Below are 64,010 nucleotides of genomic sequence, written 5' to 3'. Positions count from 1 at the left end.
CTGTCAGGAAGTTCTTCCTAATGTTTAAGTGGAATCTCTTTTCCTGTAGCTTGCATCCATTGCTTCCACGCTCTAGTCTCTGGAGCAGCTGAAAACAAGCTTGCTCCATCCTCAAAATTACATCCCTTCAAATGTTTAAATATGGCTGTCATGTCACCCCTTAAGCTTCTCTTCTCCAGGCTAAACATACTCCCATTCTTCCCTTCCTGTGCTTTTGCCAAAAACAACTTGGATGGAAAGGCTTCTCTAGTTATCAACATGAAACAAAATTTCCTTATTTTAGTGAATGTGTGTTCTCCTCTTCAACACAGCCAACAAAGCAAGCAGAACATTACACAAATTTTACTTCCTTCCCCTAGCATGCAATTCCACAAGTGTTGATTTCTGATCCAAGGGTCATATGTGAAAATCCTTGCATGCTATCCATTAGCCTGCTAGTCAAAGCAGCCCCACTATTGTCTTCCACATTGTTGGAAGGTGAGGCAAATAGAAGACCATAACATGATTGGCTCTCTGACTCCTCCACAGAATTACTGTGGGTGATAATTACTATGGTGCTTTGTACTTGAAACATGGTATCATCCCATTGACCAAAAGACTCAAGGGATAGTCATAGCAATGAGTGATCTGAACTGCCTTTACTTTGACTGGATAAATGTGTGTACAGCATAAAATAAAAACATACCATTCATAGGTATCTTAAATGATCAGGTCATAGGTATCTTAAATGATCATGATCAATGGGATGACAAGAGTGAGATGATCCTGGGTTTAATCCTATGTATTACTGTCCAAGTTCTAGCACAGGCTATTAGTGTGTTTGAATCAATTGGAAATAGTCAATAAAATGTAAGAGGAAAAGTGCCAGGGAACTCCAAAACAGTTTTATTTGCCTTCATAGTAGGAATCTTCTGTAAAACAAAAGAAATTGTGAAATTGTGAAATGGAATTTGTAAGGAAGAATCAAAAGGGTTAAATCCTTCCATGTTACTAGAGGCATACTCAAAATCACATTAATAAAGGCTTCACTAGAAATGCATCGCAAAAGCCAGGATAAAGTCCAAAAGGTCAGTAGCATGGCTGATGAGAAGTGTTAAGATGAAAAGGCTTCCTTTAGATATTATTGTTATTATTGTTGTTGTTGTTGTTATGCTTTATTTACATAGTGCTGTAGATTTAAAATATTAAAAGGTTTCCTTCAGAAATTGGAATTGTGGTCCAAATGAGGTGGACCTGAAAGAACACAAAGTTGTCCAAAGGAAATGAAAGAAGAAAATTGGGGATGGGAAAAAATAAACTTTGAGGAGCATATAAAGTACCATAACCAACAACAGATATTTCTTTAAATATAACATAAAATCAATTGTTTGAAAGTTATCCAGGGTAGACCCAGGAAACTACAGGCCAATTAGTCTATGCACACCCATGAGCCTTGGAAGATACTGTCAGGATGTGCAGGTCAGCACAGTAAGTTGTGACTGGATGAAGGTGTAGCAAATGGCAGGTGTAACCAGAATAAGGTAAGCCTGCAATTACTAAATGAGAGAGCAATTGGGCAATTAGGCCAGGTGGCTATCATAGCCAATCTGCAGACTATAGCTGCTTTGCAAGTCTGCTGGGTTTTTGAGAGTGTACAGGTATTGTTTGCTCTCCATGATACAGGGATCTGTAGTGCTTTTCATGCTGGCTGACTTTGCTCTTCATGATTGTACATGCTGCTGGGACTGGTAATGCTGTTCACTACTGAGGTAGTATGCTGATGTACTAGAAGCTGTACTATGTTTATTTTTGCTCTTTTGTACTGAGCCATTCTACTGTGTTTTTTGCTTCAATTTTATGACTCCACTGAGTAAAGCTATTTTTGTTAGAGTACATCCAAGACTCTGCTGTTATTTTTTTTACCTCAACACATACCCTAACACATACACTCTTATGTGTCGAAGTGACCTTCCAGACAGTGTGGAAGGATGAGAGAGAGGTCACTGCAAGAAGATAAAAATGGATGGGAAAAGATGGTCAAAGCAATGCTTGCAGCCAGAGGAGGACCTCTTAGAGGAGGAGGATTGGTGGTACTGAGACTTGTGGTAGGCCTGTGCTGAATGAAATAGGATTAAGAGGATTGGTGTCACTGTCGAGGTGGAGATTTTTATTGCCTGGGCTGATTAGCAAATCCGATCCTGTAGGCTGTAGTATGGGCATTAAATAAAGCATTGGTTGTCTCATGTGTCTTATAGCTGAAGAGCCCGGCCCCCTCAAAGAGGAGATCATCAGTCCTGGTATAAATGTCTTCTGTGAGGCTGGCCAGTCTGAGCCATGCATTGCAACACAAGGAGATCAATGCTTACATGGGCTTTGCTGCACAATCTAACTAGCTGCTTGGGTTTGTTGGCTTGCTACACTATGGGCTTCCTGCTAAATTAGAATAGCAAAATTCTTATGGTCCAGCAGGACAGGTATGAAGGAGAGCTTCTTCCAAACAAAGTGTTGGTAGACTGCTTTATATGCTTGATAGGTAGCTACCAGAATCGCAAAGCCAACAAGGAGTAAAAGTGTCTACCTAGGAAGTCTAGATGGCAGACTTCCCTATCCAGTGGAGTGGAGTGAGGTTTTTTGGTTACCTTAGCTGTGAAGTCTCCACTATGATGGAGCTTGGAGCTGGGTAAGTAAATAAGAAATCAGTGCCCTCTTGCTGAACCTTGTACAAGGTCTCCACCTTCTGGAAGATGAAGGTATGGATGATGGCTTGAACCATGACTGCTTCACCGGGTCAAATAAAGTGGGCAGAAGAGGGAGCATGACTGAAATGGCACCATGCACATCAATTGGATCCAGACGGGGAGTCTGTTAAGTCTTTACCTCTAGTCCTAGGAACTTGGCTGTGCAAACCATTAGATCCTATGGCTGTAGATCCTTCAAGTGAGATGGAGGGGTAGTGTCTGCTACATTTTCACCAGAAGTAGTGAAGAGGAATGAAGATTGAGATCATGAGGTTTGGGGATCAGTATTATCATCTAATCAATTGTCATGGTCCTGTAGTGCAACATTCAGATTCAGTGCAGCTGTGGCTGGTGCTAACGAGGAACCCTTCAAGGCAGCTGGGGGCATAGCAAGAGGTGGCACTGTTGAGTTTCCCTAACACTCCCCCCCCCAAAGCCCCCATATTAGATTGCAAGTTGAAAAATGGAGTAGGGCTCCTTTAACTTGAATGTTTGTGTGACAAGCTCCACCTGCTTGGAAAACATGGAGGAACAGTGCTCCCATATTCAGTTCCTGCAATATCTCACTGGGTCCAACACAATGTCTTTGGTGAAGGCAGCTTTCTGAGGATTTAATCATGATATTTGTTTTTCATATCCACAGTTAGGTCAGCAACTGCCTTTATTCTTCTGCACATTTTGGAATTGTAGAACTCTAGATCCCCATCTAATTTATGTTTCCAAAGAGGATGCAGATAGGTGGCAAGAACGATGGAAAATAGAGAAGGGTTCTTTGAGTATGTGCATATGTGCATGCATGGTGGGAACAAACAAAAGAAAACCCTGCAGGTGATATGGTTGTGTAACCAGACATAGACAAATATGGGGAACACATGGTCACAGCAAAAACATTCATGTGACTACATGATCAGCTTCCCATGGGACTTTCCAAACTGATTTCAGCTTGGTTTTTTGTGGTTTTTTCGGGCTATGTGGCCATGTTCTAGAAGAGTTTCTTCCTGACGTTTCGCCAGCATCTATGGCTGGCATCTTCAGGGATTTCAGCTTGGATTAAAACAGATGCATGTGGCAGTAAAGGGGTCAAACCAGGGCAGGATCTGAATTCAGTAAAGCTGAGATACAACCTTCATGTAGATTCAGCCCTAGTTAGGACTTGGATGATAGGCCATCTGGGAACTTCAGGAAGATCAGGAAAAAGTCCAACCAGAAACCATGGAGCGTCTTTGCCAATCAGAGTTGACAATCCTGCCCTAGACAAAGCAATGGTCTGACTCATTTCCAGTTCTGACAGAGGGTTTGAGCAGGGACGTAGCGAGGATTTTGGGAAGGGGGGGGTCCAGAGTAAGTGACACCATTTTAAGATGCTAAGAGCCCCCCCAAGACACAAAATGTAGGAAGAATGTAGGACATGATGCACGACAAAATGTAGGACAAATTGTAGGATGTTCAAAAATGGAGAACACACCCAATTAAAAGCCAAAAACATTAATAAAAGACAATATAAATTCATGTTTCTCAGCCATGCTCAAAATGGAGAACATTTTGACATTCTTCCTGGATAGGAGGTTGGGATATAGCTTTGTGTGTTAGACTAGGTGCTAGGAGGAACTTCCTGAGAGTAAGGGCTGTTCAACAGTGGAACACACTCCTTCCTCGGAGTGCAGCAGAGTCTCCTTCTTTGGAGGTCTTTAAGCAGAGGCTGGATGGCCATCTGTCAATGGGGATGTTTTGATTGAGAGTTCCTGCATGGCAGAATAAAGAGGTTGGACTGGGTGGCCCTTGCAGTCTCTTCCAACTCTACGATTCTATGACTCTGGAGACCAGGATTCGATAAAAATCTGATTCTCTCCAACAGAGAAGGCTAAATATCTTACATGGGGTACGTGTCGATGACGTGGCTTATGCATCATGTCCAAATTGTGCAGCGCACAAGGGACATCACAGCGCTTGTCACACTCTCTCAGCCTCAAGGAAAGGCTGACAAAGGCAAACTCTCTGAACAAACCAAGAAGACCCACTAGGCAAGGAAGTCACACACTCTCAGCTTCAAGGAAAGGCTGGCAAAGCAGGATGTTTTGACATTCCTCCTGGGCAGAAATGTAGGACGTGTCTTGGATAAAGGATGATGTCTGCTCACCCTGATAAAATGGAGGATGTTTTGACATTGCTCCTGGGCTGAAATGTGTGCCGTATCCTGGATAAAGGAGGACATGTGTTATCCTACCAAAAATGAAGGCATTTTTACATTCATCCAGGCCAGAAGGTTGAAACATAGGACACGTCCTATAAAAGGAGGACATCTGCTCATCTTACAAAAAATGAGGACTTTTGAAATTCCTTCTAGGCAGAAGTCTGAAATGTAGGATGTGTCCTATAGCCATGAGCCAGAAAATAGCCAAGCCTCAATATCTGGACCCCAGAACATACTCTAACACCCAGAATTCCATAGCAATGAGCCAGAAAGGAGCCAAGCCTTGATATCTGGAACCCAGAACATACTCTAACTCCCAGAATTCCATAGCAATGAGCCAGAATAGAGCCAAGCCTTGATATCTGGACCCCAGAACATACTCCAACTCCCAGAATTCCATAGCAATGAGCCAGAATAGAGCCAAGCCTCAATATCTGGACCACAGAACATACTCCCAGAATTCCATATCCATGAACCACAAAAGAGTTAAGTGGCTGCCAAACCTGGTTATTTCTTGAGTGTGGATGCAGCTTGATGCAGCCTCTTGTCCCTCCCTCCCTCTCCTTCAGGGCTTTTTGGCTCCTCCCCCTCAGGTCCCGCAAAAAGTTTAGGGGCAGCACTTGCGCTCCTCCTGGCTTTGCCAGGGCCGGGAGGAGAGAAAAGGGTGCTTGTTGGAGCGTGCATGTGCACGCGCACAGCCCCAAACAAACGCCAGGGAGAGCGCCACTTCTGCTCCTCCTGAAGCCTAGAGGAGAGCAAGACTGGCGCTCTCCCCAGCGTTTGTTTGGGGCTGTGCACGTGCACGCGCACGCTCAAACAAGCACCCTTTTCTCTCCTGGAAGGGGGGGGGTCCGGACCCCTGAAACCCCCCCTTAACTACGTCCCTGGTTTGAGCCCTGTCTCTAAAGGACTAGCAAAATATTAAAATTAAAGGACACTTAAAATAAAGGAAACTCTTGCTAATGGAGTCCTCTATAAAAAGAAAGGGCTTAGTCAAAATGTATTATTCAGATCTTGAATACATTGTGAAAGCTAAGGAAAGGACAAGAGTGTTTCAAAATGTCTCATATACAGAATAGGTAACAATTTTGCTGTTATTATCCCAAAAATCTTTATTTTCATAAAACATAAGGTTGGAGCTGGAATAACAAATAAGCACAACTGGAGGTATGTTATGTTCATGTTTTAAATACTGATTTATGAGTAGCTTGTGCCATCTAGAGATGTGTTAGAGTTATTACTCTCATCTGGAATCATTGCTGTTTGATTTACAGGTTTGCAATCATCTCAGGCAACTTGACATATACTCCCACCCACCTCTTTTTAATTCTAAGGAATACTATTTTAAATGTTAAAGCTTTCCAGTCTCCAATTTCACCACCCCAACTTACTTTATTTTATAAGCTATATGTCACTTGTATATGATACACCAGTAGTATTAGAGCTAACAGTACAGTTTGAGGGAAGGAGAAGGAGAAATCCAAATTTTTCCCATGATCTCCCAATAAAAAGTAGCCAATTCCAAATACATATGAGAAATCTTTTTGTAGAACTCTGTAAGTTTTAAGAAAGCCTCAATTCTTTCCTGACCCAAGTCATAATTTCCAACTTAGGCAAACCTCTTTATTGGGAAAGAGTACTAGGGAGACATGAAATCTCATGTGATAAGCATCTTGTTTCCCAGTATGAAGCATGAGTTCAGGCTGGATTAGTTGCATATGTATGGCGAACTTTTTGGGTCATGGTGGGAGGAGAAATTCAACACTTCCATCGACTATGCTACTTTCCTGCTCTTCCAAATGAGAATTCTGCTCCCTTCTGAAAGGATTTTTTCCCCTAGCCTTTAAGAGAAAGAGATGATATCATCATCATCATCATCATCATCATTATTTTCTTATATCCCGCCTTTCAATATAGGAACTCAAGGAGGGTGATGATGATCATCATCATCACCAGCATCATAGTCATCCCATCTTTCTCCCAAGGTAATTTCTTTAATAATTTTGAAAATCATCCATAACTAGGACTCATGTATTCTGCTCTGTTCACGTTCCTTTGATAGTTTTCCTTGCTCCTTTTCTTTGGATTCCTGAACTCTCTTTCTAAGGGGTCATTCACATGTTGTTGTTGTTTTAGCAGAATGATGTGGGAGTGATGTGGGACAGCATCTTTGCACATCTCTGTGAGTTTGGTTGCTCACATGTGCCAGCACTTGAATATGCATGGAGTCAACAATGCTAATGTATTTGAAACGTGTTCGAGGCATGCAGAGTTTTATCCCAGGTCTATTCACATCAGTTATTCACACTGCTGACAATGCAAATCTTAAAATAAAATAAAAAATGGGGAAAAGCCTGGTATCAATTCTCCTAGGTTAAACAGTTTTGGGTTTTTTTGGCAGCCCCACCCCCAAACTTAATCAGGTGCATTTGGGATACATGTGAACAGCAGAGATTCAACCCAGATTAATCCTGGATTATTTTCCCTGTCTCCCTAAGTGCTAAATGTTCTACTGAAATTTTATGTTACTGCAGTGCTAGAAATTTGGGGCATGAAGTATGGTGGAGAGCAGAATTTTTATTGTGGGACAATGCCCTCATAAAGGAAAGTCTTGAGAAGAAGAGAAGTAACAAGTAGAAGACAGTGTTCTGTATTCTGAATTTAATAGTTTTTATATTTTACCATGTCCAAACAAAGAGATGAATGATTAACAGCAATTTACATCCAGGTGGCAGTCTTTTGGGGAATTAAGGGGTACCTCATGCCAGTGATGTGAGACAGGCCAAAAAGTACTGCCAGGAGGTGGGAACATCATATAGAAAGGGGTGGAAGGCAACCCTCTAATGTTTTTCATAAAAGTCTTAGTTTTATAGCTTCATCTCAGAGGAAAACGAGCATTTCCAAAAGAAAGAAAAAACTGCTCTCAATGTAGTGGTTTAATAAATTAAAAGTGTTCAAATTTTCTTCCACTAGAGGGCAAACTTGATCAGGTTTTTAAAGATACTCAAAATACTAACAAATAAACTTCTGTGAAGTAGAAGGCTTTCATGGCCAGCATCCATAGTTTTTGGTGGGTTTTTTGGGCTATGCAGCCATGTTCTAGAAGAGTTTCTTCCTGATGTTTCGCCAGCATCTGTGGCTGGCATCTTAGATGCCAGCGAAACGTCAGGAAGAAACTCTTCTAGAACATGGCTACATAGCCTGAAAAACGCACAAAAAATAAACTTGTTTTGGCTTTTCTTATGAGATATTTTGTAATATTATAGTAGTATAATTACAATTGATCATAATTCTATACTAATTCTGCAGGGTGTGTGTGGCAGGGACAGTCCTGATTAATCCTGTTTCCCTTTTTTTTTTCCCCAGAAGCTTTTAAATTGCCCTGGTTTCTCTCACCTCCTCCCACTTTCCCCATTTGTCCTCAGCTTACTTCATTTGCTGCAAACTGTGTTAAAGTACTGTAAACTCAATTAACTGAGTGGTGAGGGGGGCAGAATATTGCCCCTTACAGTAGGCTCAGGCAAAAGCAAACTGTTGCAATCCGTCCCAGCTTGTCTGTTCTTCCTTTTTAGTAATTTTGTCCATCTTGGGCCCATTCTGATATTGCTTGGCCAAACGTTTCCCAGTTTTTATCTGTAAAATGTCGCAGGGCATGGTGTGTGTTTGCATGCACATGGGTGTGTTAATCAGCCTCCAGTAGAGGCTCAAGACTGAAACCTAAACATCTGAAATTTGGCATTGTACTAAAGGGACACGGAGGGTGTGGATCTCAGGTAAAAAACACTGTTGTGTTTTTTAAAAAGTGGCTTCTTTTTGAGCCATGGAAAGAGCTCCCCAGTCACTGTGATGGTGGCTTTTCACCGCTTCTTTGGTGCAACTCATTTCTGGTGAAGTGGGCGGTGTGGGGGTGGAGTCAGGATGGCCAACATGCCGACACCAGGCACTCACTCTGCTCCGAGGCTGGCATAAGTATTATTTTTTATGTTTGTGATGGATTGGGGACTGTGAATATTTTATGCTTTACTGTATTTGTACTGTATTTACCTGCACCCGACCCTCTGTGCCACAGATTGGGGCCGGGGCAGCCACACCAGCAGCACGGAGGCCCAAATCCAGTGCTTTTCAGGACCAGGGAGAAGCAGCAAAATGCCACTTCTCCTTGATCCAGAAAAGGGTGTCCTTGGGGCTTCATGCCCTGGGACACCCCGACAGGTGCAGCCATTTGGTGGCTGCAGGAATGAGGCGCAGACTCGGGGGTGGTGTGAAGACATCACACACGCTTTGGCATTTAATAATAATAATAATAATAATAATAATAATGTTTATTTATATACCGCTTTTCCAAATTAGATCAAAGCGGTGTACAACAGGAAGTACAATACAAAGTCAACAAAAAAAAACATAACAGGCCTCTCTCCCCCTCAAGATGGTTGTTGGAAGGAGGGCTCTTAGTCTTTCAGGCCAGGCCTCTCTCCCCCTCAAGATGGTGGTCGGAAGGAGGGCTTTTTCTTCTTTCAGGCAGGCAGTTGGAGCTTGCCGGCCTCTCTCCCCCCAAGATGGTGGCTGAAGGGAGGGCTTGGCACATGCATGACGTCATAATGGTGGTGCCTGTCTACACAGGGCACCACCATTATGCCGCCACCAGTACGTGCTAGGGTTAGGGACCATGCGGTTGCTGTGCAGTCCCGTAACCTTAGCAGAGCACGAGCACGGCGCTTTTGCACTTTCTGTATCACACCATTTACTCTGACACTAAGTTCTGCCCAATGTAATGGCACTTCCTCCCAGCTACTAATATGAATGCAGCCTAAAATATTCATCTGTGAGAAAGGGCTTAGTTGCCAACATGTTGCAAACTGCATAGAGGTACTTATTTGCAAACAGCAGTATTGATGCCTATGGATTTCGTTTTTGATGTAAGCCTATATACAGTGGACCTAACCCATGTTCACATAAAATCCAATGTAATGGATTCAATCATTGCAAAATGGGATGTGTAACACCATTTTAATTTTTATTTTTTGCGAGTTTTCTTCCAAATGAGAAACTCAGACAGGAACAATGTATTTGTTAAGGATAGCATTCAGTCTTTAATATGCATTCAATCATTCACAAGTATAATCAACTTGATTACTTGCATTAAAGATCGAAAACAAAAAATAAAGCCAAGCTCAACTAGTTTCAGTTAGCATATCAAGAATCAGAATATGAATCCACCAAGGAGTTTTTGTCCAAAGGAAAATTATCTAGGTAGCTTTCTGCTAAACGCAGCATCTGCCTCACTGCCATCAATAACAGAATATCAATATCATCTTTAAGGTCTAACTCTGAAGAATAATTTTTAACAGGAACTATTTGACACAACGGGATGCCAAGTCTTTCTGCTGCAAGCTGCATCTGTATTGGAAATAAACACATAATGGTTATCAGGGGAAACTCCATTTTCTTGCCCAACCACATCTCAGGCATGGTAGAGAACACCAAAAAGAAGCGCCGGGGAGGCACCTCTCCTTGCTATGCAGCAGTGCCACGGCAACCAAACTGTGCGACAATGCTGCACAGCAAGAAAGAAGCATGCAGAAGTGGCTCCTTTTTGCAGCGCAATTACGCAATCGCAAACCACCAGAGACAGTGCGCTGATGTCACAGCTGCCCAGCGCTGTGCAGATGCTGCACTGCTGCGACATCAGTTGTGTGCACCATGTGGATGGTGTTGTGCAGCTGCGATGTCCTCGTCACGTGCTAGGTTTGCGGGGCGTGTGCACGCGCCGCCCCAACGCAACCCTAGCATGTCACCATGACACCGCAATGGGCCGATATGTACCGGGCGCAAAAGAAGTTAATGCAGACATTATTAAGACACTACTGACATTGGCCATTGGCGCACTGTGGCATGTTGATGACACAGGCGTGGCACCACAACGTGCAGACGTTGCGCCTCGCTTGCATCATTATGGTGGCCCCCATATGGATGATGCACTAGGGTTCGGGAGCGTGTGGACACTGCATGCTCTCGAACCCTACAATCAATGCCAGGATGGCGCTTCCCACCTGTTTGTACCAGGCCTATGTGTTTCTCTTTGCCTCCCAGTCCCTTCCCCAGTGCAATATAATAAAATTGTTTTTTTGTGGGTGTTTGTATGTACAATATAACAGGAATAAGGATCTCTAAAATGGATTCCAGAAAATTCCCTAGACTCTGTCTAGAGGAACAGCTGGCTATTGGGTGCCATAATTTTTGGGTTTGTCAGCTATCCCTGGTACTGTTCCAATTAGGCTTTTCTCCCTCTTACTTTCTTTCAGCCAGGCACGCAGTTCAGGATTCCCTAAAACAAAGGATCTGGGACATCAGCGCCCAATCAGATATAGCCTTGTTAGCTGGGTGTAAATCTTTCAAATGGTTAGCTAAAAATAAAATTATATTTGGCCTAGAAAATTATCTTGAGTTGCATTTAATACAGAGGCAAAAAACAGCCTTTATCAGAGCTAGATTCGAACAATTGAATTCAATGGTAAGAACAGGACAGTTTCAAAAAATACCTTAGCATGAAAAAATATGTATTTGTGGAGCCCCAGCTATTGAGGATACTCCACATATCCTGTTTGACTGTTGTCTTTATGATAAAGAGAGATCACACTTTTTACAACCATTTTTGGATAGAATGACCTACTGGGATCTTACCGCAAAATTCTCTTATCTTCTCTCTGGAAAGAACATACATATAGTGCTATGTGTAGATAAATTCATACTTGATGCTGCTCGCTTGAAATCAATTTATTATACAAAATGAGGTTTCGTGTCATGGTGATGAGTTCATTTAAACATTTTATTGTCATCTCCCACTCTGTTTTAGCCAGTTATATTTTAGACTATTTTATTTTGTATCCCATTTTATTAAATTTGCTTTTATTTAGTCTGTATTTGTTTTAACCCCCATATGAGTTTTAAGTGTGATCCAGTTCTATCTCTGCATGTATGCGGATATTTTGATATTTTTATCTTGTATTTTATATATTGTATTTTGTAACTGTATTTTGAATTCCATTGATATGGTCAGCTGACTAATCAATAAACTTGTTGTTGTTGAATAAGGAATAACATATTTTGTTACTCCTTATTCCTACTCCTGTAAAAACCTCGTACTCCTTTTCTCCTTACTCCTACTCCCCTACCCTTATTCAAATAAAGATTTCTTAAATCAATACTGATTTTTTAAATCAAATTAGGTGTAACAAATTAATTTTTAATGAATTATTTCCCAGCTCCATTTATCTGTTATTGTTCAGATGTGCCTTTCAAGTTCTTTCCAACTTATGGTAACCCTAAAGTGTCATGGGCTTTTCTTGGGAAGATTTATTCATAGGGGGTTTGCCACTGAATTCCTCTAAGGCTTACAGAATGTGATTTGCCCAAACCAGCCCTGACCTTTCTCTCAAATAGGGAAACTGAGCTTATGCAATAGTGTCTGCTCCCTGCTATGTCACACATTACAGTCGGACCTTCTTATACACGGATTTTTTATACACGGATTTAAGCATACACGGTTTGAAAATGTTCCAAAAAAGTATAAATTTACCTTGATGTTCCATTTTTTATTAGGGACACCATTTTGCTACGTCATTATTCTTAATGGGACTTGAGCATACACGGATTTTGTTATACACGGGGGATCTTGGAACCAAAGCCCAGCGTATAACAAGGATCCACTGTATTTCTAAAACTACTAAGTCCATGTCCAAAGTAAAAACAACAAATAGCAGAAACAGTTTAAAAGATTTTAAAAAATTAGATAAGGGATCATTTGGCCCCTTTTAAAAAGCTAGCAAAAGAGGCCTTACATTATGTTCAAATTGAACATTTATTCCATATGGCAACATTTAAGGATATACCTTAAAATGAAAGCATTCCTTCTATACAGTAGCAAAAATGAATGAAAAGATTGGCATGCTCAGTGAAGACTTACAGCATAAGAGCAGTAGTGCTTGTTCAAAATATTCCCTATTCACTGATTTAATACTGAGAAGGGTTGCCAGCATTTACCTGTTTCTTAACAGTTTTGCTTCTATACACATCTGAAACATTTTCTTCAAGAGATGGACAAATTTCATCCACTTTGGTAAGTATTACAAGTTGTGGCACACCTAAAGAAACAAAATGAATTATGAAAAGAAATTATGAAACAAACAACGAAATTACTTCCTACCAGAACACTGAACTTTGTTTTATCAAGTATTAAATATTTTCTCCTCTATCAAAGTTATTCATTACCATTTTACCTTGTGAATATGATAACACAAACTTAAGTGGAATACAGATTTTTTTGGCTCTATATTACCTCAAAAACATAACAATTTGAAAAAAATATTTCAAATCAGGCCTAATATCCAATTTTTTCACAAATTATTTTTCAAATATTTAACCAAGGGGTACCAATCTCTTTGAAAAGTATCCAAATCTCTTCCGGGTTTGGTGCGGAGGCGAGAGGAGCGCGCCCGCGGTGTTCCGGGGAACGCTCGCTCCGCGCAGTGGTGCTGCGTGAAGAACGGGGCTCCGCGAAACAGCTTGGAACCCCAAAGCAGCTATCACTCCCCAAGAGATAGGGGTCTCGGTGGGTAGCCCGCAGAGGTTCTGGAAGGCATCCAGCCCGGTGGAAGGAGAAGGAGGGGCGAGGACAGCCAGGGAGCCGAGGAGTTAGCTCAGACTGAAGTCTGAGTGTTAAACCCAGCGGCGCGGCAGCAGCCTTTAGGCATTTATCGCCGGCACCAACCTTTTGTTTTTGAAGCGTCAGGCTCTCTAGCCTTCAAAAGCAACTAACAAACCTTCGGGTCCCTAAATAAATGGGACGAAGAAAGGATAAAGGACGCTACTAACTTACAACCACCCAAGACTAATGACCACAAGCGGGTAGGAATACTTTACTCTCCATTTTCTTGTCAGGGTGAAGTTTGAACTTATCGTCTCTCTACTTGTTGCTCAGACTCCCCTTTATTATTTATTATTTATTGAAGAACTTGAAAGAAAGGAAAAAAGGGGAATAATATATAGACTGTGTTTAACTAAAAAATGGTATTTTCAAAAGAAGAAGTCTGACAAGCTTGGCCAAACACAGTATTGTTTAAATATAGAAGAAAGCCCTTGTCTTAAACAAACTTCTTTCTATTTTGCTGTTCCCAAACCTGCTCTAAACCTTGGACTGATCTTAAGGAGCTTGGTTTTTGAAACTGGTCAAAAGTAGCAGTTTCTAAATATTGACTATAGGCAGTGGACACAATTTAACTTCAGATAAGAAACAAAACTGCAACTAAACAAAGTTTCCACTGTCTGAAGGGCTTAACATTGGTTGTACTTGGCAACTTAAAGTAAATTACACTCTTACCTCGGGTTACGAACGCGCCGGGATACGAACTTTTCGGGTTACGAAAAAAAAAAAATAAAAAATATTTCCGGGTTACGAAGGTTATTCCGGGTTACGAATAACCTTTTGGTGCTTTTCGGCGCTATTTCGCACCAAATCGCGGCTTCCCTCCATTAGCGCCTATGGCTTTCTCGGCTTACGAAGACTTCCGGGTTACGAAAATGGCAGCGGAACGGATTATTTTCGTAACCCGAGGTAAGAGTGTAGTTTAAAATCTTTGAATCTCAAAGACCAAATGGCTACAGCTGCAAGAAGAGGAACAGCTGCATCGCAGTTTCTTTCTTCTAATTACTCTCAGAGGAGATACTCAATGGAAAAAGAGCAACCTTCTGTTTTGGAGGAGATTAAGAAACTGAGATTAGATATGGAACAAAATCTCTCAAGGGAGATTAAAAATCTGAGAGCTGATATTAAGAAAGATTTCAGATCAGAAATGAAAGATTTCAAACAATCTTTGGAAGCTGTAACAAAGGAAATTGGTCATGTTTGTTCCAGAGTACAAAAGTTGGAGGACAGAACAAATTCCATGGAGGAAGTAGTCAAAGATATCAAATCAGACCTAGATAGAGAAAAAGGAAAACTTCTTGATTCTAGAGCCCTGGAAGAGCAAAGATTCAGACAGAACTGCCTGAAAGTAAGAGGGCTGAAGGAAAGCAAAGGAGAAAATTTATATGACATTTTGCTACCCCCTCTGGCTGAATACATGAATATCTCTCTTCAGGAGCTAAGTTGGAGTACGGATAAAATATACAGGATTAACTCTAAAATTGCCAGAGACAAAGATTTACCGAGGGATATTGTGATATATTTCCTCCGGCAAAATGTAAAAGAACAACTTCTCCAAACGAGTTACCAAGAGAAATTAATTATAGAAGAGTGTGAACTTAAGATTTACAAGGATGTCCCAAAGAGGATTCTCCAAAAACGTGAGGGATATAAATTCCTGACAAATCATCTAATCAGACATAATATTATATACAGATGGGAAAAACTGGAAGGGATATCGGTTCTTTTCAAACAAAGATGGATCAAACTGAATTCAACTCTGAAGGCTAAGGAATTTTGGAGGAGACATGGGAAAGAAATAGAAAGGAGTAAAATGACAGATAAAGATGACAGAGAAGGAGGTGCAGCAGAAGAATTAAAAGGTGAGATGAAAGATTCAAAGGATGAGAAAGACAATGAACAACAAAGGTCTTCAGAGTCAGAAGAAGGAGAAGAGGAGGAAGAGGACGGCTCAGGGATTTCCGAGCCGGATGGAGAAGAAGAAGTAGATATCAGAGAGATAGAACAGACTGATAAATTAGTGGATCTAGACCTCAGCTTAGAGGTCACAAAAGGAAAATCGAGGAGGAAGAGAAAGAAGACTAAGGCTAAATAAATTAATTACAGGAAAAGGTAAATGTTTCAAGGTGGACAAAACATAAGAATCCTTTCATGGAATGTAAATGGCCTGAATAATAAAACCAAAAGGAAGGAAGTTTTTCATTTATTAGGAAAAGAAAAGTTTGAAATCTTATGTTTACAAGAGACTCATATTAGACAAAAGGATGAAAGAATATTGAGAAACAAAAAACTGGGGACGCACTATATAGCAGCGAATAAACAAAAAAGGAAAGGGGTGGTGATTTATGTGACAAATAAATTGAGTGCTAAGCAACTATTTTGTGACGAAGAAGGACACTATGTCGGGATTGAGCTTAATCTGAGTGGTAAAAATATTCTTTTGGTGGCAATATATGCACCAAACAATGGAAAGGCGAAATTTTATCAAAAATTAAAGGAGAATATACAGGAATTTTGTTATAAGGAAATTATAATTTGTGGAGATTGGAATGGAGTTGTGGATCCAAACATGGACAGACTATCATCTAAAGCAATTAAAGTTAATCAAGGTAAATTACCGCTTTCCTGCCTCAAATTTATAAATGATATGTCCTTAGTAGAAGTGTGGAGATACAAGTGTGGAGACAAACGCGAATTTACCTTTTTTTCGAATAGATTTAAAACCTTCTCCAGAATTGATATGTTCTTTGTCTCAAAATCACTAGCCCCAAGAGTAAACAACGTGCAAATCAGGACAAAATCATATTCCGACCATAGCCCGGTTGTGCTGACCATGAGGAAAGATAACACGGAATTTAGGTGGCAGCTACAAGACTACTTGATGTCATCCCCAAAAGTTGTAAAAGAAGCTAAAGATTTAATCAACAACTATTTTAAAGAAAACTTAAATAAAGGTACTGATATAAAAATAGTATGGGCCGCAGGGAAAGCGGTACTTAGAGGCTTCTTTATTAAAAAACACCGTGAGATGTTGAGCAAAAAAAGACTAAACATAAAGAAAATTACAGAACAACTAAATAAAAAGGAAGAAGAGCTTAAACAAAATCCAGACAACACCAGGATACTAAGAGAGATAAAACTTTTACAGAAGCAATACAATATGCAAAACGCGCAAGATCTAGCTAATATGATGAAGAACATCAAAATCAAACAGTTTCAGGAAGCAAATAAACCAGGCAAGTGGTTGGCCCAAAGGCTCTGTAAAAATAAAGAGAAAAAAACAATTTTTAAAATCAGTGATGAAACTAAATCCTATACAGATACTAAGGACATTATGAGGGCCACATTTGATTACTTCAGTAACCTGTTTAAAAGTATTCCCTTATGTAAAGTTGAAGTGGAGGAATATGTGAAAAAAAGCTCACTTCCGGAACTGAACGAAGAACAAAGTGCGGATCTAAATAAAAACATCACTCTAAAGGAGCTAAGGGAGGCTATACAACGGGCCAAATCTGGTAAAGCACCGGGCCCAGACGGCTTTACCGCTAGATTTTACAAAATCTTCGAAACAGAAATAGAACAACATCTAATAGAAGTAATGAACTCAATTAAAGGGGATCCTCTACCGCCAACCTGGGAAGAGGCCAACATTATATTGATTCCGAAAGAGGGAAAAGATCATCAATATTTAAAAAATTACAGGCCGATATCATTGTTAAATGTGGACTATAAGCTTTTTGCTGATATAATGGCGAACAGATTGAAAAATGTTCTACAGACAATAATTCAGGAAGATCAATGCGGTTTTATCTCAAATAGGCAATTGAAAGAAAACTTAAGATATATTATAAATATAATTGAACACTATGATTGGCATAATGAAAGAAAACTCGCCTTGATCTTCCTGGACATTGAAAAGGCCTTTGACTCCCTTGATTGGTCATCTATTATTACTACACTGAAGCGGATAAAGGCAGGGCAAAGATTCATTGATTGGATAAGTTCCATATATTATAAACAAACCGCTAGAGTTATTATCAATGATCAAAGAACTGATGCAATTGTATTATCTAGAGGCACCAGACAGGGCTGCCCTCTGTCGCCGCTATTGTTTATTTTGGTGTTAGAAACCTTATTAAGTAATTTGAGAGATGATCGAGAGATTATAGGGGTTAATTTTAAAGGGGAATGTTTAAAAACAAGGGCCTATGCGGACGACATTGTAGTTACAATGGAGGACCCAATCGCTGGTTGTGATAAATTAATCCAACATCTAAAAAAATTTGAAAGAATAGCTGGGCTGAAAATCAATTTAGAAAAATCAGTGGCGATTACAAAAAATATGGACAAATATGAGCAGGAGAGATTTACCGAAAAATCAGGCTTCAAAATATCTGAAAAAGTGAGATATTTGGGTGTGATTCTTACTAATAAGAATTCAAACCTTATTAAAAACAACTATTTGAGTAAATGGGCAGAAATAAAAAAGGATATGAAAAATTGGCTGACACTGAATCTCTCATTGCTAGGTAGGATATCGGTAGTCAAAATGTTGGTGGTCCCTAAGCTACTATTTCTATTTCAATGCATCCCCATTATTAAACATGATAAAATCTTCAAGGATTGGCAGAAACAACTGGCACAATTTGTGTGGGCGGGGAAAAAACCTAGAATTAGAATTAAAATATTATACGATGCTAAGGAAAGAGGTGGTATTGCCCTCCCTAACCTAAAATTATATTTTGAAGCTTGTGCCATAACCTTTCTGAAAGAATGGTTCACCTTAGAAAATAGCAAATTATTGAAACTAGAGAGCACAAACATTAGATTTGGCTGGCACGGCTTTCTGTTCTACGGGAAAACAAAAGCTAATAGAAGTTTTAATGATCACTATATTCGTGCCTCAATACTTAGGGTCTGGAATAAGTATAAAAAACGTATATGTCCTAAATTTCCCTTGTGGCTGTCACCACACGAGGCATTATATTGTTATGATCCAAAGGCGGGGTACATACCGCCACTTTGCGCCGCTCTGCCGCCGCCGCCAGTAGGTCCGCGGGGGAGCCGGAGCCTTCACACGGCCCGACTCCCGCGCGGACCGAAAAAGAAGCTCCAAAATGGAGCTTCTTTTTTCGTCGCGTTTGCGACGTAGCGAGGCGCCAGGGGCGCGCTCGCTACGTCACAAGCGGCGCGACACGTCTGGACGCTGTGCGTCCAGTACGTAAAGATGGCGGCGCCCATGTGGAAGGGGCGCCGCCATCTTGTACGTATTCTATACGTACTAGGGTTAGGGGGGTGCGGAAGCACCGCCCCTTCCTAACCCTAGTACGTATAGAAGACGTACTAAATGGCGGTATGTATCCCGCCAAAGAAAAACCAGACTTGGATTAGATATAAAGACTTATTGAACAAGGATGGATCTATCAAAACTCAAGAAACTCTAAAACAGGAAGGTTGGGAAATAGGATGGTTTCTGTATAGGCAACTGACCTGTAGATATAAAGAGGATAAGAAACAGGTGGGCTTTTCTAATTCCAAGAATGAGATGGAAGAAATTATTTGGAAATCTGAGTCTAAAACAATCTCCAAGATTTACAAAAAACTGTTGGAATGGTTTACTGAAGAGGACATTGTTAAAGACTCAATGATTAAATGGGCACAAAATTGTGGGAGATCAATAGAATTGTCACAATGGGAGAAGGCTTGGACTAAAAGAATGAGTTACTCAATGTCGCAATATGTAAAAGAAAACTATTATAAAATCCTGTACAGATGGCACTTAACACCAGTCAAAATAGCCAATATGTATAAAACGGGAAAAAAGATGTGTTGGAACTGCCAAAAAGCGATCGGGACTTATTATCACTTATGGTGGACTTGTAACAAGGCTAGGAAATTCTGGAAAGAAATACAGGTTGAAATAGATAAAATGCTGGGAGTCAAATTAACATTAAGAGCTGAAACAATGCTGTTATGTATGTTAGAAGAAAAAGATGAATCTAGATATGGAAAAATTTTGTTTTATATGTTGGCAGCTGCCAGAGTGATATTTGCCAAACATTGGAAATCTGAGAAAAAGTTAGAAATAGAAGAGTGGCAGGAGAAATTATATGAGATGATGGAACTGGATTTGCTGTCACATAAAGTACAAGATGAAAATAATGATAAATGGAGGGGATGTTGGGAAAAGGTAATGGAATATTTGCAAAAGACTTGGGGTGATGACGTAAACTGGGCTTCAAATATTGAGGAAATTATCTGACTTAAAAAAAAAAATGATAAAATTGGCCTTGTTTATCTATTTGTAAGGTGGTACGGTAAAGCTGGTAAGAGAATCATAAACAAGATCAGATGACAGGAAAGTTAAGAAGGAAATTGGAGAAGTAAAGAAACAAGAAAAAAGTTCTAAGTTAAAGGATATACCTTTAATGCTTTTGAGTTGATAATGTTACAACAAACATAGAAGGAAAACAACAATAATTTAGTTCATTGTAACATAAAATAAAGGTGGGAGGAAGGTAATGATATTGTACTGCATTTACAGAAGTGTCACAAGAATTGTTTTGTGTAATAATGATTAAGGTGAATTATAGAAGTTTGGGGAAGGGAAGTGGAGTAACATTAATAGCAAAGCATGTTGGTACAAAGTACGGTTAGAACGTAAAAAGAAAGAGAATTGATGGATATGTTGAAATATGTTATGTTGGTAACAGATGGAAAATTCAATAAAAATGTTATGAAAAAAAAAGAAAAGTATCCAAATCTCTTATTTGAATTATTTGTGTTAATTTTTCAGAGTTCATAAAATCACATACTTTAAGTATCCAGTCTTTTACCTCCAGGATAGATTTTTCCCTCCACTTTGCTGCATCTTCTTTATATCTTGCTAAAGGAACTTAATTTTATTTTCTGGAGCACCCACAGGAACAGAAGGAGATGGGGCCTGCCTGCATGAATGTCTCTCCAATACCACCTGAACTGAGAACAACCACATTTTGACAAAATGCAGGCTTGTGACTTTGGACCAAACCACAGGGCTGGTAAAGAGTGGCCAGAGGCAGCTGCCGCCATGATCAGGCTGGGTCCATGACAACCACATGGCCTGCTCCCAAAATAGGCTGCTACTGCGGTCCCACATCAGTGCCACTAGGAGCCAGATTATATTTGCCCCCCCCTTTTTTTTTCCTTTTTTAATTTATGTTTAAAATAACAACTTGGTTATAATTACATTGTGACCAGCAGTATATCACAGTAAATTATATACAGAAACATATTTTCTTTATACGTTCTCAAATTTTGCAGCTCACCTATATTGCCATTAATATATTCCATTATTAATTGAAAAGTACAGGCATGAGATATAACATTCTATCTTAAATCTGAGGGCTTTCAGTCCCATAACTTATTAACCTTTTCCAATTGCCTCAGAAATTGTTGCTCGGTTTTCCCATTTATAACCATTGTCAACTTGTCCATTATAGATAAATCATATACTTTCATAATCCATTCTTCAAATAAATCCATGCTTATTATCTTCCAGTATCTAGCAAATATCAGGCGAGCTGCTGTAACCAAATACAAAATAACACCTTCTTCTTCTTGGTTTAGTTTTCCTTTTATATCTTCTGTAATATTTAGTAACATTAGTTTAGGGTTTAATTCAAATTCAATTTGCATAATATCCTGAATTTTGGCATGAATCAGATTCCAGAATTGAAACGCTTCAATACACTCCCACCACATATGATAATAAGATGCGTTGGGTTGTAAACGTTTCCTCTTATCTTAAGCAATTTTAATGGTGATAGATGCCATCTATAAAACAATTTATAATAGTTCTTTATTAGGTAAGCACTTTTAGTAAATCTTAAATTTTTCATCCAAACTTTTCCCTAACTTTCTAATGTTATTTGATAGCCCGTATCCTGTATCCATTTTACCATGTTTACTTTTACTGTCTCTTCTTTCAGTTCTATATCGAGGAGTATCTTGTATATTTTAGTTATCTTGAAATATAATTTTGTCTAATTCATTTCTCTTTCAATTCCTATATTCTTAATATCTTCTTGTAGTCTTCCTCTAATTTGATAATATGTTAACCATCGTAATTCTATTCCTTCTTCCTGTAGTTCCTGTATTGTTTTTAGTCTTTCTTCTCCGTTTTTAGCTAGAATATCATTGTAGGTGATCCATCTCCCTTTGCAAGATTTCCCTTTTTTATAGATAGCCTCTAGAACAGAGGTCCACCTTGGAATTTTATTTATATATATATATATATATATATATATATATATATATATAATTTTTGTTCCATATTTTGAACAGAGCTTTCCTTATTACATGTTTATTAAAAAAATTACAGTTTGTGACCTCATTGTAACACAGGTAAGCATGCCACCCTCTTTCCAAACCAGCACTTTCTAGAGCAAGAAGTCTTTTTTCTTTTAGATTTATCCAATCCTTAATCCAGATAAATGTGCTGGCATTATAATAAATTTGCAGATTTGGTAAACCCATTCCTCCTTTCTCTTTATTTGCTCCTTTTTGATCCGGTCCAAAGGACTGGAACACGACACCAGAGCAGCTCCCAGCTGCTTTGGGGGCATGCATCATCTGAACACCATTTCCCCACAGCAGCCAGAAGCTCCCTTATTTGGCCCATGTGTTTCAGATTTGTTGTTGTTGCCTGCGTTGAAGTTGTTCCCAACTTACTGGATTTTGTACTGTTGAGGGGGAGGAAACTTGCTTGAGAGCAAATGGTACAAATTCTTGGTAGCACACTTTGCCCTTTAAATAAAAAAGATTGTTCCTGGGGAGGGTGCATGGGCCAGACAAGCCAAACTCTAGCGTGTAAACTCTGCATCCAATAACCAGTGAGCATCCTAACTTTGAAGCACAATTATTGACCATATAAATGGAGCAAATCTAATCTGAAAACTCATGGGTCTCTTCAGATGTGCACCACTGGTTGAAAGAAATTCCAGCCAGGGAGAATGTGTTGTATTCCACCATACAACATATTCCTTAATGATTTATCTGCGATTAAAATATCAATTCCAGGGAGATGTTTTATGCCATTGTCAGAATGCCAAACTAAGTACAACCAATATTCATCCTACAATAGAAGGCCAGTGTTCTCATATATTTCGAAAACCATCAACTTGAAACATACTGCTTATGATATAGCAGGTGTGAATAACTGGTTTCTTTCCACAAGTTGCTCAACTGCAACATTATTATCTCTGATCCACTTTAAGAGAACTTAAATCCAACAACATTTAGAAGATCACAAGCTCCCATCCAATGCTAAGGGACAGAGAGTACTGCAAAATAACAGCATAACTTTATCAAATACTGGTTTCAGGCTGCTCAAAACATAAATGTGAAAAACTAACCAAATTTGTTACTTTTTCGTCGAATTTCTCTTAGCTTTCCTCCCAGATTATCAGGAAGGATCTCAATCTTGGATCCATCAATGACAAAAACCACACAATGGATCTGGTCCTTCAAAGATGGACATTTGACATAGCCTGATGCAGTTGGCTGCATAGAAGCAGATGGATTAAACTGAAAATGAGAAAGACAGCAACAATAATATGAGAAAACAGCTAGGACAGAATCAGATTGTTAATAGAAAATGCTAAAGAAGTCCCTATAGTCTAAACATTTATCAAGGAACAAATGTGTTCTAGATATACAAATGTGTTACAAGAAACAAGAAGGTAAGAATTATCTGCTGTTTTCTCATTATGCAGAGGAGAAGGGTTGTGTCATTTAACTGACTCCCCTTCCTTGTCTTATTTTCCCTGTGTTTAACATTAGACTGCAAGGTCCTTCAAGAAAAGGACCATCCTCTATAAATTGTCTTGAGTTCAATGCTGCATAAAGATAGCCTTTTTAACAGGTACAATAATCTATGGAGATTATCGCATTAGCTTCGCTGCTGGGATAGACCCAGGATGTAACTTTCTTAAGGCAGATCTTATCACATTCACCAGTCACCAAGTATGCAGCCCATATGCAACCCAGGCTTCTCCCACAGCTTTCAAGAACGGGATTTTCCCATTCTTGAAAAGATGCAGGACAATTCCATATGGGCTGCATACTGCCCAGCGATGGATGAAGGCAGTAAGATACACCTTAAGAATGCTACATCCCGGGTCTATCCCAGCAGCAAAGCTAATGTGATAATCTCCTAAATTGGAAATGGACCTGTTCCCACCAGGCCAGTCTAATACTGAATATTGGGATAGCAAGTGATTTCCTTCAACCTTCTCAAAGCAGCTTTTACTGACTTCCTCTGTTGGGACTACAGCCTTTGGGTCAAAGACATCATTTTAAGTGAATAAGGGGCAACTGTATCATCATTTAAATTATGATTAAGGCAATACAGAGTGGGTGTGAGACAAAGGAAGAAGCACACAGAGTGGTTCAAAATGTTTAAACAAATTAATGTATGTTTCTACATATGCATTTGATATACCAAAAGAGCAAGGACTACAACCACAGCTAGGAGTCATAGAATCAAAGAACAGAAAGAGACCTCAAAGGCCATCCAGTCTAACCCTGACACAATCAAAGCACTCCTTACAGATGGCCACCCAGCCTGTATAAAATCTCCAAGGAGATTCCACCACACTCCAAGGGAGTGTCTTCCACTGCCAAACAGCTCTTACTTACTTTTATTTCTCCCGGGTAAACATACTCAGCACCCTGAGTCGCTCCTGATAGGTCATGGTTTCAAGACCAAATGCTGATTCACTCTCCCAAGCAAAATCAGACCAACACTTCCAAATCTAAGCTTATTCAAACCACTCAACATAAGAATCTATTCTCTGAGCATGTGTCCACATAATTTTTATTATTGAAAGCCACTGTAGAAGATCAATGACTTGGATGACAGAATTGGGGACATACTTATCAAATCTGCAAATGACACCAAACTAGGAGTAGCAGCTAATACCCCAGAGACAGGATGAAATGACCTTAATAGATTAGAAAGCTGGGCCAAAGCTATCAAAATGAAATTCAACACAGAGAAATCTAAGGTACTGCGCTTAGGGCGGAAAAATGAAATGCACAGATATAGGATGGGCAACACCTGGCTGAATGAAACTACATGTGAAAGGGATCTAGGAGTCCAAGTAGACCACAAGTTGAACATGAGTCAACAGTGCAATGCGACAGCTAAAAAGGCCAATGCAATTTTAGGCTGCATCAATAAAAGTATAGTGTCTAGATCAAGGGAAGTAATAGTGCCACTATATTCTGCTCTGGTCAGACACTTCCTGGAATATTGTGTCCAGTTCTGGGCATCACAATTTAAAAAGGATGTGGAGAAATTGGAGCGTGTCAAAAGGAGGGCGACTAAAATGGTGAAGGGTCTGGAAACCATGCCCTATGAGGAACAACTTAGGGAGCTGGGGATGTTTAGCCTGGAGAAGAGAAGGTTAAGAGGTGATATGATAGCCCTGTTTAAATATTTGAAGGGATGTCATATTGAGGAGGGAGCAAGCTTGTTTTCTGTTCTCCAGAGACTAGGACCCAGAGCAATGGATGCAAGCTACAGGAAAAGAGATTCCACCTCAACATTAGGAGGAACTTTCTGACAGTAAGGGCTGTTCAACAGTGGAACAAGCTCCCTCGGAGTGTAGTGGAGTCTCCCTCCTTAGAGGTCTTTAAAGAGAGGCTGGATGGCCATCTGTCGGGGATGCTTTGATTGAGATTTCTTGCATGACAGGGGTTGGACTGGATGGCCCTTGTGGTCGCTACCAACTCTATGATTCTATGATTCTAAGATGAGGTTGTATAGCAAGGACATTATGTCGCGTAGCTTGCCAGACAAATCAGCCTTCAGGCAATTGTAATGCTCAGAGATTGGCATGTGCTAATCAGTTTAGAAAATCAAGTCACAGGCAACAGGCTATAACTGATGTGATAACTGTGTACTGCAATTATGAGCTGAGAAGTCTGCATTATCATTATTATTATTATTTCATTTTATGCTTTATTTATATAGCGCTGTAGATTTACACAGCACTGTACATATGAACAATAAAATGGATAAAGAAAACCTGCCCATGAAGTACAATCTAAGAAAGAATAGCATAATACATATAAATAATACAAAACAATACAGTAAAGGGTTCAATAAAGTAAAGCAGGCAACAAATTAAAAATGTCATTCTTCAGTTAGTTAATTAGGAATTTAAAACACAAATTCATGGTACATGAGGATTTGTTAAATTAAAAATGAGCCTCAGAACAAGTGATGTGTCCTACCTGATACCTGTCAGGGACATGTCCTTGTAACAGGTTAGGGACTTCATCAATGTCCAGTCCAGCTCCTAGCTTTTCTTCTAGTCCCATAGTGTCGCAGAAGATGATAGGTAGTGGCTTTCCATTGTCTTCATTTTTAATTTGATAGGTCCTGTACTGTGTTGTTGAGTTGTTGTTTTTTTAAAAAAAATATAGCAAATTAAACAGTATTGAAATACAATCATATCCATTTTGTTTTTTTAAAAAATATATGTAAACAGTAAATATCAAATACTGGTATAAAGAAACTTTTACAATATAATAATATTCCAAATTACGTAAGAGAAACTGCAGCTCAACTATGACATCCCAAAGAGACGTTCCTTAACATCTTAGCAAGGGGGACTAATCACCCAGTGTGATGCCAAGACTGTTAGCAACCAGCAAATGGGTGGAATTCCCCTGGTGGACTATCATCCCAGGATGACCAGGAATACCACCAATTTTTGTTTTTAATTGAGGAACGGGAAGCAAAGTGCAGGGCAATCCATCACCCTAATTACATTGTCAGCTTACTTTGGCTAGGGCAGCACTGGAAGGGATTTTTAGTCCTTTTACAAAGTTTTGTTTTGTTTTTGTCTGTTTGGTAGTCACTTGCAACCCTTTAAAAACAAACAATCTTCTAACAAAAACTATATATTATTTCTTATCTTCATAAAGACCTGTAATTATAAATTTGGTTGCTGGACCTGGTAAAAACCCCACGTGAACATTTTTGAGCATCAATGAACCATTGCCTTTTAACTTGTCAGCCAAACATGCAACTTCATCTTTTCTCTGTCTGGACTAATATTATCAGATGTGCTTCATGGAAACAGTATTTTTTGAAATGTAAATATAAATATAATATTGCAGTATTATATTGCAGTGTAAATATAAATATAATATTTATACTGCAATATAATACTGCAATACAATTTTTTTTTTTGCAAGATGAACAGATGAACAGGAGGGATAAACATGCTAAATATTGGGGGGGGGGGCATAGAATGATGCCTCAAGTCACTGAAGAGTTTTGGAGAAAGTGGGAAGCAGGCAAATGCTTTCCCCAAGTGCCTGCTCCTGTGGGAAACCTTGATCTACCACCACAGGATGACATCACAACTTAGTGAGAGAAAATCCTAAAAACAGACATGGCAGGTTAATATGGAACTGAACACCTGTTCCTGCTTCTCATGTTGATTATTATTATTATTATTATTATTATTATTATTATTATTATTATGAGAATTTATTTTTCAAATGGCTCGTGATGGACTTATTTAATGCATCCAATCACATTTATGACTATTGGGAAAAATTTTCATACTCCAGTTAAAACTACAGGATAACAGTCTATGAAATAAACCAATGAAATAAACTGCTCTGGTTGCTACTTACATGACATTGGAATCAAAACTTAGCAAAGAGAATTCAGAAAACAAATTTAATTGTACTATTTCATGGTTTGGATTTTGTTAAAGGGAAAACAAACAATTCTTCCTATGTTAGTAATACAGAGATCTTTAAACATGAAATGGAACTTTCTTGGGATCTCAGCAGATTTAGTTTATTCAGTGTGGTGGATCTGGCCACTGCCCAATTTGAACTATGAGTGTAGAACTGTCTTTTTGACTATGTTTGACTGAAAAAATGTATCTGAAACAGGAAGAAAACAAGTAATGAAATTTACAGTGACTTTAGATTTAGCAGTGCAGAGCAAACCTGAATAGTCACACTGGTAGAATCTGATCCTACTATGGCCTGACTTGTCACGTAGCCCCGAAAAATAGACTTCACAGAGTTGAAAAAACTGGATTTGCCCACTCCAACTGGCCCTAGGAACAGAACTCGAAACTGTGGCACTGAATTCAAACGAGGCTTGTAAGCTGCTATCTGGTTCATCAGTTCTCTTCTTTCTCTGTTACAGAACAAAACACAGTTATATCTATTAGCCACCTTGACATGTAATTCTAAAGATTTATTTGTAGAATAAAAAGGCAAAAAGCCTGTTTACAAACAAAAGAAAAGACTGAGCATGTGGGTGGGAAGGAAGACCCCTGTACAAAATTATTATAGAGCTAGAGTACAGTTACTCTATGCTGCCCAGTGGTTCATATATTTCAGCAAATTTCATTTTCAAAGAGTCAATTTAGCAGAAGAATTAATAAGCTCACAAATGTATTCAAGCACCAAAAGAAATGAAAAAGAAGAAATGTAGGAAGAAATGAAAATGGCTATTTTAGGCATTCTGCCTGAACATCAGCATCCTGTAAATAGTAAAATCTTTCATACTTGCTTTAATATGTTTAATATTAATATGTTTCTTTCAGTTGCAATACTGATTTGTCCCCAGTGTGCCCTTCTCTGCATCCCTACAGTATTAGTCTCCCAACATGAACTTGTCTTTATTAACTTCTATTATTCTCTCAAACATTTAACGTTGGGCTACAATTCCGGAGATCAAGATTTGAATTCCCACATGATAAGCGGGAATTCAAACCCTGATCTCCACAATTGTAGCCCAGGATTCCATAGGCATCCATGACAGTCAAAGCATGTCAAATGGCATTATTTCTGCAGTGTGGCAGCAGCCTGCGTCCTCTCAGTCAAGCTGAGGTGGACAAAAGAGATGCTAGCCGTTAGACCCTGGGATCTTTTTTTGGACCCTTTGCTCTACATTCATTTAGACTTGACAAGTACTACAAAATATAAACATGCATTTGTTGACAATTAATTACTATGTATATGTAATTAATTAATTTGTATAAAAGTTTGATAATGTCAGATTGATGGTCTGAAATCAACCTACCCAGATGTCCAGATAACCGTCCTCCACGGTTTTTCCATCCTTTCATCAGCATCTGAGGGAAAATATTTTTAAAAAGAAAAAATGAAAATGTAAAATGGGCTGACCACCATTCACAGAATCTTATCTCTTTATTCCAACTCACCTTCTACACGATATACTTCACATTCTAAAAGGGCATAGTTATTTCCATGTAGGTGTTCTCCAAGGAATAAGTAGTTGCCAATATCAACATTTGTGGTTACTGCGGCACTATTTTGTGAAAGGAGTATCAGAGATCCACCAAAAAAGTTAGGACCACTACTGCTATGATCATAAACAGCCTCACTGGCATTTTTGACTGGGATTTTTAGTGGGCAAAACTTTTCTTCTTTCCCTTTCAATCTGAAGAGGAAAGCTTTTTCATCAACTAAATATGCTCCAGAGGAAGCATAACTCAGTACAGTAAAACCTCCAAAAATATAACCACTTGAGTTGTATGCCACAGCTACAGTTGGGCCTTGTCGGTTGCAGATGTTATGAAATATGTTTGCATTGTACCCATGAACACTTCCCTTATACAAAAGGCACAGGTGTTTGCTTCCCAATAAATCTATCAGCCCTTTCTTCTCCTCTTTGGTCAATCGGGATTTAATATCAGCCATTTGTAACCTAAAAAAAAAAGGAAGAGATAACAACAAATCTGTATTAGACACAAATGGATTGTCAGGCCTTCCAGATATTGAACCTCTACTAGAGGTAACCCACAAATCCAATGGGGAGGCATGACTGAAGTTACAGTCCAACTACTTTTGGAGAACCAATGTTTTCCACTCCTAATTTAGATGGTGGACAGTACAATTCAATGCGTTTGTACTTAAAAGCAAGCCCTACTAAATCCAGTGGACTTACACCCAGATAACTATCTACAGAATTTGTCAGGATCAGCGGACTCATAACCTTTGCAGACCGGCAGAAAGAGCCAGTGTGGGGGCAGTGTGGGGGAGTGACAACTGCATGATGACCACCCCAACTCCGCCGCCATGCCACCTGCCTGACCAGATGGTGGGAGGCATCATACTGTGTCTTGGGCGCAGGGTTTACATGCGCTGCACTGAAGAAGCAGCAAAAAGCCGCTGCCACCGCAGCTCCAGCACCCTTTCCGTGGTGCAAAAAGGAACCACTTTTTGCAGCTTCTTTTTGTGCCATGGAAAGGTAGTTGCCACAACCCTGACAAGGAAAGGGGCGGCTGCAGGCTGCGCCAAAGAGGTGGTCTGCTGAGCCCCTCAGTTCCCATTATCATTTCCCCCTGGATCATACTTAAGAGTTCCCATCATCCAGCCCCCCTCCCTGACTATGATCTGGATCAAATTGGCTATTCATGTTTCCCCATTCCTTTCCTGCATTATCATTCAGTCGCACTTAAGGAAGGAGAGCATCCCTGGTTTGGGATGTGCTGTCTATCGTTTGTTTGAGTGATGTATGTAAATATTTTAAACTCAATTAAGATATGTTTTTTTAAAAAAAAGAAAACTACAGTTCCCTAGCGTTGAGCCAGGGCAGTTAAAGCAGTCTCAAACTGGATGATTTCTGCAGTCTGTTTTGAACCCTGGGCAAGTCACAGTCTCTCAGCCTCAGGGGATGGCAGCAGCAAACCCCACTCTGAAGAACCCTTGACAAGAAAACCTCATGATAGGGTCGCCTTAAGTCAGAAAGGACTTGAAGGCACACAACAATGAAGAGGTGGCAGCAGGAGCTCTCTGAAAACAAGCTGAGCCTTGGGAGGGCTATAGACGCATCCCTCCGTATTTGCGGCTTTGACTCCCGTGGCTTTGACTGTTCACAGATTTTATTAATATGTTCTCTCTAGGAATATCTAGGTCCTCCGGTGCAACTCTATGGCCAACTTTAACCAAAAAGATGCACTTAAAGACCTAGAGATTCCTAGAGAGGACACTCCACTTGGCAGCTGTAGCTCTGCAGCACAATTCTATGGCCAATGTCTGGCAGAGTTGCCCTGGAGGACCTAGAAGAGACTCCTAGAGAGGTGTCCTCTCAGGGAAAAACATAGTGTGTTTGTCATGTGTGGCTTCCCCACATTCAGTGGGATCCTATCATGCCCCTAACCCCAGCAAATGGGGAGAGAGGGGTGTCCTCTGCAGTTCTGAGGCAGCAAGGCCTTGTTGTTGTTTCTGTTAAGGATGGCGCTCTTTCCCGTCCTCAGACTCCTGGCAAACAAAGGAAAGAGAAACTAAAGAGGAGGAGGAGGAGGAGGAGGAGGAGGCCATGAAGGGCGAAGGAAGGAAGGAAGGGGGGGAACGAGGCCTTTTCTTCCCTTCCCCTTCTTTGGCCTCCTCAGATTCCTAAGCAGTCATTATCATCCAAGGAAGAGAGGTCTTCTTTGTAGAAAAGGAGAGCTCCCCAGGGAAGTCCTGGAAGGAAGCCCAATGCCCATGCTTAACCATTCGCTTTTGTTGCTGTTGTTGTGTGTATGCTTTCCAGTCCTCCTTTTCCAGGACCTGTCCTCCATCCCTTCCACCTCCCTGTCCAGGAGGACCTCCAAAACGCCCTCCATTCCTAGGAGTGTTTTTTATATATATATATATTAGGAATGGAGGGCGTTTTGGAGGTCCTCCTGGACAGGGAGGTGGAAGGGATGGAGGACAGGTGCATAGACAGATAGGTTTGACCTGGAAGGTCCTCCATTTTGGCAGTGCCTCGTCCTCCTTTTAAGTAAGGCGAGGACCCCACTGGCCAGCCTAGCCCTCTTTTGAACTGAAACAAGAGAAGTTGGAAATAAATATTCCCCACTTCCAAGCCTCCTCCCCCCCCCCTTTCCCCTTCTTCTTCTTCTTCTTCTTTTTAGGTGGGTGTTGGGTGCCTTTATGAGTCGTTAGGAGTTTCCATCGCAAGATCTGTCAAAGGGCACACTCTGAGGCTGAGACAGTGTGACTTGCCACGTGCCTTTTTCCAGGGCCGAGCAGGGATTCGAACCCAGGTCTCCCAGAGTGGCAACGTCCAAACCACTACACTATGCTGGGGGCTTTATCACAAGAAGCCCTGTGGTTCACTATAGGGTTCCTGCATCCAAGGACTCCATCATCATAACCCACCAAAGGGCCCCCTCCTCCCAATTTTAAGAGCCCATTTCCACCATTTCCTGCCCTTACCGTGTTCGTTTTTCTTCCTTCCAGGAGGGGATTTGAATTCAGCTCCCAAGCTCAACTCTCAAGGAAGAGTGAGAAAGAAAAGGGGTTGTGAGAAGAGAGGACCCGCCCTTCCTTCCTTCCCCAACTTCATGGACAACCCTCCTGGTAGTGGCTACAGAAATAGAAAGACCAAGCAGCAAACAGCCCCTTGGAAAAACACATTTCTGACTCATATATATAATATCAGTCTGTCTATACCTATCCAGATCTAGATCTATCTGTTTCTAAATACAGATGAATATGTATCTAATTTATATCTATCTAGATATAAATTTCTAGAGATAGATATTAGATATATCTACATCTATATAGATATACAACAGACAGATATTGCTGCCAAAAATATAATAAACATCCGTGTCCACAATAAATGTATTTTTATCTTTAAACCTCCAACAATGTTTGTTTAAACTCCAAATAATACTTTCTCAAACAATGTGGGTTCCCCCCCCCCTTTTCTTCTTCATTGGCTACCTCTCCTGCCAAAAAATACTCTACATCCACATTTTGCTCTTTGGACATTGTTAAACTTACTGTTTTGCATTGTATGTAAATATTTACTTTTTTTTAAAAATCCCCCCAAAAGGGTATTCTGATCTTTAAACCGATAATAAGGATATTTTTTATAATGGCAATTGCACAATAACTTTAGATGCCTTGTTGCGTATTCATCAGTATTTGGATTGTTTTTGTAACAAAAATCACATCCATGTCTTGCTGTTTGGACATTGTTAAACTTATTGTTTTGCATTCGTTGTAAACCTTTAATTTAAAAAAAATCCAAAAAGGGATATTCTGATCTTTAATCTTCAAATAATGTTTAAACACCAAATAATATTTGTTTCTCAAATAATCTTTTCTCTCCCCCCCCCCCCCCTTTCTATCTATCTCCATTTTTTTCCACCCACATTTCATTTCTTTTACACTGGAAACCACTGGCAATTTAAAGTACATCTGATACCTTGTGATATCATATACAAGCTGCTGATTGCCTAACACTGACATCCTGGTCTTATTCCTACTAATTCAGAGTTAAATAGGGATTTCTTTTTCCAAAGCGCTAAATACACATGACCAAGGGTGCACCTGCACTGTAGAAATAATGCACTTTGACAGCACTTTTAAGTGCTGTAGCTTCATCCTATGGCATCCTGGGATTTAAAGTTTTAAAAGGTCTTTAGCCTTCACTGCCAGATTGCTGGTGGCTCATAAAACTACAAATCCTAAGACTCTGTAGGATGGATCCATTGCACTTAAAGGGGTGTCAAACTGCATTCTTTCTACTGTATATAGGCACCTCTATGATATTGCCACACTGCCGAATTAATGCAGTTTCACACTGATTTAACTGCCGTAGCTCCATCCTATGGAATCCTGGGGTCTGTAGTTTGATGTGGTACCAGAGCTGTCTGACAGATATAGGGTGAGCAGACACCCTCCTGTTCCAGCACATGTCCTACATTTCAAGCTTCTGTCCAGGAGGAATTCCAAAATGTTCTCCATTTTGAATTTATATTTTGAAAGTATGTTTATATTAGTGTTTTTAGCTTTTATTTTGTAACATCCTACATTTTTCTTTAATGCTCTACATTTTGTGGTGCCTTGACCTCCTTTGCAGTAATGACATCTGGTCACCCTGGACAGAGAAAGCTAAATAGCTCACAAAACTACAGATCCCAGGATTCCATAACATTGAGCTCTGGCAGTTAAAACTGTGTCAGACTGCATTAATTCTGCACTGTAGATGCAGCCCTAAAATGCCTATTTGAAAAATGTGTTTTTGGTATTTGCCATTGTTATTTTTGAAGCAGATTTGGGGGGGAAAAAGGAGAGATTAGTGAACAGTAGATAAAACTGTTCACTTCTTTTCCCTGCCTTTCAGCAAAGTCTGAAGAAGGAGAGAGGGAGACACCAGCCCAGAAGTGCGCAGGAGAGGATCAGCATATGTTGTCATGTGCTGTCAAATCTGCTTTGATTTACGGTGACCCTAATTCAGAACCAGTGGCTTCCTTGATTGGGTCTATCCACCTATAAAGTCTTCCTCTCTTCCTACTGCTTTCTTCTTTCCTACCATTATAGGTCAGAATGAAAATGAAAAGTCTATTTCTGTACATTTGTAATACACACACACATTCATCCATGGACACAGCATAACTGTCCCCCAAAAATTGGCCATTTCTGGTGTAATGTCAACAAACCCAACATGTTGGAATTCAATGATATAGCAATGTTTATCTGTAAAATTGGAATATAGAGAGCTCTGGTAGTACCTATAAGACTAACTGAAAGAAAGAGGTCGGCAGCTTGAGCTTTCGTAGACCATTTTTATTTTTTGCAACAGTGTTCTTCCAATAAGAAACTTGAAAGTGAGATTTGAACATTGTATCTCTTAAGGATATCTTTCCCTCTCTGGCTTTTCTTTTCTGCAACCAGACTTGTTTATCTCTTAAGGATATAATTCAGTCTTTAATATGCAGTCATTCAATTATTCACAAGCAGAATCAACTTGATTACTTGTATTAAAAATCTAAAAAAATAGAGTTGAACTGTCTTCAGTTAGCATATCAAGAATCAGAATAAATATCCACTGTAGAGGTTTTTTCCAAAGGGAAATCATCTAGGTAGCTTTCTGCTAAGCGCAGCATCTGTCTCACTGCCATCAATATCAGAATATCAACATTATCTTTAAGGTCCAGCTCTGAAGAGTAATTTTTAACAGGAACTATTTGACACAAGGGGAGGCCAAATCTTTCTGCTGTTAACTGCATCTGTATAGTAAAGAAACACATAATGGTTACCAAGGAAAACCCCATTTTCTTGCTCAACCACATCATAGGCATGAAACAGACGGGCCACAAGGACCACGCCAGGACTGGACCAACACTATCCGAACCACAACCATGGCAACCACATGCGCCCGGTCCCAATCCAGGCCACCACCACAGTCCTGAACCTGGCCACCAGAAAGAGGAGATTCTGTGTCTGCTCCTTGGTCCAGTTCTTTCTAGATGGTGTGGCGTTGGCGCAGCACCCAGCTGCCTTTGGAGCATGCGACATCTAAATGCCATGCCCCCAATACGACCCAAAGCCAGTGGTTTTGGTCTGTCTGCTTCAGGCCTAAGAGAAGTTAGTCCAAGACAATGCTGACCTTGTTATTTTCTGGGACATTTCATAACCTTCATGTGTAAAGTGCAAAGTTCACAAACAATTATTTGGCACGCAGACTGGATTACAGTATGCTAAACATGAAAAAGACCAGAGTTCCAATTTTTGCTTAGCCATAGAAGCCCACTAGGTTACTATGAACATGTCACAGTCTCTCACCTTCAGAGGAAGGCAATACTCACCTTATCTGAACAAATTTTGACAAGAAAACCCCACAATATGTTTGCCTTAAGGTGTCCATAATTGAGAAATGACTTGAAGGCATACAACACATTTCCAGATGTAAAACATGTTTGAAAAATTTGAAGACAAATGGACCCCTCTGGTTATTTCACTCCTCTCTGCTCCTCTATAATTTGGTTACATTTAGCAGCCTTTCTTCTTGTGGTTAGAAAATAATAATTCTTGCATCATAAAAAATACTGATTTGAAATATCTTTTGTATTATATATTATTTTCCTTTGTTCAAACATAGCTTTTTGTGCAAAACCTTGTATTTTTGTTTGTTTGTTCAGTTTACTTGTAAGAGATTTGGGTTCATCTGGATTTTGTCCACATGAAAACTTTCCTGTTCTGACTCCTAATATTTTTCTTATTTTTCTAATTCATTTCAATTTGTATGCAACACATCCAGTGTCTTCAAACTGTTCAGTGTCTTCCCTTTATTGATCAGCAAAAAAGCAGCCATCTTCCAATTTCCAAAATAATACTCTGAGCTAAATTCAAGTGGAAGATTGTTAATAAATAAGTATTAGTGCTTGTGATTCGCCATTCAAATAATGACTTCTGGAAATAGTACTTAATTTTTAGAAAATCAAATTAGGTGTCACAAATTATTTTTTGATGAAGTATTCCCAGGCTCCTCTTATCGGTTGTTTTCTTCATGTGCCTTTCAAGATGTTTCCAACTTATGGTAACCCTAAAACCTAAAATCAGGGATTCTTCTTGGGAAATTTATTTAAAGGGAGTTTGCCACTGAATTCTTCTGAAGCTGAAAAAAATGTGACTTGCCCAAGTGGGTCACCCAGTGGATCTCCCAGAGTTAGGAGTGAAACAGACCTCCCCTGAGAAAGCCAGATTGGGGCTGCGGCAACTTCACGCTGTGGCTCCATTCCACCTTTTTGCTGGCCCAAAAAGAAGCGGCAAATAGCCCTTAGAGTCCTAATCCAACACTCAAACCACTACACCACGTTGGCTCACTTTGCTTATCTCTAATAAAATACAGCATGTCCAGAGGTTTGTCAAAGCCAGTCAGAGAAACAATGATAAAATTATACAAGCCCAAACCCTTCCTAAATAGGGGAATTACGCTTGTGCATAAAACACTCTTTTTTACTAGGTCCATGTCCAAACTGAAAACAACAAATGGCACAAACAGTTACAAATGCAGTCTTCCTTCTGGATTCGCGGGGATTAGGGGCGGAGGACCCTCACGAATATGAAAAATTCACAAATAATGGTCGAGGATGCGCCAATTCCCCCTCCAGAGCCTCAAACAGCACTAGCAAGCTGTTAGAGATGCTGGAAGGGCATGGGAGCGTGTGCTAGGTGCTTCTCCCTTCCCTTCGAAGGCTTAGGAGAAGTCCGGAGACCTCTCTCAGGCCTTGGGAGGGAGGAAGGAGGGTGCTTTGGCTGCTTCTCTCTTCCCTCCAGAGGCTTTGGAGGTGTCCAGGGACCTCTCTCAAATCCTGGGAGGGAAGGAAGGAGGGAGCGCCTGCCACTTCCTCATTCAGTCCCAAGGCTTCAGGGAGCTCAATTATTTGTGTGTCCCTTGCTGTGCACGCACCCTCCTGGCTTTTCCATCACTCACACAGGGAAAAGCCTGGGAGGGACGGAGAGGGAGGAGCAGACACCCGCAGAACTAGGACTTGAGAATAATTGAATCCACGAATCCCAAAGCCACGAATCTGGAGGGACAACTGTAAATTAAAATAAGCTACAGCTGAGTTGAGATTGAGAAGGATTGCCAGCATTAACCTGTTTCTCAACAGTTCTGCTTCTGTACACATCTGAAACATTTTCTTCAAGAGATGGGCAAATTTCATCCACTTTGGTAAGTATTACAAGTTGTGGCACACCTAGAGGGAAAAAATGAAATATGGAAAGACATTACCAAAACACCAACATGGATTTTACAGTCTCTTAAACTGCAGGGATCATACAATTCTACTGCTACAACATCTCCACACTCTGCTGGTCTGTTTCTAGACATAATTGAAGTGCTGGTTAAAACTCTACCCAGGTTGGGTCCAGGCTTTCTGACAGACACTACACTGAGTACCCCTTATCTAAAATGCTTGGAACCAGAAATATTTTGGGTGTGTGTGTGTGTGTGTGTGTTGTGTGTGTGTTTGTTGTGTGCCTTCATGTCACTCATGTAAACAATTTCAGATTTTGGAGTATTTTGGAATTCTGGAAAAGGGAAGCTCAACCTGTATCTCTCCATGTAAGCCTACTGATCCCTTCTTTCAGTCCTGCCACCTTCACAGAAACATGAAACAGGGTCTTCTCAGTGGCTAATCCCTAAACTCTGGCACTCCCTTCCTAGGAAGGCTTGAATGCCCCTCTTCTTGCTGTTCTTCTGTCAGGAGGATGACTTTTTTTCATTCCAACAGGCTTTTTAACACTGAAAGTTATTAAGGAAAGGGCTTTTAAGAGGGTTCTGAATTGATGTAATTGTGCTGGGTTTTTAAAACTGCTTTTTATCCTTTTTAAGTGTACATTTTAAGTTAATTGTTTAATTCCATTTTCATATTGACCTTTTATGTATATTTTAACTATATTGTAATTGTTTCAATTTGGAAAGCTTCCCTGAATCCCAGTTTGGGGGGAAAGTCTGGGTGCACATGAAAATAAAATAAATAAAAATAATAAGAGTAACAGTAATGATGATGATAGTGATGAGAACAATAGCAATCACAATAGCTTTTTTTTAGCAACAATCCAGGAAACCTCTCTGAATCTGAAATAGTTACACTATTTGTACTGAAAAATGATGCTCTGACTTAAGAAAAAAGAGTCTAAGACAGAAAATGCAAATTTAGCTATAAGATTTTGTGCTTTTGAGGGGGGGAAACCATGCCCCTTAACTTGCCTGAAAGCAAATGGTGTAAACTCCAGGCAACAAGCTGCCCATTAAAGCAAATGAAGGGACTGCCTCTATGGATGGTACTTGGGGCAGAGGAGCCCAACTCTTACATGAAAAGTCTGCATTCAAGAATCAGAGAGCATTGTTAGTGTGATGACTGACAACAAAAATTGAGCAAATGCAATTGGAGAACTCATGTGCCTCTCAGGTGTACTTGAAACATATTCCAGTATCAGGCAGTATGGTGTACAATAATCCCTACTTATTTATCTATGGGTAGAATGTCAACTCCAAGTAGATGTTTCATGTGATTTTCAGAATGCTCATTTATGTTCATCCAATATTCATCCTACAATGAACAGCGGGTGCTCCCATATCATTGGGAAACCATCAACTTGAAGCATACTACTTATTATATAGCAGGGTTGAATAACTGGTTGTTTTCCAGATGATGCTCAAGTACAACATCATTATTCATGATCAGCTATAAAAGTTAAAGTTCAGAAAAGTCTAAAGGACCACAGGCTCCCATCCTATGCTAAGGAACTGATAGTACTTCAATATGACAGCATTGCCTTATCAAATATGGCTTTCAGACTGCTCAAAAAGTAAATGCAGCAAACTGACCAAACTTGTTACTATTTCGTCGAATTTCTCTTAGCTTTTCTCCCAGATTATCAGGAAGGATCTCAATCTTGGATCCATCAATGACAAAAACCACACAATGGACCTGGTCCTTCAGAGATGGACATTTGACATAGCCGAGTGAATTTCGCTGCATAGCAGCAGATGGATTAAACTGAAAATGAGAAAGACAATAAGAGAAAATAGCTAGGACAGAATCAGATTCAGAAAGTGCAAGAGACTTTCTACGGTGCAAGAGACTACCTACATTCTAAACATTTAGCAAGGAACAAATGTGTTCTACAAAGATACAAATGTGTTACATGAAACAAGAAAGTCAAAATTACCTAAGGTTTTGTAATTAAGTATGGTCTAAATATCCTAAAAGGCACTAGATCCTGTTTGATCATGAAAGCTAAGCAGTGTCAGCCCAGGTTAGTACTTAGATGGGATACCAATGAATGCCAGGTGCTGCAAGCTACATTTCAGAGAAAGAAACTGGCAAAATCACCTCTGAGTATTCCATGCATAAGAAAAAACCTATGAAATTCATGAGGTCACCATACGTCGACAGATGAACTGAAGGCACAGTCACTCAGATAAAAAAGGGGGGTTGGGTAATTTAATACATTGCACTCCCCTTCCTATTCTTTTTCCCCTATAGTTAATATTAGACTGCAAGATCCTCAAAGAAGGGACTCATCCTCTTTTACTCTACAAAGTGCCTTGCATGCAATGCTACATAAAAAGAATAAGAAGCAATTGTATCATTATTTTTTCAGTGTTCATTTCAATTGTGTTTAACGGGAGGGAAACAAGAGAGTGGGTATGAGACAAAGAAAGAAACACACAGAATGGCTCAAAGTGTTTAAACAAATCATATATGTTTCTACTTATTCATTTAATATTTCAAAAGAGTAAGGACTGCAACCACTGCTAGGAGCCATAGAAGCCTCGAGTTGGAAGAGGCCACAAGAGCCATACAGTCCAACCCCCTGACATGAATGAATACACTATAGCACTGCCAACAGATGGTCATCCAGCTTCTGTTTAATAATCTCCAAGGGAGACTTTTCCACTGTCCATGGGAGTGTGTTCCATTGTCAAACAAACTTCTACTACCAGGAGGTTCTTCCTAATGTTGGGGTGGAATCTTTTTTTCTTGTAGTTTGAATCCACTGCTCTGGTTCCTAGTCTCCAGAGCTGCAGAAAACAAGCTTGCTCCATCCTCAATATGACAACCCTTCAAATATTTAAATAGGGCTATCCTATCACCTCTTAACCTTCTCTTCTCCAGGCTAAACATGCCCAGCTTCCTAAGTCACTCTTCATAGGATTAAATGGGGAAAATCAGAGGTTTAAAAAGGCATTTTCCCAGGACATTCATGCGACCACGGCAAACATTTTATTTATTTATTTATTTATTTATTTATTATTCACTCAGTCGTATTTTTCAGAAGCTTACATACTAGAGATATGCATGTGCTAATCGGCCTGGTGAATCAGTCATAGATGAGAGAAAGTGGCTGATGTGAGAATTATGTAGTGCAATTTGAGTTGAGAAGTCTGAAATATGTTCTGTTCGTTAATAAGGAATTTAAAACAGAATTTCATTTTAAAAAGTATTAAAAGTAAAACCCCAGAGGATTAGGTGACACAGCCTACCTGATACCTGTCAGGAACATGTCCTTGTAATAAGTTAGGCACCTCATCGATGGCCAGTCCAACTCCTTGCCTCTCTTCTAGTCCCATGGTGTCACAGAAAATGATAGGTAATGGCTTTCCATTGCCTTCATTTTTAATTTGATAGGTCCTGTACTGTGTTTTTTTTTAAAAAATAGCAAATTAATCAGCATTGAAATACTTTGTTATCCACTTTTGATTCTTTAAAAATATGTAAAGAGCAAATATCAAAGACTGATATAAAGGCAGCGTTTTATAATACAGTAAATATAATATTCTAGAATATATAAAAGAAACAAAGCCCTGATTTGCAACTCGGTCACTGTCATCCAATTGTTAGCCCAAACTAGAGTAGACCTATCAAATCTATAGGAATTTGTAAGTAATTCATGGAAGTCCCATTGATTTAATATATCTGCTTGGACTGGGACTAGGAATTAGATTTATGTCAGTAATTTCCACAACATTTTGCACTTATCTACATAGAATCTTGTATAGATAATACCTCAGTTAATGAAGTAGATGTGTTCTCAGGCTTTACTTCTTTAAAATAAATTTTGATACCAGAAGCAGTGGAGTTCCTATATGGGGTGACACCTGGTGCGGGAGTTCCAGGGTGAGTGGGGCTTCCAGTCCTGGACTTCCAGTGGGGTTTGCAGGGTGGGGGGCGCATGGGAGCACCCACACAAGCCAGAAAGACATCAGCGAGGGCTGGAACCACTCCCTGACAGACTGGAGCTGCACCCCGCAGCCCTGAGCAGCACCCGTGTGGACCCAAGAAGCACCACAGCAGCCCCAAGGAGCTCCTGTGTGGGCCTGAGGAGGGCCAGCACAGCTCCAAGAAGCCCCTGCAGTGGGCGGGGCAGCTCCCACGGGGCAGAATAGTGCCCATGCAGGCTAAAACAGTGCCCATGGGGGTGGGGAGCTGACCAGGTGTCACTCCCCCCTTCTGGGATGTCACCCCCCCTTCTGGGGAGTCACCCAGTGCAGCCCGCAACCCCCTGGTGATGCTACTGACCAGAAGTAGAAATAACATTGAAAGAACAGGGGTAAGTTCCTTACCACAAAAAGAAGAGCAGTTCAACATGTTTTAGCAAACTTTTTCTTCAAAACAAACTTTAGGCAGATAGGAAATGAAACAACCAGGTCAGGTAAGCCTTGCAGAAATAAGTAAACAAATAATTGTGACTCTTCTGGGGAGCCATTTAATATTTTTTCCAAAATCCTAGGATTCCAGGGCATGGGGTGAAGGGAACATGTGGAGGCGCCTCCATTATTGTGGATATGACACTGAGCACACCAATGTGCCAATGTGACAGTGATCACACCAATGCCTTAATGCACTGGACAGATGGTTATCACACATGTGACAGCGTGGCTGGTCCCATAGGCATCCAATGAGATGGCAGCTGGGCAGGAAGAGGGGGATAATTGTGGTCACAGGCACTGTGCTCATGCAATGGTGCACATGCATGGTGAGGAGTCAAAACAAAAAATAACCGAGTGGTGCAGCTGGACACCACACCGTGCGGACTGCCTGTGGGTGGGTATTCAGCCCACCTTTGGATCGAATCACTTTTTCTTGTCAATCCTCTCAGGCCCAAGGAAGAAGGTTGTATGATTGGAAAGGTATGTGAGAAGGTGAGAATAAGTGAAGTAGAAGGTAGAAATATGAAGAGATTTAAGATGTAGGGTAAAACTAGAAGATGAGAAAACAGTGGTGAAAGAACAAGATGAAAAATGGAGATGGAACAGTAATAAGATATTATAATGGATGATATTGTATTATGATTATGTGAAAGGGTATAAGTGGGAGTTTTGTTGTAATTATACATAAAATTTATATAGAATATGTTTATAATTACTGAATAATGGAGAAATGGGGAATAACTGAGAATTTGATGATGATGATGATGATGATGATGATGATGATGATGATGATGATATAGTAGTAATGAAATAAACCTTCACCCTGGTTGCTATTAACATGGCAATGAAATGAATTCAGAGACCAAATTTCAATTGTTCAATTTCATGGTGTGGATTTTGTTAAAGGGGAAACAAACTACTCTTCCTATGATAGTAACAGAGACCTTTAAACACAAAATAATAAGGTGAAATAGAATTTACTTGGGAATTTAGCATGATTTTAAAATTTATTTAGTGTGATGGATTTGGCCACTGGACAATTTGAAGTAATAGTGTGCAACTGTCTTTTTGACAATGTTTGACTAAAATATGAAACATGAAGGAGACAGTTAACAAAAACTACAGAGTAATTAAAAGCATCTTAATTTTAAATTTAGAAGTGCAGAGCAAACCTGCATAGTGACACTGGTAGAATCTGAACCTGCTATAGCTTGGCTTGTCACATAGCCCCGAAAAATGGACTTCACAGAGTTGAAAAAGCTGGATTTCCCTGCTCCAACCGGCCCTAGGAACAGAACCCGAAACTGTGGCACTGAATTCAAACGAGGCTTGAAAGCTGCTATCTGATCCATCAGTTCTCTTCTTTCCCTGTTAAGACAGCAAAACACAGTTGTATACGTTAGCTACATTGATTTATGCAATTATAAACATTTATTTGTGGGGTAAAGAGGCAAATAAAAACTCCTGTTTATACACAGGAGAAATTACTTAGGATGTGGGTGGCAAGGAAGACTGTTAGGAAAATTGTTATAAAGTTGGAATATAGTCGATTTTTGCTGCCCAGAAGTATATACATTTCAGCAAATTTCATTTTTAAAAGTCAATTTAATAAAACAGTTTATATGCTCACAAATGTACCCAAGCACCAAAAGAAATGAAAATGGCAGTTGCACCTTATTTCAAGCCTCAGCCATTTAGACAATGCATGAGGACAAAACAAGGTGATTTGGGACAAAGCTGTGCTTCTGAGCAAAAACTTTCGCTCGACCAGAGCAAAGTCAGCAGGCGATATGTTCATGCATGGTGCACATTCAGAGGGGGAGGCAAAATAAATAACTGAGCAGCATATCTTGATGCCGCATGCTGCAGTCTGTGGGTGTTCAGACCACCTTGGGACTGAGCTGTGCAGACAGCGGGAGTTCCACCCAATTTGGGAAAATCCACAGGTTACCTGGCTTTCCTCTCTATCTGCTCATCATCTTAGTCCCTGCACCCAGGCTGAGGTGGGCAAAAGAGACACTAGCAGTCTGGATGTTGTGTGGTGGATGTTAGACCCTGGGATCCTTTCTTGGACCTTTGGTCTTACATCTGTCTTGGCCTGTCCCTGCACAGACTTGACAGTTACTATTAAATGGTACCATGCATTTGTTCACAATTAATTACTATTATAATCTATAGTTTGATAATCTCAGGCTGACAGTCTCAAATCAACTTACCCAGCTGCCCATATAACCATCCTCCATGGTTTTTCCATCATCTCACCAACATCTGAGGCAAAATATTTTTAAAAAATGAAAATGTAAAATCTGCTGACCTCCATACAGAGAATCTTATCTCTTTATTTCAACTCACCTTCTACTCGAAATACTTCACATTCTAAAAGGACCTGGTCATTTCCATGAAGGTCTTCTGCTCCAAATACGTAGGACCCAGCATTAACATTTGTGGCTACTGCAGCACTGTTTTGTGAAAGAAATATCAGAGATCCACCCCCAAAGTAAGGACCATATCCACTATGATCATATATAGCCTTACTGGCATCTTTGACTGGGATTTTTAGTGGGCAAAGCTTTCCATCTTTCCCTTTCAATTTGAAGAGGAAAGCCTTTTCATCATTTAAATATGCTCCAGAGGAAGCATAACTGTGTACAGTAAAACCTCCAAAAATATAACCACTAGAATTGTATGCCACAACTACAGTTGGGCCTTGTCGGTTGCAGATGCCATGAAATACATTCGCAGTGTACCCATGAACACTTCCCTTATACAAAAGGCACAAGTTTTTGTTTCCCAATAAATGTAGCAGTCCTTTCTTCTCCTCTTTGGTCAATCGGGATTTAATATCATCCATTCTTAATCTAAAAAAGAAAGAAGAGATAACAACAACATCTGTATTATATATGCATGGTTTGCAGGGCCCTCCAGATGCTCCAACTCCCTTTGGAGGACCAACGTTTCCTAAACCTGATTTAGATAATGGATAATAGAATTCAATGCATTTCACTCAAAAGGAAGGCCTACTAAATCCAATGGACTTACTCTCATGTAACTGTCTACAGGATTGCACCTTAAAATTCTTGTCACATAGTGACCCCCACAAAAAGTCCATCACTCAAAGTATAGGCTTTGGACAGCATTACTTGAAGGAGTGCCTCTTCTTCCACTAATTTGTTGTTGGTGTTGGTGTGTTCAAGTCATTTCTGACTTATGCCTACTCAAAAGCTTGAGATCTTCCAGAAGGGCTCTCCTCTATGTCCCACCAGTAGGAATATGTCCCATCAGAGGTCGTGTGAGAGGGCCTTCTCAGCCTTGGTGCCCCACCAGGCAAATGGCTTCCCCTTGAAGGCCCAGCATAGGGGTCTTTTTGGCACTAGGTCAAGACATGGATTTTTATTAAAGCCTTTGGAGCTCTACTTATTTTTAAACATGCACATGATTTAACTCTTTTTACATTTTAAAGTTCTTTTAACTTGTTTAAATTCTTATTTTATTTATTGCAGTTTTGAAATTCTTTAGTTTATATTGTTTGATCTCTTTTCCTTGCCTGAGATCTTATGATAAGGGGAGGGGGCATCACAATAAAGACACTTCCTTTGCAATCTGAACTATGAACTCAACTATGTTCGTGTCCTTATAAATATGTTTTTATAAAAGAAAAGTAGGGGAAAGCTTAGAATAAAAATGGCAGGGTTATCAGGTTGCAAGCTCTATATTTGCTGGTGTAATTTAGCCCACATATGCAGCCCAAGCCAACATATGGTTATTGGGAAGTGGCACTGCAACATTAAACATAGCTTTATACATTCGGATCTACTGGAAGGGGATCTCCTCTATGTTCCACTAGTATGGGCATTGGAAGTGCCACTGCAAAATGAAATGGATCTTTTAATTTACCATGCAAGGCTAAGTTTCAGATTTGCTGCAGGAAGGGAAGTGCAGGGAAGTGCCTTCAAGATGTGAAGTCGAAGGCTTCCATGGCCCGCATCCATGGTGTTTTGTAGGTTTTTCGGGCTATGTGGCCATAGAAGGATTTCTTCCTGACGTTTTGCCAGCATCTGTGGCTGGCATCTTCAGAGAATGCTTGCCTGGAAAAAGCTGGGTGTGTGTATGTATGTATGTATATATACATACACATACATACACACACACATTGTGTGTGCCTGGGAATGCAGGAGTGATTTACATGTGTATTGCTCTGTTGCTGATGGCAGGCCTCAGGCTGGGAGGCTAATGCAAAAGAGGATTAGTGTCTGCTAATCAAGATGTTTCCGACTCAGGGGAACCCTAAGGCAAAGCAATCATGGGGTTTTCTTGACAGGATTTCATGGGGGGGGGGGGGGAGGTCTGCCATTCATTGCCTTCCACTGAGGCTGAGAAAGTGTGACCTGTCCAGGGTTACCCTATGATTGAGCTTGGCTCAATGAGTATTCTCAACATTGTACTGCCAGAGTCCTTATCCAACCCTCAGGCTGCTACACTACACTGGCTCACACCACAAAAAAGAAATAGAAGAAGATCCCTCCCTTCCTGGTGCAAATGTGAAAATTACCCAGTCATTCCTGGCATAGGAAAGTGTAAAGATGTATTTAATGTTGCAGTGCCTTTCCCTGCTTGTTGTGGCCCCAGAGCAATGCCACAACAACAAACTAAAATCCCCAGAATTCCACATCTGAAAGCGGGGTCAAACCGTATTATTTCAGCAGTGTGGACACAGTTTAATAAGTTTCCTACCTGCAGCAAACTCTTGGATCCTTTGCCTTTTGCTCTCTTGCCTCAGGGAGGAAACGAAAGTGAAATGAACAAGTTTCCAGGAAGAGAGGAAACTCCCTTGTTTACACATTTCAAAGAGATTCCCTTCTGCTGTGGCAATCCAGAAGCCAGGGAGCAAAACAGCCCCTTGGGAAAGTACTTCTGGTAGGATTTCTTTCTTTTCTTTTTTTCTCATGCTAAAAATATAATGGTCCCCAAACTGTGCTCTTTAAGGGATTTTGGACTTCAGATCCCAGAATCCCAGACTACTGGCCAACATGGCTGAGGCTTCTGGGAGTTGAAGTCCAACATCTCTTAAAGGGCCCAGTTTGGGGACCACTGCTCTACATTGGAAGAAGGGTATTCTTACAATGACAATGACAACAGCACAAAAACTTTAGAAGGCTTATTGTTGATTCATGGATATGTGAATTGTTTTCATAACAAAAATCACATCCAGGTTTTGCTGTTGTATTTTCCCTTTGTGAAACTTATGGTTTTGCCTTGGTTAGAAATCTTTAATTTAAAAAAACAAAAACAAAAACAAAAAAGGGTATCCTGAACTTTAAATTTCAAATGTTTTGTTTCAAATAATATTTGATTCTCAAATAAATGTGGGTTTTTTCCTCTTCCTCCCCTTTTCCTTCTTCAACAACCACCTTTCCGAGGTTGTTTCACTTCATTTCTTGTGAAAGTTGTGATAACCCTTTGGAAATTTAAAGAATTGATTTCACAACATCTGATACCTTGAGGGACCATATACAAGCTGATCGCCTAATACTGATGTCCTGATCTTATTCCTATTTTTTCAGAAGTAAATAACAATCCCCCCCCCCCCCCCAAAAAAAGCTAATTTACATGATCCAAAACACTTATGCAGAAATTAGGTATTTGATCCTTGCCATTACTTTTGAAGCAAGTAAGGCACGTTGAGAGTGAAGAGGATTAGTGAACAGTAGATGGCAATTTTCACTTCTTTTTTCACTTCTCCTTTCAGCAGAATCTGGAGAAAGAGAGTCAAGAAGTGCCCATGTAGGCTCCTCTGCCAATGCTTCCTCAGTTTTGCCCATTTGAGGTGTGATAAAGATACATGGAAGCAGGGAAAGGCAAAAGCTGCTAATACATACACTTCAACTGTCCTGGTTTGGCAGGGACAGTCCCAGTTAACTTTCTGTCCTCTCACTTTTTCAGCTGCTTTTACAATGTCCCAGCTTCTCCCTCCTCCTCCTCCTCCTCCTCCTCCTTTGTCCGCAGCAAACTTCAGTTGCTGCAAATTGAGATGAAATTGCAGAACCAGCTTGCACGCAACTCATTTGCAGGGAGGAAGAGAGAGCAGAATCATGCTCTTCCCTGGTTGTTGTTGTTGTTGTTGTTGTTGTGTGCCTACATGTGCCTTGGCATGTTTCTTCAGAGGGGGGTTTACCATTGCCATCATCTGAGGCTGAGAGAATGTGAGTTGTCCTGGATCACCCACTGGATTTCCATGGCCAAATCGGTATTCGAAACTTTGGTCCAAAGCACACTGCAGAAATAATCCAGGTTGAGACCGCTTTAACTGTTCTGACTCAGTGCTAGGGAATTCTGGGATCTGTAGTTTTGTGAGACATTTAAGTTTCTTTATCAGAGAGCTCTAGTGCCACAATAAACTACAATTCCCAGGATTCCTTAGCACTGAGCCAAGGCAGTATCAAACTGGATTATTTCTGCAGTGTGTTTTGGACCTTGGTCTCCAGTCAGAGCCCTAGTCCAAGGCTCAAACCACTGCAACACACTGGTGCCTTCCTCATAGACTCATACAAAAGCAAACCTCTCCTAGCTTGCATGTTCTTCCTTAATACTAACTTTTGCCATCGGCCACACTCTGGTGTTTCCTAGCCACACATAGCTTTCATCAGTCAAATGTTGGAGGGTATGCGCCTGCCTCCTCTCTCTTGCTCCCTGGGCATTACAGTGGGGAAGACTAGGTGCAAAAAGATGCCTAAATAGCCCCTTCTGGGCAGATGAAGCAGCTGTCCCAATCCCTCACATGCTCACTTGTCTCCTTCTAAATGGTAAGGTGGACACTGGGCTTTACTACAAGTCTTTGGAGAAAGCTAGTTTCTACAACTTGTTGCCCACACAATACATTGCAACTCATTCTCCCGGTGGCTAGCTGGCCTATTTTCTGCTCTGTTTTCATAAGCCAAGACACACACAAACACACTATTGCTTTTTGTGGTGCTGGTTGTTTAAACAGGTTTTCATGAGTAACTGCATGCAGGATGCCTATTTAAAGGGTGCAGTGCTCTTTTTATATTAAAAAAATCGTTATGCTTTTGAATGATTTTATACTTCTCAAATAAATTATTGTTTTTAATATGATGATTTTAATTGTGTTATAATTTTTATTTTCAGGTTTTTAGCTGGGGTTTTCTTGCCTGACTTAAGAAGTCACCAAGAGCTCAGAGAGACATAGAGAGAGCCAGGAACAAGCCCTTCTCTGAACAAGGAAGCTGGCCAAGCTCGCCAGGGAAACAATGGACCTGGATGGCTGAAGTAAAGCACCCTTTGTGCACATATATTCTTCTTAATGATTTGTTTGTAAGTTTGCCTGCTCCTTGAGTCTCTCGCACCCAACCCCTCCATACTTGGACACATCATCCTGCACTTACATGCCAGACTTATACCCTGAAGCCTCTTCTGCTGCAGCCATTTTCTTGCCTGAAGACTCTAAGAATTTACCATAAAGAAATTTCTTCCTACCTGAGAGGCTCTGGGTATGTTTGAGAGGTCATGCAAGTATCTGAGTTACCCCTTCCTATGGAGGAAACAGCCTCCATAGCACACAGAAATGTATAACTGGTTACAAGTTTGAATGTCCTCAGTTACACTCAAGGCAAACAACAACTACAAGCCCTCAAGTTGTTTCAGACATATAGTGACCCTAAGGCTAATCCATCACAGGGTTTTCTTGGCAGAATTTGTTCAGAGGTGTTTGCCCTTACCTTCCTCTGAGGCTGAGAGAGCATGACTCGCCTAAGGTCAGCCAAGGTGTGTCCATGGCTGAGTGAGGATTTGAAATTTGGTCTTCCAATGTCCACCACTCAGCCCACTGCACCACACTGGCTGTTGACCTGAAGGCACCTACAAGACATCTAATAATGAAATGAGGTATACACAAAGGTACATAATCACAGTGTGTAACACTAAGAGCAGGTTCAGTACCTTGGAATATAATTATCAGTGAGGAAAAAAAGTGTGCAGTTTTTAAAAAGCAGTGAAGCTTCATAAGCTGAAAGTAAAGGATGTACAAGTGCACATACACACACTGCCACCACCATCAACAACACAAAAATTTAGTCACCAGAAGCCCTATAAAGAAAGAACCCCTCTGAAGCTGAAGCATCAGTTCAGGAAAAGAAGCCAACCACATGTTAAGAAAGCCCTGCTTAATGTTAAATACTGCCTCTCTGACAGAAAATTCAGTGTGCACAGTGTCTTACTGTGGTTGCTTGTTTCCATTCACTGCTGTGGCTTGGTGCTGCTTCCACAATCCCTGGCAAGTTTCTAAATGAGGCTGAACTTTTAAAAGGAGAAGAACTGAAAGTGAAAATAAAAACTTTTCCAGGAACTGGCAATCTGTTCTCAGATGTCACAGGTTTTACTGTTCAGCATAGACATGGAGGACTGAGCTATTAATATGCTCTCTTCTCAGAAGTCGCAGGCTTTACCTGAAACCCTAAAAGCACCAGATCCTGTCTGATCTTGGAAGCTAAGCAGGGTCAGCAGTGGTTAGTACTTGGATGGGAAACTGCCAAACAATACCAGGTGCCTTAAGCAGAGGCACCAGTAGGGGGATGTGTGTGAGGTGTGTTGCACTGGATGTCACCCCAAGCAGTGGCATGACTATGGCATGCGAGTGGTACAGACCACACTGGGTGACACCTCAGAAGAGGAATGACACCTTCTCGTGACTCCTCCTGTAAGCCTTACTGCCACCATGAGTAGCACAGCACAAGGGCACTGAGGCAGATGACCAATGGGCCCTCCACCTTGCTGCTGCTGTGTCATCCTACTGTGTTATCCATTGGCGCACTTGTGACATCCACCCTATGACGCAAAAAGAACCTGTTTTTCCAGGTTCTTTTTACTCCAGATGGAAGCCGTACAGTTTGGCGGCTGCGGCTTCCCTCCGGAGGGAATTAGGCCACCAGCAGGCTGCCCCTTTGGGGCAGTCTGTACTGTGCCATAAACTACACCAAGCTACCTCTCCCTCCTCCTCCTCCTCCTGCCTTGTGTGACAGTTTCTGTTTCAGCTTGGAAAGTTTGAATTGAGTCATTGCAAAAAGAACAACAACACATAATCTCAACACCTCATTGGCAAGACAGCTTTACCTTCACTAGTGTCTGAAAATTTGCACCCTCTTGCACCCCTGCAATTTTATTGCTATGATGCCGTAAAGTACTGACATTTGGAAGAACAAGCTTCAGAAGGAATTTCCTGTCTCTGATTGGAATGGCTGATGGAGAAACAAGATATTGTAATTATCTCACACATTTCATTTTATTATTGTCCACCATTCTTCAGGCACCAGAAGTATTATTCTGTCATTTTACAACACTACCTCCAATTTTCACACCTCCTTCCTATAAATCTAATCCACCATTGCTTATGATATGTTCAGCATACAAATTAAACAGATACAGGAATGGTGCCATCAAACTGACATTTCCTACAACTGTCAGTAAACAGAGGTATAAGAAAAAACTTAGCACCAGCTGTCATGAATGGCATACAGCCTTTTAAAATGTGCTCCATAGATGTTACAGCATTTTTCTTTTCAGCTGTTTGAGAAAAATATTTGAATATGCTAGTTATCATTGGAGAGGGTTGATATTACAGCTTGATTAAATTCATTTGTGGACTTATACGTAGCTAGTCAAAGGTACAGATAGGCCCGTTACAGACAGGTATAATAGTACGGACTCAGTCCGTACTAGGGTTAGAAAGGGGCGTCACTTCCGGACGCCCCTAACCCTAGTACGGACTGAGTCCATACAAAATGGCAGCACCCGTTCCACACGGGGGCCATCATCTTTATGTAGCGGACGTGCTGTGTCCGCACGTTGCACGGTGGATATGATGCCGCGAGTGTGCCATTGGCGCCTCGTGGCGTCATAGCTGCAACGCATAGAGAAGCGCCATTTTGGCACTTCTTTTTAGCTGCACTGGGAAGCCTCGTGGTTTGGCCACTGGGGCTTCTCGGCGCAGCTAATGACGGCGCAGGCAGAGCGCCGCTTTTCGGCACTCTATAACGTGCCATAATGAGCTATTTAAAATTCCATGGAATGGTTTTCAGTTTAAAAAAAAACACCTTAGTTTACATTCCTGTGTAAATAAAGCATAATAATAATCATAATAATAATAATAATAATAATAATAATAATAATAGGCCACTCCCTTAACATGTCTGTGTTTCTTTGCTCTCTCATATTTTCCCCCCTCAAGTACAGAACATTGTGTATTTCTTAGATCTTCAGCATTCATTTGCTTGTTTCAGTGCCTTTGTTTGGAACTAGGCATGTTGCCATCTTTCCCTTCCCTCCTTGTGCTGTTCTCCAGCCTATTCATTATTTTTGAGAAATAACAAAGCTATTACAGGTGAGTCAAGATACCTATTCATACAGTGCTGCTACCCAGAAATGTAATGATCGGAGACAGCATGTTCTTGTTCCATGAACATATATCAGAACACTCAGGTATCACTAGTCTCCAGTTCATGGTTGAATTAACCACACATCATTTCTTGGGAGCTATTACTTTTATTATAAAAGTATCCTACAGAAAGAACAAAATTGCTTTAATCCTAAATAAATGAACAAGCATACTTGTTGCGCCATTGATGAAGTGTACTCTGACCATTATGACACTGGCTGTCATTTTCTCTGCTATGTGAAGGCAATCAAAACTGGACTTGCATTTCCCAAGGGAAAGAAACAGAAGAGATGGCAATTACTTCTTTTGTATGTATTTCCTTCCTCAGATAATCTTTCCCCAATAAATAGTTGCTTATATGATAACTGAGTGTTCTTAAGATCACACATGCCATCATACATTGTATATGCATCTGAACTATAACACTTGGAAGTAACTAGGAGACAGGGCAGGCCCAAGACATTTGCTATAGTAGGAAATGGCACTCACCATCACCACCAGTTAAGATGCATATATTCAAAGTCATAAGAGACAGCTCCTCAAGGCTCTCTTCTCTTCTCTTTCTGTAAAAGTACAATATCAACAAATAAAAACTAACTTGCTGCCCATTCATGACACCCAATATCTGCCAGCTGAAGTACTGTCTCATTATTAAAACATAAATCCACCAAACAGTGATACCTTTACTGACCAACCAAAATGGACAGTATACTTGTTGCAAGCTTTCGAAGCTCCACTGGCTTCTTCATCAGGCAAGATGTTACATACCAAACAGGAGAAAAATTAGAGATGTTAAATAATTTTACATTTCTAATGTGTGGATTTTAAATAGTTTTTTTTAAACAAAATGTAAAGTTATTAAAATTTACTTTCTTGGGGAGCCACCTAGGTTCCTGCTCTGGAGAAAAAATGGCATACAAATAAATAGATGAACAAACACCATACACAAGCCCATTCCCTGGGGAAGGGAGCATCTATTCCATCTACCAGTACTTACCTCTGTCCATGCCATGCCTGGCAGAGAGGGCCATCAGTGGCCCACCACAGTGTCATATTACTCCATCATTATAAGTTCTTACCACAAAATGGAACATGATGAAGCATTCAATGAAATAGTCTTTCAATAATTTACTTTAGCTAAAAATTATTAATAATAGCTACACAAGAAAATGGTTAAGAACACTGAAATGTGACAAACCCATTCTCAGTCGACAGAGAAAGCAGGGACCAAGGAGTGGAATTAGAACCAAAATAAGAAGCCCATGTTAACTTTTCAGAAGGCAGGAGCTATGCAACTGAGCCTGAAGTTGAAAGGACTGGAGCTACATGTCTGAGGGCCTAATTCTGTTCTCAGAAGCTAGTGACCTGCAGTGGCAGCAGAAACGCCAGGCATTTCAGCAGAACATCCATGCAGTCAACTACCAGATGAATGAAGGGCTCCAGATTTTTCCAGAATACTACATCATTCTTATCTGGCTGGATACTAGCTCAAAGAAACAAACTAGCTCAAAGAGATAAATTGACTTCAGTTGTTATCTCTGCATATAAAAATCCTAACTCTTTCACCACTGCCAAAGAAATTGTTGCCTTGAGTCTGAATAATGTGAGAAAGGTGGGATAAAAATATTATTGTTCCTCTTATTGCCATATTACTCACAGATGTGTTCATGGAGCTCTCTAACTATAAATCCAAACTTCAGAGTCATCACTCCGATGTAGAAATGGCCATACCAGTCATGCAGCCAAATCCTGCAGGTGCTTATGGATAATAGTTCCACATTCATTGGAATTTATGCAACCTCAGCATTTTCCAGATGGAGCAAATACCAATTGTTCATTGTTTATTGATTCACTTTCAAATAATTTGATACTACACACACACACACACACACACACACACACACACAGAGAGAGAGAGAGAGTTTTATTGGGTAGATTTTATTTCACTAAAGGTGTTTGTATCCAAATCCTAGAAATAGAAGACCGATGTGCCTTGGGAGTTTGTTTCTATATATTCATGGTACCTTCAGTTGCCACAAGATGGTGCTCCCAGTACAGTCTTGTACCTTGCAAAATTCCAAACATGATGTGCAATCTAGAATAAGTAGGTCAAAAATCAGTCTTTAGCTTGCATTTGTAACCCTTGCTCAATCTCTTTCACACACATACTCTTCCCATCTCTGGAGACTGAATATATTTTATTTATTTTTTTGCAAAAGAGGTCTGTACAAATCTATGAAGATCAATTTGTCTTTAGTGTTTACAGATTTGAAAATACAGGTTTCGGGCCAATTATATAACTAAACAAAATAACATTTCACAGGTTTATAAACTACATCTGTGCTTGTGTTTGCTAGAGACACAACAATCCATCTGGATTTAATTTTTTAAAAGTAACATTAAACTCTAACTAGATGAAACTGCCAAAGCATGAATCAGTTTCATGAACTACATTGGATTATGCGTAGTCAAGCAATATACCACTAAAGTAGTAAAAATTAAACCCTGAGAAAAACATAGTTAATACATTCAACTGGTGCCTTAACATATAAGTTAAGTTCATAACAGAGTACAGTATGAAATGAAAAAGAAGTTGAGGGGCTAAGCCACATAAAGAGAAAAAGTTATTCGTGAAATAAACATGTTTGCACGTATCACCACACTAGGAGAGTTAGCTTCAGGAAGCATGCTTTTCATCGGATATTTAGCCAATAGTCAGGATGTTGTAAAAGTGAAGCAATCAGGAAGTCTAGATATTTACCTCAATGCGTGTCTAATATGCAAAATCTTCAGATGATCAAAAATGGAGGGGAAGAGAAGTAATGTGCGATTACTTGAAGAATCATAAAATAATCAAATGTGGATCACAAGCTTTGGAAATGCACTAAATTCTTCCATTGGACAATCATGTTCTTACCCAAGAATGCAGAATGGAGAAGGGAGGATGTGCACGCATACGTGTGTGCGTGCCTCCCTCCATACTCCCGGCTTACCTCGGGCCCCTGAAAAGGCCCCCACTAAGGAGGGCAGGCTGGGAGTACGGAGGCACACATACATGTGTGCGTGTCCTCCATTCTCCATCCTGCATCCTCCAGGCCTACTGCCTCTCTCCTTCCACCCCGGCCTTCTTCTACTGTAGGCCTGCCAGGGCAGAGAACATGAAGGAGGCAGGGCAGCAGGCAGCAGCATGGAGATGGAGGAGGAGGAGGACCACCAGAGGACTGGAGGAGAGTGTCGCCACCACCACCTTCACTGCCGGGCCCCAGATCCACAGTTCCCAAACTTTGGCCTTCCAGATGTTTTGGACTTCAGTTCCCATATTCCCCACTGTTGGTCAAGTTGGGATCTGAAGTCCAAAACAAAGGGAGGACCAAAGACTGACCTAGATCAAGAAGGGGGTATAATCATTATACTGGTTTAATCTGCTTCCTCCCCTTCAACCTTACTGCCCCACTGTTGGCAGTTTCTTTTTTTAAAAATCTTTTTTTATTTATAAACAATCCTTTACAAACAAAAAATAAAAGGACACACCAAGACAAATACAAACAAATACACTACAACAAGAAAAACAATACCTATAACATGTTGGCTCTGTTGGCAGTTTCAGGCTTGTTGTCTATTTCTAAATATCTGCACTTATGAATGGATTGTAGAATCAAATATAGTTGTGGATATATACATAAGGAGGGTGAAGGACAGTAATGTTTGGGAAGTGTGATTGAGTTGGATTCAATCGTTGTCATGCTTTTTCTAATAAATATCTTAAATGTGTTTTTTTATAATGTGCAGAGAATGTGAGCCACTTTTCACTCAGGGGCCATTCAGACTACCTTTTACCCTGGATCAGGAACCAAATTATGCATGTAAAGATCATATTCACCCCTAATCTCCCACAAGCAAATCCAAGGCTTCCACAACCGTTTCAGGGCAAATGCCCCTTAGCACGGGTCATTTGGAATTGGGGTAAAAACTGTATCTTTTGAAAAAACCTGGGTTTGGTAAATATGAACTTGCCCCTGATCATGATCGGGGCAAGTTCAGGGGAGGGATTTAGCTCAGAGGGTGATCAGTGGGCAGAACATTCCCTCCCCTTCATTGGGGCGAAGGAGGAGGAAGAGGAGGAGGAAGGAGCTGGAGCAAGGATGCAAAAAAGGGCAATCGGGGTGACTGACAGGGGATGCAAAGGGCAGTCAGAGGGAGGGCAGGGGGCGGAACTGGAGAAAGGGTGACAAGAGTGATGGAGGAGGAGGAGGATGAAGGAGCCGGGGGGGAGAAGGGGGCCATGGAGGCCAGTCTGTAATGGAGCAGGAGGAGGAAAAGGAAGGAGCAGGACGAAGGGTCAAGTTCAGTGGTGGGAATTAGGTCAGAGGGAGGGCACAGGATGGAACAAGCTTCCCTCTCACACCAGGCAGCTTTCTCTCCCTTTTTAATTTTTTAAAAATTATTTTTGACAGACTATGCGCATGTTTTTTGCTACAGGTAGATAGATATATAGATAGAATGTGGCTGGCTGCCTGTTCACTTTCCCTTTCATTTCCTTGCTTCCAGCAGCAAGGCATTTTGCAAAAGGCTTTTTTTCTATGCGAATGCTACAATGCAAATGTTACAAATGTTTCTCTTTCCAATTTGGCAAATTGATACAGAATACTTTTGCTACTGTCTCTAAGGAATTCAGGGTTAGCTGAGGGAAAGCAAAGAATGCATGGCATCCTTTTCTGGCATTCTGAAGTGAGGAATTTTTTATTATTATTATTATTATTATTATTATTACACGTGTATGAGGCACTCTGTGGTGGCAAGGAGGGAGGATGCAGGATGCAGAGATGGCATTAGATTGCATTTTGGGGTTGAAAACAGGGCCAAGGGAAGATCCAGAAGCTGCAGTGACCCAAATACCCACAACACACACACACACACACACACACACACACACACAGGAGGTTTTTAAATTTGACAAAATATGTGCATACTGGCATCTGTTTTTGTTTTTTTAAAAAAGGAGGGGGAAGCACACTTTCGATTGCCCAATGGGTGTAGGAAACGTCACCTATGATGAAAGCAGAAGTAAATTTAATTGACAGCAAAGGCGCCTTCATTTTGAACCGATTTCTCTGCAGGAGCGTTGGGGGCATTCAGGGTTAAAATACCCTGATTGAGGTAGTGAGCACTTGCTTCCGGAGGGATTCGGGGGGGGGGGGGGCAAATCTTCCCAGTTCCTTCTAGCACAAAAAGGTCAGTATGAATGGGGCCACAGTTATTCTTCACTCCCCCCCCCCCCCGCACAGATCTCAGCAGCATGGCCAGTGTATGGGTACAGTTTTAACAATTTCAGTGGGTCATCTGTGGCCCATGTGTTTCACTTTCCCAAACACTAGTTTGAGCATTCCCTCTTTGCTTTCCTCCTATACGTTGTTCATACAAACCAGAGTTTTCTCTTTTGTTTCAAATGACATATTATGGGCCCATTCTCACTGGGGGAATAACCCACTTCAGGTTCAGGGTCTGCCATGGGAAAAAACCCAATTCCAAAAGGTCTCTCATCCCCATTATGGAAAGGGGGCCTGTTTGGAATCGGGGGGGGGGGGGGGCTGGCACGCTTGTCATTCCTATTGGGGAAGTCAAGCAGCCACCCCCTTCCTTCTCCCTCTCCCCCTTCCTACCTTACCAGCGATCCAGGGTGGCAGAGGCTGCAGAGGGACCCTATGGGTCTCCCTCTCCACTGCCACCCTTGGATCGCTGCCTCCTCCTTCTCCTCCTTCCCTCCCTTCCTCTGCCAGCCTCCCTGCCTACCTAGTGTCTGGGGGCCGGAAGTGAAAGCGGGCCTCTCCTCCAGTCTTCCGGTGGTCCTCCTCCATCTCCATGCTGCTCCCTGCTGCCCTGCCTGCTTCTTATTCTCTGCCCCGGCAGGCCTATAGTAGAAGGAGGCTGGGATGGAAGGAGAGAGGCAGTAGGCCTGGAGGACGCAGAATGGAGAAGGGAGAATGCACACACGTGCGTGCCTCCCTACTCCCAGCCTGCCTTTCTCCCCTCTTTTGCAGGGGCCCAGAGTCAAGCCAGGAGTACAGAGGGAGGCACGCACGTGTGCGCATTCTTCATTCTGCATCCTCCAGGCCTACTGCCTCTCTCCTTCCACCCCGGCCTCCTTGTACTGTAGGCCTGTCGGGGCAGAGAACAAGAAGGAGGCAGGACAGCAGGGAGCAGTATGGAGATGGAGGATCCCATCAGAGGAAGACTGGGTTATTATTTTTTTCTGGATTAACTATTTTGTCCTGTCAATGAACTTCCCATGTGTGTGAGAGAGACAGTGTGTGTGTACATGCATAACAAAATGTGAAAAAAATTGAACACACTCAAAAAATGCTTGTCTCCTGCTGATTATTGGACACTTCCAGAAAACAATTTGGCATAACAATTGCATAGTTCCAACTTCTGACCCCTGTACACAAAATGCGTTAGTTAAAAATGTCAAGCTACCATGTTTTCAGATTAGGATTTTGATAAACAGATTTATTTTCACTTCGATTCTTATAATTCTACATTTAAACTCACTGTTTTCTCACTGCAAGAAGTAAGAGAAAGAACAGGTAACTGTAGTTCTTTGGGTGGTCATCTGTGCATTCACACAAATGGCTTTTCTTGTGTCTGTGCAGTAGATCTTTCAGATCCTTCTAGAATGTTACATAAGCATTTTGCCAGTAGACCTCCTGCAGCCATAGGGACCTTCCTCCTGAAATGCCAATTTCATGGATTCTAATGGAATCCATAGGACAGGCAAGAAACGATGAGGGGACAACAGGTGAGGTTTTGTGAATTCATAGGTGGCCACGCAAAGAACTGCTATTACAGGTATACAACCTATCCTTCTTCTTTGTGGTCTCTGTGACTCACACAAATGGGAGACTATCAAGCAAGAAGGAAGCAGGAGTGTCAGTGCAAACAAATCAAAATTTACTGAACATTAGGTGAAATGCAAGACATCAAAACACAAAACGTGAACATAATGCCCCCTATCAATTCAAGCCAATAACAGTAAGCAGTTTCAAGGGATGGAAACACCTAGAAATGTCAGTACATGGTACAGAAGTCAGGGGCATCACTAGTGGGGTGCGATGTGTGTGCTACTAGGAAGGCAGAAGATGTGGCAACGTCCCATGTGGAGTGAGCTAGAATTAGAGCTGGAAGGTCCTTTTAGGCTACTTCGTAGGTTAGATGGATAGCCAGTACCACCCACTTCAAGAAGTGCTACAATGAAGCAAGCAGTCATTTCTGTGTCAAGGAGTAACTCTTTGTAAGCCTGAAAAGCCACAGTCCTGTCAAAGTAGAAAGCCAAAGCCCTTCATATATTGAGGCAGTGCTTTCATCTCTCGATGTCAGAAATAGAATTCTGCAGTAAAGCTGGGTAAACAAATGTCCTGGTTTATATGGACAGCTGACACCACCTTAGGCAAGAAGGTAATGTTGGGACTTAGAATGGCCTGATCAGGGTAGAATTTCAGGTACAGATAGTCCACCCAGTAAGCACAGAGCTCATCAGCTCATCTGGCATTCACACTCATGATCAGGAAAGCAGTCTGCCAAGATAGCAATCCAAGATCACAGGTAGCCCAAGGTCTAAGGGTTTTGGAACTCCCTTCCCAGACAAGATACTGGCACCTTCTGTACTTTCTTTTTACATACAAGCAAAGACTTTTACATTCTGACAGGCATTTGATGAATGATGATATAAGACCCATCTTACAAAATGCACTGAATATTGCTAATTGTTGTGCTGATGTGTGGGCATGTTTTAATTATATATGTTTTAACCTGGTTTTAATTTCTTCTGATTGTTTAATTATGTTTTAATTTTTACATTTTAACAATGCTTTTAATCACTGTAACCCATATGAGAAAAAGGTGGGATAGAAATAAATATATTACTATTACTATTATTTCTTATTTTCTTGCACTGTTAAGAGAAAGCCACCAAAATGGCACTGACAGGTTTGCCTATGAGCTCTATTTAACCTCTAAATCCTTTTCGGAATGAGAAGCAGAACTATATCAGAGAACAAAATGAGTTTGCTGGATTAGTTAACATCTATGCTTTTCTAAATGGAACACATCTGATGAGAATCCAAAGGAGGTGCAATCAACATGACTCCCTTTGGCTCTGTAACCTACTGTTACTTAGTGTGAAATTCTAACTCTAATAGGAGTCAAAGAGTGTCAGTTCAGGCAAATGCGGATGATTACAGGTCAAGAAGATGGCTTTTGAGTTGTGATTATCTCTCACTTTCTCATTCTCCACTACATGTTATGCATTAACCTATTTAACTCATTTCATCAAGCAGACACAAACTAGACAGAAAGCATCCATTTGTAATTGGATTGGTTGTTTGTGTTTGCAGAGTTCATTGTAAGTTCTTTGCACCAGCTGCAATTTAAAGATTGCTTTCAGTGCAATGCAGTTTAATACAGTTCAGCTCAGCTTCAAAGAGCAGATTATGAAAACATCATTTTGCAGCAGTCTGAACAGAAATCTACCATTTGTAAAACTGCCATTTTGGGAGTATACCTTTTTCATTCCCACATTCCAAGGGCCTTAATCAAAGATTTCTGAGGTGGGTGAACCCTACTGCCATGGTTTTTTAACTAGTTATTTAACTATTTTTTTTCTTTTTTTATCATTATTTTAATTCATTTTAGCCTTTGGTTTTATTGTATCTGGGGGTTTTTTTTAATGAAGAAGAATTTTCAACTGTTCTTAAATAAGAAGGTCAAAGCCTATAGAGAGCAAAGTGGGTGTAATTAAAATTATTATTATAGCAGCAATTTGTCTTCCCTTAGAGGAAGAATCAACTAATGCACCCTGTCAGTCTGTTACACAGTTGAATGGTGTTGTCTGAATGCTTACCTTCCTGTTGCCACTTCAAATTAACATAGGTTGATTCAGGAAGTCTAGTATTATTTTGAGAGCAATAATGGAGGTCCTTCTTATGTTACCACTGGTGACAGCAATTTGGCAGATGGGCATGAGTGACAAGATTATGTAGGTAGTTGCCTCAATTGTAGGATTCTGTTCCAATTTATATTTTGGGATTTCCCATATTTGGCAGCACTATATGCAGTGTGATGAGTTTTTTTTAAAAAAAAATCATAAACAATTATACTTTTGTGCATTGTTTTTTGGGGGAAAGTTAATAATTGTATAAAGGTCAAGGTATTTCCCCATTGACAAGGTTGTCAAGTCATGTCTGACAAGAGGGGGTGGTGCTCACTTCCATTGCTAAGCCAAAGAGCCAGCATTGTCAGAGACTACTCTGATCATGTGGCCAGCATGATTGCACAGAATGCTGTTTATCTTCCCACCAAAGTGGTATTTATCTACTTGCATTTGCATGCTTTCAAACTGATAGGTTAGCAGAAGCTGGCACTAGTGATGGGAGTTGTGTGGCACCCAGGCTTCAAACTGCCAACCTGTTAATATTTTAATCAACAGAGTCAGGGTCGTAACCACTTGAGTGACCATATCCCACAATAATTGTATACACTCTTATACATTTTAAAATTGATTATTCACTGTATGTAGTCAGTTATAAGTCAACTTCATGTGTAAGTCAAGGCTATGTTTGGGGGGCAAAATCATGGATTTTTATATCACCCATGGATATGTCAAGAGTAAAACTTGGGGCATGTAACAAAGGGTGTACAGGATGAAGCAAAGGAAAACAAAGCCAAATAACTTACAAAATTCTTATAGGCATAACTGTTTATACGCACCCTAAACACTGGATGGATGAGGAGGAAACTATGGTAAACCATGGCTATGTATGTGTGGGGGAGGTAAAGGCGCAGGGAGGACTAAGAAAATGCACACTTGTCAAAAAGGACGAAAAGGCAAAGCAAAGAAGGTATTTAAAAGGATCTGGCACTGCAGCAGTGAATAAAAAGGATCAGTGTTTCTTTTAGGTGCTCCTGGAACAGGAACTTCATCCTTTACATCCTTTGTTACATGCCCCCAAGTTTTACTCTTGACATATCCATGGGTGATATAAAAATCCATAATTTTGGCCCCCAAACATACCCTTGACTTATACATGCGGTTGACTTATAATCGACTATATACAGTGAGTAATCCATTTTAAAATTTATAAGAGTGTATTTTGCCTTTTGTTACTCAACACCAAAAAGGGGATGGCTCCCCCTTTTTTATATAAGAGTTAAAGTAGAGTATTTCCACTGACCTGTGGATAAGTCCACCCAGTTTTTTAGGGTAGCATTTTTGACTAAAATTTCTAGACTTATGCATGAGTATATGCAGTAATATATTTGCTTAAGAGAAAGCACACACGATATACCAACTGAAAGTTTGTTAGGAAAATGAGTATGCCAGTTCACTGGGAAAGAAAGGGATGTTAATATTCCATTGCCATGAAGAATATCAATAATTTTCATACAAGCTAAAATCACAGATTTGTATTAGGAAGTTGCTCAGCTGGAAATACTTTATGTAAGATAGCTTCCAGCTATATAACATGGTTACAGATTGTGGTGCAAAACACTGAAATGTATCACCATGGAGATGTCTGCCTTCTTGTTTTAAAAACATCTTCATGACTTGGCTAGCTTTATCCATCTTTGATTTTTAAAGAGACACCTGCTTTTCCTACAGTATATTGAACTGGACATTTTTACACAGTCTCTATTTATGCATTCTGTACCCACAAGGACTGAACACATAAAAAGGCAAGTAAGAACATGTGTGATTAACTACAATTTGTTCAATGCAAAATGAATTGTATGCTGTCCATTCCAATATCTAATGGATCATTTGAAGATGGTTGTCTCCTACATACAATTTCCAGTATAGGTTTTGCTCTGTCTCAGATGCATACCTCCAATGAAAGGGTCTGAGTGTTGCAGAAGTGGAAAAAAGGAAAATGGTGAAAAACAAATTATCCAATTTTGTGCCACACCTGTGTCCTATGGTTCTTCAAGAGATACACATGGTCCTAGCACCCAACCTAGAGTGAGGTCTGTTGACATTGAAACCACTTTCTTCAAAACCAACACAAGATGATCTCAGCAATTTTCAAAATTCTGCAGCTTCTCCAAAAAGCATTCATGCTTTTTGAATTTTGGAAAACATAGAAGTGGTGATCTTAGCATGGGGTGGTCTTCAAGAAAGGGGTGTGTAGAACTGTTGTGAATGTCAATGTCAATTTTCCCCTCCCCTAGCATAAACCTCACTCTGTGCAAAAGTGGGGACCAAGTAAAGCTGTGTCCTGTGTCTCATTAGAGTACTGAGAGGATTCAGAAATCATAGGTCTTGTTTGGGCACTGAATGTAGAAGTGCTATTTTTCTTTTACATTTTATTTCCCCCAACATGAATATGCTAGGTGGGCTGAAAATAATACTCTGAAGACACTGAAGCCAAAGTGAAAATCCCACAATGAATACACCTGACTAAGATACATCCATCCTCTTCAACAAGTTACAACTGCATCTGTCTTCTTCAGAGGGTAGCAGAGATTGTTTGATCACTGCTTTGATTGTTTTTACAAAAAGTGGGATACAAATAAAAGTTTCATCATTTATTTATAGAGAAGCCCCAGAAGAGAAGCTACTGGGTAGCAGCAATAGCAGAAGGTGGCACTGGCAGAGAATCTCTTATAGACAATAGCAGTTGGTACTGTTCAAAACAAGAAAAGGTAACCCACTTTTGAATGTCTTGTACCTTGGAAACCTTATGATGAGATAATCTAATTCAACCAGGTACTGGGGAAGAGCAAAGGACAAGTATGAATAGCACTGTGTCTAATGTTGTTACATACTGAACTCAAGCCAACAGGACATTCAGCTGTTGATAATAAAGTCTGACACTACACATAATTTCTTACACAACACATGTAATTTTTTTACAAGGGGATAGAAAATCTGGTTTATTAAGTTCCATGGAGGAAAGTTATGT

General features: G+C 40.4%; 2 protein-coding genes and 1 long non-coding RNA gene across 6 annotated transcripts; 1 reads left to right on the top strand and 2 right to left on the bottom strand.

The window, feature by feature from the left end:
- Positions 1–9,228: 9,228 nt before the first annotated feature.
- LOC149316448 (interferon-induced protein 44-like) lies at positions 9,229–32,075 on the bottom strand. Of its 2 annotated transcripts, none has more exons than XM_089515513.1 (8): positions 31,865–32,075; positions 28,861–29,366; positions 28,719–28,770; positions 27,632–27,827; positions 25,892–26,044; positions 23,005–23,152; positions 12,949–13,049; positions 9,229–10,305 (listed from the first exon to the last, which is right to left on the bottom strand). In XM_089515513.1, the coding sequence occupies exons 2-8, from the start codon at positions 29,357–29,359 to the stop codon at positions 10,102–10,104; spliced, it is 1,353 nt and encodes a 450-aa protein (XP_089371639.1). In that variant the 5' UTR covers positions 29,360–29,366; positions 31,865–32,075; the 3' UTR covers positions 9,229–10,101. The 2 variants fall into 2 exon arrangements, with proteins under 2 accessions (XP_089371639.1, XP_089371638.1); XM_089515512.1 differs by having other exon boundaries at positions 9,231–10,305; positions 23,005–23,176; positions 31,865–32,073.
- A 2,132-nt stretch (positions 32,076–34,207) lies between these two features.
- Positions 34,208–49,935, bottom strand: LOC149316446 (interferon-induced protein 44-like). Of its 3 annotated transcripts, none has more exons than XM_089515509.1 (8): positions 49,844–49,935; positions 43,965–44,470; positions 43,829–43,880; positions 42,785–42,980; positions 40,446–40,598; positions 38,784–38,955; positions 37,046–37,146; positions 34,208–34,671 (listed from the first exon to the last, which is right to left on the bottom strand). In XM_089515509.1, exons 2-8 carry the CDS (start codon positions 44,461–44,463, stop codon positions 34,468–34,470), a joined length of 1,377 nt encoding a protein of 458 aa, XP_089371635.1. In that variant the 5' UTR covers positions 44,464–44,470; positions 49,844–49,935; the 3' UTR covers positions 34,208–34,467. The 3 variants fall into 3 exon arrangements, with proteins under 3 accessions (XP_089371635.1, XP_089371636.1, XP_089371637.1); XM_089515510.1 differs by lacking the exon at positions 49,844–49,935 and adding an exon at positions 46,344–46,872; XM_089515511.1 differs by lacking the exons at positions 42,785–42,980; positions 43,829–43,880; positions 43,965–44,470; positions 49,844–49,935 and adding an exon at positions 40,969–42,389.
- On the top strand, positions 46,458–48,919 carry LOC149316447 (uncharacterized). Its single transcript, XR_016280492.1, has 2 exons — positions 46,458–46,526; positions 48,756–48,919. It is a non-coding gene; the product is annotated as an uncharacterized LOC149316447 (long non-coding RNA).
- Positions 49,936–64,010: the final 14,075 nt, after the last annotated feature.

This window comes from Sceloporus occidentalis, unplaced genomic scaffold (genome assembly GCF_023333645.1).
Source record: "Sceloporus occidentalis isolate IW3139 unplaced genomic scaffold, rSceOcc1.0.p SCAF_3, whole genome shotgun sequence".
NCBI classification, from domain to species: Eukaryota; Metazoa; Chordata; class Lepidosauria; order Squamata; family Phrynosomatidae; genus Sceloporus; species Sceloporus occidentalis.
Note: the sequence above shows the minus strand (reverse complement) of the source record. Positions and strands in the feature narration are given on the sequence as shown.

Coding starts and splice junctions, on each gene's coding strand:
- LOC149316446 (XM_089515509.1), bottom strand. CDS start 44,463: ATGGATGATATTAAATCCCGATTGACCAAAGAGGAGAAGAAAGGACTG. Junction 43,881..43,964: donor TGAAGTATTTCGAGTAGAAG/GTGAGTTGAAAT, acceptor ATTTTGCCTCAG/ATGTTGGTGAGATGATGGAA. Junction 34,672..37,045: donor GCAGAACTGTTGAGAAACAG/GTTAATGCTGGC, acceptor TTTACTATACAG/ATGCAGTTAACAGCAGAAAG.
- LOC149316448 (XM_089515512.1), bottom strand. CDS start 29,359: ATGGCTGATATTAAATCCCGATTGACCAAAGAGGAGAAGAAAGGGCTG. Junction 26,045..27,631: donor CTACCAGTGTGACTATTCAG/GTTTGCTCTGCA, acceptor TCAACAACACAG/TACAGGACCTATCAAATTAA. Junction 13,050..23,004: donor ACGAAAAAGTAACAAATTTG/GTTAGTTTTTCA, acceptor TTGTTTCTTTAG/GTGTGCCACAACTTGTAATA.